Source organism: Mercenaria mercenaria, chromosome 4 (assembly GCF_021730395.1).
Source record: "Mercenaria mercenaria strain notata chromosome 4, MADL_Memer_1, whole genome shotgun sequence".
Lineage (NCBI taxonomy): Eukaryota > Metazoa > Mollusca > Bivalvia > Venerida > Veneridae > Mercenaria > Mercenaria mercenaria.
In genome coordinates, this window is record NC_069364.1 from 75568766 (window position 1) to 75640854 (window position 72089).

Sequence of the window (72089 nt, forward strand, 5' to 3'; positions counted from 1 at the left end):
TTTGTCCTGTCCGTCCGTACGTCACACTTCATTTCCGAGCAATAACTGGAGAACCATTTGACATAGAATCTTCAAACTTCATAGGGTTGTTTGGCTGCTGGTGTAGACGACCCCTATTGTTTTTGGGGTCACTCCATCAAAGGTCAAGGTCACAGGGGCCTGAACATTGAAAACCATTTCCGATCAATAACTAGAGAACCACTTTACCCAGAATGTTGAAACTTCATAGGATGATTGGTCATGAAGAGTAGATGACCCCTATTGATTTTGGGGTCACTCCATCAAAGGTCAAGGTCACAGGGGCCTGAACATTGAAAACCATTTCCGATCAATAACTAGAGAACCACTTGACCCAGAATGTTGAAACTTCATAGGATGATTGGTCATGAAGAGTGGATGACCCCTATTTATTTTGGGGTCACTCCGTCAAAGGTCAAGGTCACAGGGGCCTGAACATTGAAAACCATTTCCAATCAATAACTAGAGAACCACCTGACCCAGAATGTTGAAACTTGATAGGATGATTGGTCATAAAGAGTAGATGACCCTTATTGATTATGGGATCACTCCATCAAAGGTCAAGGTCACAGGGGCCTGAACATTGAAAACCATTTCCGATCAATAACTAGAGAACCACTTGACCCAGAATGTTGAAACTTCATAGGCTGATTGGTCATGAAGAGTAGATGACCCCTATTGATTTTGGGGTCACCCGGTCAAAGGTCAAGGTCACAGGGGCCTGAACATTGAAAACCATTTCCGATCAATAACTAGAGAACCACTTGACCCAGAATGTTGAAACTTCATAGGATGATTGGTCATGAAGAGTAGATGACCCCTATTTATTTTAGGGTCACTCCGTCAAAGGTCAAGGTCACAGGGGCCTGAACATTGAAAACCATTTCCAATCAATAACTAGAGAACCACCTGACCCAGAATGTTGAAACTTGATAGGATGATTGGTCATAAAGAGTAGATGACCCCTATTGATTATGGGATCACTCCGTCAAAGGTCAAGGTCACAGGGGCCTGAACATTGAAAACCATTTCTGATCAATAACTAGAGAACCACTTGACCCAGAATGTTGAAACTTCATAGGATGATTGTACATGCAAAGTAGATGACCCCTGTCAATTTTGGGGACACTCCGTCAAAGGTCTAGGACACAGGGGCCTGAACATTGAAAACCATTTCCGGTCAGTAACTTGAGAACCACTTGACCCAGAATGTTGAAACTTAATAGGATGATTTGTCATAAAGAGTAGATGACCCCTAACGATTTTGGGGTCACTCTGTGAAAGGTCAAGGTCACAGGGGCCCGCACATTGAAAACCATTTCCGGTCAGTAACTTGAGAACCACTTGACCCAGAATGTTGAAACTTAATAGGATGATTGGTCATAAAGAGTAGATGACCCCTAAAGATTTTGGGGTCACTCTGTTAAAGGTCAAGGTCACAGGGGCCCGCACATTGAAAACCATTTCCGGTCAGTAACTTGAGAACCACTTGACCCAGAATGATGAAACTTCGTAGGATGATTGGTCATGCAGAGTAGATGAACCCTAACGATTTTAGGGTCACTCTGTTAAAGGTCAAGGCCACAGTGGCCTGAACATGGAAAACCATTTCCAATCAATAACTTGAGAACCTCTCAACCCAGAATGTTGAAACTTCATAGGATGATTGTTCATGCAGAGTAAATGACCTTTATTGTTTTTGGGGTCACTCTGTTAAAGGTCAAGGTCACAGGGGCCTGAACATTGATAACCAGTTCCGATCAATAACTTGAGAACCACTTGACCCAGAATGTTGAAACTTCATAGGATGATTGAACATGCAGAGAAGATGACCCCTATTGATTTTGGGGTCAGTCTATTAAAGGTCAAGGCCACAGTGGCCTGTTCATGTAAAATCATTTTTTGGAAATGACTTGAAAACCACTTGACCTACCTATGTTGAAACTTAATAGGATGATTGGACATGCAGAGTACATGACCCCTATTTATTTTGAGGTCACTTGATCAAAGGTCAGGGTCACAGGAGCCTGAACAGTGACTTGAGAACCACTAGGCCACGAGTGTTGAAATTTAGCGGGATGACTGGACATGCCAAGTAGATGATCCCTATTGCAGCCAACCATCAGTGTCTCTTTGACTTTCGCTCCTGACCCCTATTGACTTCTTGCCTATAGGACTTTGCATTGGGGGAGACATGCGCTTTTTTACAAAAGCATTTTCTAGTTTTCTTAGATGTTCATAAGGTGTAAGCCCGCCCGCTTAGCTCAATAGGGAGAGCGCAGGTCTACAAATCTCGGGGTCGCGAGTTTGATTCCTGGACAGGGCGTGTGTTTTACGTGATGATTTGATAAAAGACATTGTGTGTGACATCTTTCGTCCTCCACCTCTGTTTCATTTTTGGAAGTTGGCAGTTACTTGCGGAGAAAAGGTGTGTACTGGTTAGGAATCTAGAAACACCGGTTAGATGAATTGCCCGCCATTACATAACTGAAATACTGTTGTAAAAACAGTGTTAAACCCAAAACAGACAAAACAAATCATTAGGTGTAAAGACGTTAGATAGGCTATAGCTTGTAAAAAAATCATAGTAACTGTTTCGGTTCATTGATGTCAGTGGGGTAGTGGTAAGCATGCTGGTGATTTCCTCAAATTGCTAGTGCTTTCAGCAGTATTGGTTGGGAATGGACGCTTGTATGTGAATATGACACCTGTCGGGGTCTCGGCTGGATATAAATTGTACAACAATCCCTAGTGGGGGTTCCCGTCAGCTTCAAGTGCTAACTAATTTCTTATGTTAAACGACTATTTCACGTCAAAAATTTTGGACTGTTTAAGTCAAAATGTCAGTTCCCTTGACATGCATGCAGTAAAAACACACATCCATGACGTTCATAATTATGCGTATCATTAACAATAGAATAAATTAGACATAAGGTATACAAAAACAACGACACAATAAGTTGATAAATAGCTATTTACCTCTATTAGTACGATTTGTTAATATATAAAGCTCTTTCCGCGTTAACATTTTTTTTAATACAATACATCTTCTTTTACTACCTCACAAACACTTATACTTAACATTGTGCTTGCTGGTACTTAATATAAGTATTCTAGAAACAAGATCAAAACTTATTGATTACATTAGATGCATCATGGTTTGATTGTTTAAGTAAAAATGACCAAACAAGAAGTTAGAAAACGTTATTACACACAAAATAACACCACCTATTTAAAATTACTATTGACTCCGCAGCATGTTTATAAATTACAGTCGAACTTCGATGGCTCGAACTCGAGGGTCCCGTGGAAATTAGTTCGAGTTTTCCGTTGTTCGAGCCATCCAAATGGCGGCCATTTTGAATTTGGGAATTCGAGGGCATGATGTGTTACAGACCTTACATCGTAATATATTGTCATATTGTACCTAATGTGTGTATGATACGATGATAAATAAAAAGCGAACGCTGAAATATGCTTTATTATTTATTTTCAAACATGACATAGATACGAAAAAGAAAAACACAGATAAAACACTAATATAATTATAAGAATTTGTTGAATGCAGCATCAAACAGAAAGACATGAAAAACAAACCTTTATGAATCATAGTCCAGCACAAATATTATCAAATATATTGCGTTCCAGTAGCCGACTTAGCTATTCCCCATTTCCGGGTCATTTACTTTGATTAGCTACGCTAAAGCAGTATGAAAGTTGATATCGGATCTCCCGTTAACGCAGAAAAAATAAAGACAGACATTGCTCAATTATTTTAAATAATTTTATTCGAAGCCCCATTAAAGCATTGCAGTGAACGAAAGTCACTTTGTTTAATTTATTTGTCGTATACCGACGCTAATTACATAAGCGTGTGAAAATTACGCATGCGCCGGTTAAAGAATGTCAGGCAGAGGTGTGAAATTCTTTGTAAACACAAGCCATTCCGGCGACAAATTGTCTGTTCGACTGAATAGGTGTAATTATCACTGTAATCAGGCCGAGGGGACCACAAAATGAGTTCGAGAGTTCGAATTTTCGAAGTTCGAGCGATTCGAGGTAGAACTATATAGAATAAAGAAGGCATAAATTCGGGACTGGGCGAAGAGTTCGAGCGATCCCGGGTGTTCGAAAGATCCGAGTTCGAGCCACCGAAGTTCAACTGTATTATTTATATTTTGGATTTGTTAGAGACCCTCTACGAATATTTATTTATTTATTTATTTATTTATTATAGTCTCATCAGCATATAATATTATGTATAAAACACAATGAGTGCTGCCACTTACAATATATGTTGGGTCAGTATGTATGTGGGGGTGGGGTGGGGATTAGCCGAATCGTCCCCGTATTTACTAAACTGTCCGATAAAATTTCTGTGAGAGTCACTTACAAAATTAGAAAAAGTGAAAACTTCACAGGTCCTTCAACATGACAAAAATGAAAATGTTGCAGACTCAGTTTAATTGAGCCTGTTCATGGACGGTAGTTGAAATGCATGCTACCGTCCACGCCTTCCAGCCACGGGCTGAGCCGAACTCAGCATTTACCAACCTTACTGTTGATTATTTTATCGACCACTTGGTTTTAGCTTAGAACGACATGAAAATCTACTGACCCTCCACATAAATATGGGGTTCACCCCGTGGCCATCTTTTAACCAATGAAAATGCTGTAATAAAGGTAAAGGTAAATTTTAACGTCGCTTTGTGAAACAATTGACATAAGCATTGTAGAGCTTTTGAGCGACCCTATTTTAAGAACAGTTAAAAGGCAATCATGATAAAGTGTCTTGCCCAAGGAAACATCGCAATGGGAGTAGCCAGGACTCGAACCAGGGCCCTTCACCCCCGGAGAAAAGCGTCCTCTTGACAAATGCGTCCACTGATCTAATGGAAGGTGAAACAAAACAGAATGAAAACCTTAATTCCCTTCAGCAATCAAAGTAGGACATGTTCTTAATGTTATGTTTAGCATTCCCTCTGGCAAAATCTCTCAATAGCATTGTCGTTTAACAGAATGTGCTAAAGCAGATTGAAATAAAAAAATCTAATCATCTAAAACTTAAATGAAAGATTATTAAATTTCAATTCTAGAAAACGTTATTAACTTAAACAAATTAATTAACACGGATAATTTTGAATAAATTTCTTGCGCAATTCTTTTTAAAAATTGTCTTGTTTTATTTTATTTATGTATTCTTTTTGCTAAGATTGTTGTTGACATATTCATAAGTTCCCTGCTTAATTATCAGAGAAATTATGTAGATTGTTTAGTTTGAAACAAAAGAAAGTGATAGCTATTTTAGTCTGTCAGTTTTCATTTAAAATTACGAAAAAGAAGCAAATGTGACTGACAATAATGTGAGATTTTGATAAAAATATTAAAAGTGGAATTTATTTAGCAGGCTTTGTGCTATATCGTGTGTTTCGTTAGGTTTGTTTATGTTTTCTTTTTCTTTGCGTTTTACTTTATCTATGTACTACTTATCTGTGCATTCGTGTGAACATATTTTAAAATTTGGCTTCGTTCTTCGGAGAGAAGAGGTGGGTGGGAAACAAACACCACCAGTGTCTAGACATAGCACTAATTACCAATCAGTAACACAAATAATATTCCTCCTCTGCATTTATATATGACACAAGTTAATTTGAACAATGAAGTAACTGAATGGTTATAAGCTTAATGATAAGTCATTTCATTGCAATATCCAATTTCATGATAAATACTGCAGAGTTTTTTCTTATTTGTTTTTGTAAATGATGCGTGATATGATACAAATAACATTATATCTTAATTTCAGCTTAAAAAGTGGATCTCAGTTTATCTTATTAGACAAAACATTTTGTGATGCCATACAATAATCATGTATTTGACAACTTTCTGCTGAGATAAATTCTCCAGTATATTAGGGGATCAAATATTGATCAATGACATGGCTGACTATCTACGAGAGCGGCTACATGGAAATTAAATACGGAGTTTCAGAAAATCTTATACAACAAGCTTTAAAACAATCAAATCAAGACTTAAGTATTATATTCGGTCTATACATGTATATTAACGACTAACATAAGCTTTTAATTGCTTTCGTAAATTTTAGGTATTATATCTACGGTGTCACAACTATTTTATTCTCTTTTTTTCTGTTTTAAATAATAGATTTAAGCTTTCATTGCTTATTGTTCTGACGTTCAGCATAAAATCAAAGTAGAGAACTTAAGAAAATGATTGTTTGTGAAACGAGCCCCTGATCTCAAGTTATCTATCAGCGTTTGCGTTACAAATATATCCGCCTCATCATGTAATGAAACTCCATCGTGGTCGTTCTTTCACGAGTCGTGTTATATAGAGCACTCATTGGCACTATAATCCCAAAATTACTATTACAGATGGGGACATTTTTGTTCTTTAAAGTTTAAACGCTGCGACGAGAAATCTTGTACTTGTCAAATGTCTTGCTACAATAATTAATTTCTGTCGTAATTCATATAAAACATGTAAATTTATGATAATTGTGGTTTGCATTCATTTTTTTTCTATTAAAATTTTAGGATGTTGTCTGTAATATTTACCATTAATGTAGCAAATATAAGACAAGGTCGCTATTAATTTATGACCTTTTCAGCAAATTTTAAGAGAATTTCGCTACTAAAATATAAATGCGAACGAGACATCAGACAAGAAAGACACTTTATTACCCTATAAATTTCTTTGTTAACACTTAAAATGTTTACTCCAAACAAGGAGTTAATTAAGAATTAATCAAGATAGTTATGGTTACAGTTTTCGTATTCTACAGTATTTCTAGTTGCTATCGTCCATTTATATTCTATTAATTCGTATCAGTTAAATCAATATAAAGTTACTGCCCGGGCAAAACTTTAGTTCAATAAGAAAGATAATGTAGTGTCACAGTTCGTGTGTCCTGCACATGTTGATACCTCCTATTAATCATAACTTTTTAAAGTTTCTCTTAAGAATTACAGTTGTTGTCTGGAGAAACGTTTGAAAAATTAAGTACAACATTGGAGAAAATTGAACATTATTAATGACGGAATCACGGTTTATATGCTTTGTTATGTTTCTATTTTTGCAAACTATATTGAATTCATCTAAATTATTGCAAAACCCTTGTATACCTACACATATAAGAATACCTAAGTATAAAAGATTAGATAAGTAAAGAAGAGCTATTACAGGCAGACGTATGCTTTTTCACACACTACTAGTTGTTATTGTTTCGATAAGTGATCTACAGGTGTCTCTTAATTATTTTCTGGTACAAAGATAAACTTTGCTATTTGCTCATTCATTTCTTGATGAATTATTTGAAACTCACATACGTTACTCATAGTTTTTTATTTCTGCATGGATTTTTTTCATACTAACACACGTTCAAAACCAAGGGTTTCAATGGTAAACACTAACTAGTCTTAGTCGATCATCTCTTTTTTAAAACTTTCATTTCTGCATATGCACATGCACATTTAAATACATGTATGATCAACTTTGCTGAACAAAACAGCTACATGTAACCCAACATGAGCTTAGAAAAATATTTTGTTGATACTTTTTTACAATATCAACAAAATCAAATGAGCCGTGCCATAAGAAAACCAACATAGTGGGTTTGCGACCAGCATGGATCCAGACCAGCCTGCGCATCCGCGCAGTCTGGTCAGGCTCCATGTTGTTCGCTTTTAAAGCCTATTGGAATTGGAGAAACTGTTAGCGAACAGCATGGATCCTGACCAGACTGCGCGAATGCGCAGGCTGGTCTGGATCCATGCTGGTCGCAAAGCCACTGTGTTGGTTTTCCCATGGCACGGCTCAAATGATGCTATCATATAAATTCGCTCATTTTACGACTTCAGCACATCTTCAAAGTCACAAAAATACACTAAAACATTTTGAAATTAGAAACTAGCTAAAAACGTTACGAGGGGAAATTAAAAATGACAACAAAACCAGAATAATAGCTTTGTAAAAGAGCTTTTAGAATGTGTTTGAAAAGTTAATATTTCCTTGAAAAAAAATCAAAATTTACTCTTCCTTTTTTTCTAAAACTTGTATATATTCATTTTCTAAAAACGCATTTTTCATGTGTATTTTTGTGACTTCCTAAAAACGGGCTTTGGCAGTTATATGAATAAAGTTATATCTTTGCGTAACTTAATACTAATGAAATTTTGAAAAATCGATCTTAATCGATCGATCTTACTGTTCCCTTATTTAAAGAAATATATATTGAGTAATTTTTAAACTATTTGCAAAACAGCAAATGGCGAGTTAGCTCTTTGGTTCAGTAAAGTTTGTACTCAAAATAACTGCTCGCGTTCAAAATCAATACTGTTTTTCTTAAAACTGTATCCGAGCTTACGAAATGCAAAAGAACTGTTAATGCAATGTTTGTAATAGAGGGAAATTAAAATCATCGTTTAAACTTGTAAACTTGTAAACTTGTTTAAAAATATCGAATACATGCTTTTGATAGTATCGTTTATGTGTGCACCCGAGTATTATTTTGTATTAAACATGTTTTTTCCAAGAACAACATAATGGTGGGTACAACTGTTCCGGAATCATTTAAGTATCAAATGTTTTTGTGCGTTTTGACGTTTGTAACTACTTTTGGACTACTGGCAAATCCATGAACCGCACTAAACGCATACAAAATAGCATTTATTAATCAAATTCAAATTTTACTGTAGCTTGAATCCCATCATGGGTTATTATTATTATTATTATTATACCTAACTTATATAGCACTCTTTTCATACAGAATATGTACGTTCAAAAGTGCTTTACAAAAACATAAAGAACACATACATGCAAGAAAATGTATTGGTAAAAGTTTAAAATGAATAGTAATTAAAACAAGATCATCCATAAATTATGTTTAACGTTAAATTACATTACGAGACCAATCCCTTTCTCAACACAAAACAAACCTTTCATAGTTTTTGGTTTAACGCCATTTTCAACAGTATTTCAGATTTTGTTATTTATTGATAACATATGTGAATGCGATTTGGTTTAACGCCATTTTCAACAGTATTTCAGATTTTGTTATTTATTTATAACATATGTGAAAGAGATGCGTTTTCAAAGATTTTTTAAATGCGGACAGTGAGCTTGAATCTCTGATGCTTGCTGGGAGGCCATTCCAAAGCTTTGGAGCTGCATGCTTGAAACTTTTGTCACCATACTTTACTGTTCGGCTCCTCGGGTACAATCAAAGACACCGGACCATTTGCCGACCGTAAGTCTCTACGAGGCTTGTACATGTCCAGCATGTCCATATCGACAATGTACTTAGGAGATTCATTGTGCATGGCTTTGTATGTAAGTGGTTGCAGAGCTATGGCCCCTTTAAAGGCCAAGATGTTTTATTTTTGGCTTGTGAACACGAAAGAGACCACATTTTGCAATCAACCTTAATCAAACATACACAAAACATGTATTGGCCTAATATCTGGGTTCCTTTTGAAAACTGGCCAGATTCCTTCATGGGTTCCTTACAATTTTCTATTTTTGGCTTGGGAACATGATAGAGACCACATTTGGCAATTGATTTTAATTAAACTTACCACAACTTGTATTTGCATAATATCTTGAACCATTTCAAAAACTGACTAGGTCCAATTATGGGTTCCAGAGTTACGGCCCTTAAAGTGCCAAAATATGCTATTTTGACTTTTGTAGCCATATAGAGACTTCATTTATGGTTTTATTTGATATAAACTTGCAAATTATCTTTAACAACAATAACTTTTGATTCCATGATGAATCTGTAAGATCCATTCATAGGTTCCTGAGTTACGGCCCCTGATTGACCCTGAAAGAGCCGACGTTAATTTTTCTATTTTTACACTTTCAGGTATATAGAGGTTTCATTTATGCTTTGATTTGATACAAACTTGCAAAGAATGTATATCTTGATGATCTTTAGGCCTGGATCGAAACTGGGTCATGTCGAGTTAAAACCTAGGTCATCAGGTCAAATCAAAGGAAACACTTGTTAACAACGTAGAGGTCACATTTTTGATCCTATCTTCATGAAACTTGGTCAGAATTTTTATCTTGATAATTGCTATGCCAAGTTCGAAACTGGGTAATATGGGGTCTAAAATTAGGTCACAAGGTCAAATCAAAGGAAAAGCTTGTTAACACTCTTGAGGTCACATTTATAACAAATTTTATTTTATTTTCCGTTTATAATGATGTATTTTAATCCTACGAAGTAGTAAATAATTGGCTATCATATGTCAAGTTTATGTTGCAACAGACAGGGTTCAGTGATGTATGGACTTTTCGTACATCGGTTGTAAACATAGGATGTTTTATTTCACATTTTAAAATAAGGCTTAAATATATTTATACGGGACAATGGAGAGAAGCAGTAAACACTTCAACGTCATTGTACAAGGAAATAAAACAATCTTTTGGGATGTCCGAATACCTATATACAATTGACAATAGTAAATCCAGAAATACATTGGCCAGACCTTGACTTTCACCCCACTGATTGGCCTTAGAGCAAGGCAGACACAAGAACCAGAAGTGAGCGGAAAAGTCTATTACATGTGTATATAGTAAGAACGATATAGATATCTGATCATTTCAACAGAATTTATGCAAGAACGAATACAATGTACATTAAAATACAGCTTCGTTCCAAATACAGTCAGTGACTGGGATTCCCTACCTATGGATTTAATCAGAAAATACACGACAGCAACCAATCCAGTCTCCACATTTATATCAAGAATTAAGGGGGAGGGGTGAATGCTAAAATCTAAGCAATTTAACGCAGGCGCGATGAGTAAATGTTTATAATGATTCACCGTAATCTATCAAGATCAGATGAAATGTGTGAATCACCCTTCAGCCGAAAGTATAGAACAACAAAAGGTGACAGTAATGCAATATATAATGTTGTGTATTCAAATAGATATGAAAAGGTTAGAGCGAGTACTTGTCACAACACCTTACAAACAACAATTATTTTCCGACATCACTTGTCTGTCTTATTTGTTGATTTATGATAATTTTTGATGGCGTTTCCTTTTTTCTGAGGATTTCTGTCTGAACGATTTTTATGTTTATAGCTTTAAAGTCTGACGGATAAATTACTTAAAGGTTAAACACCATTAAAATTTGATTTTAATTTTACATTTCGATGTCATGATAATTTGATATACCTCTTTTTAGCTCACCTGTCACATAGTGACAAGGTGAGCTTTTGTGATCACGCAGCGTCCGTCGTCCGTGCGTACGTGCGTCCGTCCGTCCGTGCGTAAACTTTTCCTTGTGACATCTCTAGAGGTCACATTTTTTGTGGGATCTTTAAGAAAGTTGGTCAGAATATTTATCTTGATGATATCTAGGTCAAGTTCGAAACTGGGTCACGTGCCGTCAAAAACTATGCCAGTAGGTCTAAAAATAGAAAAACCTTGTGACCTCTCTAGAGGCCATATATTTCACAAGATCTTCATGAAAATTGGTCAGAATGTTTATCTTAATGATATCTAGCTCAAGTTTGAAACTGGATAACGTGCAGTCAAAAACTAGGTCAGTAGATCTAAAAATAGAAAAACCTTGTGACCTCTCTAGAGGCCATATTTTTCATGAGATCTTCATGAATATTGGTCAGAATGTTCACCTTGAAGATATCTAGGTCAGGTTTGAAACTGGGTTACGTGGAGTCAAAAACTAGGTCAGTAGGTCTAAAAATAGAAAAACCTTGTGACCTCTCTAGAGGCCATACTTCTCAACGGATCTTCATGAAAATTCGTGAGAATGTTCAGCTTGATGATATCTAGGTCAGGTTCGTAACTGGGTCATGTGCGGTCAAAAACTAGGTCAGTAGGTCGAAAAATAGAAAAACCTTGTGACCTCTCTAGAGGTCATATTTTTCAAGAGATCTTCATGAAAATTGGTGAGAATGTTTACCTTGATAATATCTAGGTCTAGTTTAAAAGTGGGTCATGTTCCTTCAAAAACTAAGTCATTAGGTCAAATAATAGAAAAACCTTGTGACCTCTCTAGAGGCCATATTTTTCAATGGATTTTCATGAAAATTGGTCAGAATTTTTTATCTTGATGATATCTAGGTCATATGTGCTCAAAAACTAGGTCACTATGTCAAATAATAGAAATAATGACGTCATACTCAGTTCAACACTGGGTCATGTGGGGATAGGTGAGCAATTCAGGACCATCATGGTCCTCTTGTTACCGTGACTGACGAGATTGTATGTAGTATAATTTATTCATATTATTTTCTTTTCTATTTACCATGCAGGATCCTGATAAAAACTTCGTACATTAGTTTTTTTAGTATGAATATCTTACGCATTTCATACTATAAAAATGCTGTTTCACAAAAGTTCTTAAACTTCGTATAAGTACTAAAACATCAATAAAACGCAAAATATGTTTTGCTATGAATTTTTAGTATATCAAAAAGACTTTAAATTGACGAATGAAAATACACCATCATTTTTATTCTTTATCGGACAATAAGTATTAACTTGCTTACTAGAAACTGCGAGAAACGAGAAACTCCTAACAAGAAATACATCTCTCATGAAATATCGTTATGCTATTCAATTGGGGGGGGGGGGAATTATGTACATGTGCGGAAACACGACCGGTTCTATGCCATATTATGATGAAGACTTTTTGAGTCACGAGAACCTTCTGTTACATTGTCTTCAAAATGTCTAAGAAAACCGTTATATCAAGACCGATGTTAAGATAGTTTTCTTTCAATTTCGAATACGGTAAATGAGATGTAAATGTTTCTTGGTTATAAATTTCATAAATTCGGAGGTTTATGTCTTTTTGATAAAACTTCTTCATATTGATTTTTCGTTAGCATAAATTTATATCAAGCTGCGGTGGCCTAATGGATAAGGTTCCAGTCCTGATGGTACTGAGGAGAGACTCTGGGATGCTTTTCTTTTATTTTTGTTTTGAATTATACAGTAAGGAGAATGATTAGTTCTTTACTTTGAAATACCAACTTCGAATACATTTTAACTCTAAGAGCTATCATGAAAGAATATTGAACTTTCTGTTTCTTTCATTTATTCTACATGTAAAGTATGTCTGGTGTTTTACATTTACTTTGGGCTTGATTGCAGACTTCACCATATACACAGCAAATCATTTTCCGCATGGGAAAATACTTTTTCTGTGTAAAAAAATCGTACGAAATTATTCATCAACATTCTCACTGACTTCATACGAAAGTTTTTATTACTAAAGTTAGCAAACTGGAACATCCTTGAAATGTTGACCATTAATATTGTAATAATATGAGTTTCTGAAAACTCGACTTAAATATATATTTTTGCAAACCGTCAACTGAAAATAAATGACGGTATTAAACATTTAAAAGAAAAAAAACTAAACTTAAAAAGACATAAAAATATTGAGAAAACTGCCCAGGTAATACACATTAAGTTTTGTTTGAATGTTTATTTCCCATATACATAAATAAAATAAAATGTGTGAAAAGCTTTTACTTTTGTCCCGAACAAACACAAATTACTTTCAGACGACAGGTCAAATAAAATTTTACATTGACATATTTATTCCAGCAGATCTCGAACAGGTCATGAGATTTAAGCATATAGGTTGAAGCTCGCGGATGAGTTATTCCGGCAAATTTCATTTTTTGTTGAAATCATACTGTAGCGCTTATTTCATCTATATCCGATACATCGGGCGGGTATTTATCACTTAGTGACGTGACAATAATCAGAATACTTACCGCGCTATGATTTTGGGAAGATTCAACGATACCGCAGACAAAGGTATGAACCACTCACCAAAGGTCCATGCGCTACATTTTGTCCTCAAATTCACAAAAAAATGTACTGACTGCACTGTATACACTTTTGAACCTGTCTTGTCAGTAAAAACTTTCTAAATATGATTTAAACGCATTTGACACTAATACTTTCTGCCAAGTGTCTAGAAGTGTAATAGTTGACTAAGCTTGCTTATGCAATAATGTTAAAGGTTTTTTTTACTATCGTACAAATGCATAATTTTTGCCTTGAAATTGGGTTTCTAAACATACTGAACTAAGTGCCTTTTTAAATCTTGTGTTTTTATTATTACACTCGACAGTCAAAGGCTATGTCTTCCTATAAGTCCTAAAGCGGATGTGAGATGTCGAAAAATATTGACATTATATAGTTTTTGAAATTATCATCAACGTTTTCTATCTTTTCACCATTACAGAGTATGGCGCAATATTAGTCCATACAGAAATATAGTATTACAATATTCAACGGAAGTACCAACTGTCACCTCAAACTACCACAATGATAAAAAGCATTTATACTTATGACTGCGACTGTTACAGTTTCATGACGGTATTTCCGTTGAAGGCCGATTCTATGTAGAAAAGAATAGGTTTTACGCGGATTTAAAAAATGTTATTTTTCTTCACTAAAGAAGACATGTTATAGTGCTTTCATATTTTTAATGATGTCATAGCATAATATTCTGTTTACGTATGGTTAAGAGTGTCGCGTGAGCAAACCTTGAGTGTATAAGCCTTAGTGCGTCTGCAAAAAGCTACTTACATGCGTTCATGAAAATAAACTTGCTGGAGTTACTTCCAGTTTTGTTTTACTTTGTTTTGTATAAATCCCGCACGATAACACATGATAATTTTTGTGATTTTTCTTCATTAAATCGTTTCAATACTGAAAATATTTTTGCATAACATTACATTATGCACTCAATTTCTATCATTGACAACCTTTTTGAGTTCAACAATGCATGACAAGCATTTTTCTCAATAATAGAATTTCTTCGAACTTTGGATATTGAAGGACAATCATCTAAGAAACAAAAATATAAAATAAAAATCATAGGTAAAAAAAGAGTTATCTGCCCTTGAAAACGTCATTTTCCCCAAAATTGCCGTTTTCAAGGGCAGATAACTCTTTTTTAATACCGGTGACCTATGATTTTTATTGCATAGTTTTATTTCTTAGATGATTGTTCTTCAATATCCCAAGTGTGAAGAAATTCTATTATATTATTGGGAAAAATTTCGCCCATCTCAGAGATTTCGGGTAACTCGGTTGTGAGGTACGGGGAAGGGACAATATCACTGCATGCATGTATGAGTGTGCTATTTTGTTCTCTCTGCTGTTCTTTCTTTATCCAAACTGGCTCCAGTTACACCAAAGATATTTATATTTTTAGACGATGATTCAATAACTCCGCTTATATGATAACAGTAGATGTTTGCCTAGCAGTTTGGGATCTTCTTAGTTAATTTCAGAATAGTTACATGTACCGCATGAAAGCTTTCATACAATCTTATTTTACACGTGTGCAATGTTATTCATATTACAGTAGTGGACATACGACGCTAATCTGTATTTTCCATGCGATAACAGATTGATGTATATCATTTATGGTATTCTTTGGATTAATGGAGCTCAACACGAGCAGTTAGAATCGGGACATTTTGAAGACACCTGCAAGTCAAATTCATTTTTTCCTTTAGACAACTACTTGTTCATTTTACTTAAGACATTCAAGGTTTTAATAATTAATATTTATTTTGTCTTACATTAGTTACTGAATCACATGAAAAAGAAATATTTCGCATTTTTGCAATGCTTCCGTACTAAAATGCAATGAATTTATACCCGCTATACTACAAATAAGAAACAAAAGCAACGTTTTTTGGTGATCTTATTCTCTTTGATCTTTAAACAAGTAACAACAAACGAACAAATTAGGAGTTTCAAAGTTTCCCAAAACAGGTTTTACACATAAACATGAAACACTACTACTGGCACGTGATGTGACGTCATACGGCTTTGTCTTGTAATGCCCGCCGCTTGGTTTTCTGTTCCCTTCCTACCTCACTTAATTGCATGGACATGATGACGTACAAGTAACCGTCTTGCCCCTGAAATAATAAATAAAATCATTTGCAAATGACACACACTCTATCACAACGTTACTCTTAATCCATAGTTTATATTTTGACTAATCTATCTTTCTGCACATTTTTGTTTTGCTAGATCTAATAAGAAAAACGCGCCAAAATCGAATTTCAGATCTAGGACAACTGATCAGCAAGCCATTCAATCAGTGTAGATCTATGTTAATTCTCAACTTATGTGACAATAACTGAATTTCCAGTCGCGCACGCAAATGGTGTTTTTCACAATATAAAGACTGTAAGGAGTAAGACGAGGTTTTCGCTACCCGTGGGACAGTGTGGAATGAAAAACAGAGGGCTAGCGAGGTATTTTATCCAAGCTTTCCCGAGGATTATAAAGTAAAAAGCTGTCTTACACAGACAGACATGTCAGATAATTTTTCTTGCCTACTACGTTCAAAATAGACAAAAAAAAATGTTGATATTTCCTGGCATTAATTTTATAGTTTATGACGTCATAATAGTGCCAGTAGATCTACTATGTGACGTCACCTAAATGCGCACTATTAGAAGACAGGAATATCTATCCTTGGCGCGTGCTCCGGCAAACGTATATTTTCCCTGCTAGGTAGAGATACTAATTTTCACCATTCGACACATAATGGGTGCAAGTGCGAGACACAAAAACGTTTATATTAGGACAGAAAGTCGGCCACCATCACAGAAGTTGAGCTTTAGAATTAAAATGATAAGATCTCGAACAATCCATTTTACAGTACTGTTGATGCATATAACGGAAAGAGAAATGCAACGACAGGGCAATATTTTTTAAGGTTTTATAAGCAAGTTCTGCATTTACTGTGCAGGATCAATTTATAATAACTTACGTCTTGTAAACCATTTATTCAACGTAGACAAGGACTACAATGAATCATATTTACTCGCATTTTGCAAAACACAGGTTTCATATTAAAATCTTCTTGTCACTGGTTATGAGAATGTGTACTTACTCGCACCGTGCAATAACTTGCATCATTAAGTAGAGGTAAAAGAATGCCAATGGAATTAATATACCGAATCCCGTGCCTGTTATTAATTCTGATTGGCTGCAGTCTATGCTTCCAAGGGATCTTTTTTACAGATTATTTTACATAAATATACTTTGAAGTGAATGACGGTAATGAATGTATACTTACTCGCATCTTGCAAAGCATTCGTTTGGCAAGTTCTCCTCGTTGTCGACACAGACAGGACTGTATTCCTCGCTGTTACAGTAATTGCATGGCCCAGCCCATGGGTTAGATGGCACAACGGGTGCTGGGTCTGGAGCAGAGCCATTGGAGTCACATGGGCACACATTTTCGCAATCACGTGGCTCATTTCTGTGTTTACAAATTATTCACGTACAAATATATTCAAAACTATGTACATCGATATGATATTAATTTCATGTTGTGACCTTTACTATAAGAATATTTAAAAGAAGCATGACAAACACAAGAACGAATTGTAAATAAGTCAGGAGTTTCTGTTATATTTAGTCATATTTGTTAAGGTAATATTTTTCATTCTTTCTCTGACATGTTAATTTGGTATACTAGGTCCTTTTCAACATTATATAGATACAGATTAAGTTACGTACTGGCACGCAAGTAGTCCCCGGACACGCTACCGCAACGCTCTATTTTCGCGATTCGTCTACATATTTTTGTGCCTAATCATACAGACGCTTGTTTTGGAGAAGTTTATCAAGTTCATTTTTTCACAGGTAATCATATAAGTATAATAATCGTGGAAATCCTACCGCATGGTTACTTGTTTACATTTTCACTGGCGGGGCTTCCGTTTTTATTGCGCATGCGCAAGAGAGGCCCGTCTGGAGGGTTTTAAAATTAAGGCTATATGTCTTTACTTCACGACTAGCAGACGATACAAACACTTTCAACAAGAAAACTTATTTTCTTTGTGACAACAATACTACTTTGCCAAAATATTTCATAATTTGTTCGATAAGCCAGTTATTGCAAAAGCATTATTATTTTTATTTTCTGTTGTCGCAATTTTCCGTGTGGCTGGGACAAATAAAATTGACGCAAACTTGTGATCTTTTTACAGTTATAAAAAATATCATTTGTCTTTTTCATAATTCCAGCTCATATGATCAGTTCCCGATAAATATATTCATGAAAAAATGGTGTCCGGGCATTACTACCGAGCATGTTAAAATTTGACGTCCTACAGACCCCTTTTCGGGCCTCGCTTATTCCCCGCGAACGTGACGTCATTTCACAGGAGAAACACGAGCTAATGTATGTATATATGTTAATCGTTTTTATTCTTGATATTGTTTAAGCTTTTGAGGACGAAATATATGCGATTTCTGTCCGGGGACTACTCGCGTGCCAGTAATCTATTTAGCTTTCTTAGATTACTAGCCTGTTAAAACATGTTCTCCACAAGCATGTGGCAACTAGCCTGTATTGATAAGAAGTGACCGATAAATGACGCATGACGAAGTAAGTTTTGTTTGTTTTTTAATAATACTAACACATTTCATGTCATACTGAGATTTTCGACGCTACTATGACCCCCACCCCACCCGAGCACTATTTCCAGTACAGGCGGAGACCGTGGTATAACAACAGCCTCTCCATAAGTGAAGTTGATGGTTGATCAACATACGGACGAGTTCAACTTTTAAAGGATTTGCAAGAAGTTTTATTCTTCTTAAATTCATACAAAAATAAATATAGCTTTATGTCTTACCGGCATTTCCTGTAACAGTCATTATCGTATTCGTTTCCGTAAATGGTGCAGACTGGCTTGACTGGTTTGAATTGACAATAGTAGTCACAGTCATGCATTGGAGCAACTGGAGCTGGAGGAGCTGGTGCAACAGGGAATCGGGGCTGTGCAGGGGCTGCAAATGGGATATATCTTCTTGCGTCTGGCCAGTCTCGGCCAGATGGAAGTCCGAAGTCGGGGTTGTCGTTGAAGCGACCGCCACGGTTTGGTGGTGGTGGGCCTGCTCGTGTACGTGTTGTAACCGCGGGTCTTGCTGGTTTCGCTGCAGGTCTTGGTGCGGGTCTTGCCGCGGGTCTTGCCGCTGGCGCTGCTGCAGGTCTTGCCGCCGGCCTTGCTGCGGGTCTTGCCGCTGGCCTTGCTGCGGGCTTTGCCGCGGGTCTTGCTGCTGGGGGCGGAGAAGCTGCAGCTGGTCTTCCTGCGCTCATACGACGACCGTCGGGAATGTCAGCACCTGATGGCAGTCCATAGTCGGGGTTGTCATTTGGGCGTGACGGACGTCTACCTTTCTTTGTCCTTGTTGGAGGACCTTGTGATCTAACAGCTTCAACTAAAAAAGAGGGATTATCAAAGCACGTTCATAGTGTTGAAAATCACAATGATTTATGTAACAAAGCGGTAGAAATTTGACGTACAAAAGACAGCTATATATGGGCATGACTTATAAAAAGAAGCTTTAAGTTATATTTAAAGTACATAAATCTTAGCGCAACATTTGTACAAATTAGACAATGGTCTAGAAGGTATTTGCAACCGTTGAGTCTCGTTGTAAGCAAGTGCAACATTTGCAGATGTTCTCGTACAGAAAGCTTTAAAATACATCTTTAAGATATATGGCGCCTGTATTTTCTAATTGGCTTTAGATATAAATGCTTTTGGGGGAAAATGGGTATTTAGAGTAGACATATCATCGCAAGAATATTTATGCTTTATACAGGGGTCGGTATCTGACAGTGATGAAACCTGGTAATTTGTTGGGTTTTCTTTTCTTTTGTTTTTTTTTTTTTTTTTAATTGGGGGTGGGGGGTGCGTGGGGAGGAGGGATTCAAATGATGAGATTCCATCACAGTTATATAAGTTTGATAAGTTTGATAAGTTTATTTTCAATTTTCCTTTAGGCCAACTGGCCCATGAGGTTTTTACAAGCATGAAAATGGCGAGACAATTATTTAAACGGAGAAGGTTGTTAACATTCAATTTTCTGCACAAATAGTACATTCTAATATTACAACATTAGAATTACAAAACAAAATTATACATAAGTAATCATATAGACAGTATATACATATACAAGTTTAGACACACGACAAATTATTTATCATGTTACTGGCGCAATTTATGTTTAAAGCGTGTACAGCTTATTATACTCAAAACAACAAGAAGAATGCAAGACAGTTTGAATAATTGATACAAATATATTGCAGAGCAAAACATTATCCTATACTTAATGTCCATGTTATGTTGATCTTGACGAAACGAAATACAAGGTCAACAGCTGGATCTCAGAAATGAAAGATTGTTACGTTGAGGATACGTTTGAAACTTACAAATTCAAACTGCGCATGCCTTTTACATGTATTTTACCATGTAACATGAGAAAACACATACCTATACAATTCCATATAACATTCATGTAATGTTTTTACTGCTCAAGTAAAGTACTGCTTAAGTACGAACTAAGTACATATTGTTTTTTCTAAGCTGAAAAGCATAATACAAGAAATTTGCAAGATTACGTGTTAATTTTTCTCTATCAGTATTTAACAATTCTATCAATTTTGTCATATTTGGTCGTCTCCAATAATAAGATGGAATAAAACGTTTTCTTAAACCAGCATATACATTGCATTCTAATATGAAATGGAATTCATCTTCTAACAAACCAGTTATATAAAGACTACATAATGATCAGAACAGAATATAATACAATTTTATTACATACTTGTACATACTGCCTTCTCCTAATAAATATACAGTATTTGTATACATAATTATGTCAAACATTTTGTGGCATTGTTTAGATTTTAACACGTTTATACGGTGTGTAAATTAAGTTATTCGATTAATTAAATGGAGAATTATAGCAGATATTTATAATTAAGATTTTGTACGTTGGATTCAGCGAGCGAAATCAAATACACGACCTTAATTTTTTATTACATCCTAAAATTACATTTTACATTGTGTTGAAATCTTAACATCACTTTGATCGCTTTTGTCCAACTGACATCGGCTTCAAATTTCATCCGAAAGTTCGGAGTAAGTACATTGTATATATTTGCATTATATCTAGAATGTTTTGAACTGTAAAATGAAATAAATATCGTGTTGTTAGCTGTATGACATAAATAGGTCGAAAAATAGAACTTTCTGTCAATGGCTCGGTTTGGTCGGCCGTAAATAAATTTTAAAATATGCTCACTATTACATAGCAGAAGATAGCTTAAACATTTTACTTCAGAAGCTAATCTGTATGTAGTCGCATTAAATCGTTATTTTAAGTATACTGTTGAGAGAACATCTGTTCAGTTCATTTAATTTCTTGAAATTTTAGTAGTTTTTTGTACTTTATACCTGAACACTGTCAGACGATGTCAAATTGTACCATGCTACTTCATGGTATCATTTCGTCTTCGTTACATGATAAAGAAAAAATAGATGGAGTGTGAAGTTAGAATGGAAAAAATAACATATCGTAGAGATAAAAAAGGTACGGAAAATATATCTCAAATTGAATAATGGGAAGTATGAAAAATGTATACTGTTTTGTTTTATGTATCACATCTTGCAGTTGATGAAATGGTTACTTAGTTTGAACTGCTATGTAATACTAAGGGCGCAAACAGCGCTTTATCTATTTTTGACCAGTGTGTGGTCACGAAAGGAAAGGTGAACAAGTGAAAAATACTTTAAGTTATAAATAAACATTATTGCTATATTTTTGGACAATGAACCCAACAATAAGCGGTCATTTGGTGGTAATTACTGTCAACAGTGTGAGTTTATTGTCAAATCATTATTGATATTATTGATATTTACACAAAACATCTGTTTTGTCATGACAGTCTGTCAAACAGATATTTTATTAATATTTTGTTTCAATATAAAAATATGGCAATTGATAACGTAACAGCTATTGGTGCAGCGTGCTGTGCGGGAAACGTCATAATTTACCTGAGTTAGTGTATTACTTTTTACTTGAATTTACATTTATAAGAAAATACAACATGGCAATACACTATCTTATTCCTTTTTAAGTGATATGAATGCCAGGTGTCGGTCGATTGCCGCTGTACACCGGCTGCCATCAGCCGGCCCTGGACCGCGGAGCTCTCGTGGTGCGCGGGGCCCATCTACTCGAAGAGGGGAGCCCTCACAATAGATAGTCTTGACCATTCAAAAACGCATGACAGAAAAAGAAAACTTTACACCGGCTGAAAAAACAATATTTTTTCCAGTGCGGAATATATACTTAGGTTATTTGTAGACTCATTTCAATGCTTCAATATAATTGTTTCAGAGAAACCGACATAATATCTCATAGAGGTACTCTGACGCATTACATTTATCTGGGACAAAGGTCAACGGTTTCAAAGTAATATCTAAGGTAAGATCACGTTGAAAATTACGTAATTTCATTTATTGAAATTTAACATTATTTTGATTGACGCAATTCATTTCAAAATAACGCAATTGCATGCGTCTCGACTTCTTGATACAGAGTGGTTATGTTCACTTTAGTTGTCAGTTTATTAAATTTTCATGAAAACTGATGTAGTATTTTAAAAGTGCTCAAAGTGCCTGTCATATTTAAATGAGTTAAGATTAGTCTTGGAGTGACACGCGCTTTGTATTTATGGCGTTTTAATGAACTTAATGTCACATTGTAATTCTGGCACACATCGCAAAAGAAGTACACATAAATGCTTGTATAAAGAGCGTATTTATAAACCCGGCTATGTGATAACAATTTAGTTTTGATTTAATTCTCGGAATGTTCCTCTACTCAATACAGACATTGTAAAAGAGTTTCTTTTCAGGCCTGAATTAACAGTATTGTCTGTATCACAATAGGTATATCATATCCCTACTATGAACAAAATTACCCGGTCACTTCGATCATTTCGAGTCTTCTATTATTTTACCTAACTAGAGATCAATCATCAAGTACTCAAATTAGAAACCGACCTTGTATCTACCTATACATTTGTATGAAACAAGTAAAGAGGAAAAAAGAAGTAACTGTATGGTTAAAAACTTTGTGAAAAGTCATTTCAGCGTCAATTTTCATGGTAAAGACTGAAGAGTTTTCTATGTTTTTTTATATATGATATGTGATATGGTACAATAACATTATATCTAAATTTCAGCTTAGATAGTAGATCTGAATTTTTTTTATTAGACTTAAAACATTTTCTGATTTCATACAATATGTATGTATCTTACAACATTTTTTGCATTGAAATAACGTCTTCCCGCAAAAATCCCGTTATAATTGGGGATTAAACATTTATCAATAGGTAGGAATATCAGCAAGAGCGGCTACACAAGTTTCAGAAAATCTTAAAATGATCAAATTAAAACTTAAGTATGATACTTGGTCTTAAATGTAATAAATAAGCAACTAACATGATTTTTTAAACTGTTTTTCATCATTTAAAATCTTAGCTACGATATCTTTTACTTGGTTTATACCGATACTTCCAGCGTATTTATTTTACTTATCACTGGCAATGTTGTTTATTTGTTTCCTCGCAAACATGTACAACGTTGCATTATCTGTTGCGAGTTAGAAATATTAAAGTAAGTATTACAAAACATGACACATATTTTTTATGTCAAAACCTTTTGGCTAACCCTTTCCAATAAACAGAAACATTTTTTGTGAGGTAGTGGCATAGACGATTAAATGAATACAAGGTTTAAATAAATTGCATGTATTTATTCAAAGCAACAAGCTGAGTTTGTTCTTTTGAAGTATTTTATGGAAGTTTAATAACAAATAGACTAAACTTCCTGTCTTTCCGGTGATACAAATGATATAAATTTATCCTGGAGTGAAGTATAGTACAGTGGTTATAAAGTATATCACCAGAAGTGCGTTTTTGTAATAACACTTTTAGTATCTTACCAACTGTATGTTTTCAAAGCGGAAACTTCATACAATTTTTTTTTTTAACAAAAAGACACCGAAACATATTTTCTAAGAACTGTTTAATAGAAAGACTTCATAGTTTATTTTTTAATTCATCTAAATATACCATATCTTCAAATGCAAATGTTATAATGTAATTTAAAATATAAAAAGTAATTCAAAAATGGAAAAAAAATACCTGCTACTATCACTAAGAGGCAAAGATACAGTCCTTTCATGTCTAGGCCGTCTGTTACGCACAAAGAATGCCGACTCTCGCTGCATGCTCAGCTTAAGTACTGGTCAAATGCACGCATTGATGGTTCTGCGGTTTTTTGTCCGTTTTTTTTGCAAGATGAACGTTGCATAATTAATGTTTCACTAGCAGTATCGTTGCTCTGACAGGCGGACCCGCAGGCATGCGCAATAAAAGTCATCTTTCGCCGAAAGTTTCCAAAAAAGGAAATAGTATGATGGTTTGATTTGTTTTGCTTTTGGTAAAAAAACGTTTCTCCTTTAATAGAACAAAACCGATTAATGACATTTCGCTTTATTACTTAAGGTATTTTATACCAAGTTATTCAGCAAACGTTAACAATAATTTTGTTTGCGCAGGTAGTGTCTACGAACCGATTAATCATGTTTCAAGCTTTCTGTTTTATCTTTAATATTCTAGCTAAACATGTTCATAACTCACGTATTATTTGTACAGTTTCTTGTTATTTATCTCCCTTCATGTTATGTTATTCAAACTACTCTGAGTTTTGGGGGTTTCCCTATGTCTCATGAAGCAAGTTACTTCAGACAGATATTTTGTCTCCGTTTCTGTTTTCTGCAGCGGAATATATGCCAGGATTGGACTAAATCAGTTACTTAACTTTTTTTCTTGGTAGCAGATTACTGACTTTGTACCTGATAAATATTACGTATTTGCAATATCACAATAACTGATATACATATTTTCCTTCAAGCGTTGAAAAATCTTTAATTCTATCAAACAAAGTTAACCAATCAGTTTACAGGTAAGATTAAACAGTTTTTTCCCCTGGACTTCAGTACGCTCCATGGAATGGAAGAAGTGTATGCAGTAATGATTTACTCTCACTCAATTATCGAAACAGAACAGAACAAAGAGTTTATTGAGTTTTAAGCATTACAGCTTATCATATATGAATCTATACGAATCATAAATAAAATAAATAAACAGCATGCAAATAGGTGGCAGAAATGATTATTATCAAAATCATGAGAGGGTAAAAATTCTAAAACCGTTTGAACACTTTGAAGAACAATCCTACATTAATGAAAACTAAATGTTAACTACACACGTAACGCACTTGACAACATTAACCTTGAAGTGACATTCTTTCTGTCACTTGCGGTGTTAAATTAAACAACACGGAGTCGTGAAAATGGACATAAATAAACGTTGCGGTGAAACCGCGTTTGCAGCTTAGTATTTGACCAGTGACTTTACTAATTAATTACCCATTATTCCTAAGTGCTAAACGTGACAGTGTTCGTACTTAACCCGTCAAGCTAATTTCAATTAGGAAACATTACATTTTGTCTGGACGGGTTATGACAAGTGAATAGGAGCCTGATTTGCGGACGTTAACATCTGTTGCGCGAAGTATCATAATGCATTATATAATAGTAATACATACTGTAGAAAAGTTGATTTATGTTTTAGTCTCACCCGTTATCCTTTAGCGGACATGGTTTTGGTTAAAGTTGCACTTAATTATTTTTACAGACATTTTTTATCATACCGGGATATCCTCACCAAAAATATTATCATGGCTTACAGTATATAAAGAGATACAATTAAATGCTATCTATTTGATAAAAAAAAAAACTTCCAGATATTTAGTTCACCACCGTGACAATGTGTTTCTTGTGTACATATCAAAACTAAGACATTGGTTTTCACACAGCGGAGCATACGTTAATTTTACATTGTTTCTTATAGCAAGTGGCAGTAGTGTGCAATTTATTCCGACATACTGATAATTTAAAACATATGTATATAAGTACTAAAACAAAACAAAACAACATATACACAATCATGATACTGACATTCAGACCAACACACGAAACATTTTTCTTGTTTTGTGATTTAATAGTCATAATAAATGGGTACATAGGCACTGGCTGTTTATCCAATATAAAATTTTAAAACTGAAACACGATTTTGCGCTTGTAAAGGAATTATGCATGTCTTTAGCTATAATATTTTTAGTCGGATGGTATTATAGCTATTGTACGATGGTTTCGGATTATTCAAATTGACAATTAGAATTTTGTCATGATGTTTAGCAGCATACTGTATCTGATATAATTGTATTATAAGTATGATAATGCATTGAATTATATACATGTACGTCCTGCACGCTAAAGCACTTCAAAACGAATATGTTTATACATGTACTTGGATTTTGAGATTAATGATATCATTTTGGTTAAGCATTCGAGATGTAAAGCTCAACTAAAGACCTCTTCATTGAATTAATTAGTAGTTTAGATAGAAGCAAATAAATTTAAAAACATTACACTTAATGCTGCTTTATTCATATGACTTAAGAGAGTATCTGATATATTGTTTCCTGTCCATTTTATTATAAGTCATATTTAGTAACTTATATGAATCTTTCATGCCATATTTGTCAACAATTTAATCTGAAAATTGTAAAAAGTGAAAATTAATTTCATTGAAGCTGCGGATGTCTGTGTCATGTCATCTTTCATGTCATCTTTCAGCTGTCTGCACTAAGGACAGATTGGTTACAAGAGCGTTAAACTTCATGTTTTTGCCGTTAACATTTAACCTTACGTTCACAAGAACGTAATTAGGACAAAACAACCCACAATACGTGAATTTATCAGCGAAATAATTTGGCAGTTAAATATGGGCTGTTAAAGTATTTGTAAAAACAAAGCGTTTGAATTAATACGAGTGTTATCGGCCTGTCAGAAATTCAGCCACAATATTTCATACGAAGTACAATTTTTTTGAAAAAGCATAGCGGTAAGCAACATGTCTAAGAGAGCATCTTTATCATAGCTCACTTTGAAGACTCTGATTGTATACCGGAATTGAAATTAGTTTTGAAACAATTCAAAATTAATGAGGATATCTTGAATTGTTTTCGAAATATTGTATTTTTTTATTTATTTATTTATTTCAGTCTCATCTATGTACAATACAACCAGCAAATACATTGTAATAAAATACAGCATACATTTCACCGTATTAGATTTCATGTAAACAATATTGTCTATATTTAAAGGAAAGGTAAAGGAAAAACCTTGTGGTGAAATGTGAATATAAAATATGGAAAAAAACTTTTGAAGTTTTATAGCATGTGTAAATTAATCACAGGAAATAGAATCTATCAGGTTGAAAGCGATATTAAAATACAGGAAGACATTTTGTCTGTGCAAAAACTTCGATCATAGACAAAACTGTTACCACAGCTATATTTTCGGTCTTTCAGTTTCATTAAATTAAAATCTTTTTATCAACATATTGATAACAAGAAAATCAACCCAACGGTTAAATAAAACTAGATTTAGCATACTTTCTGAATCATTATTAAATAGAATCATATTGTCGTTGTTATTGGTGTTATTTAGTCACGACAACAACTTCAAGTCTATGAAGACAATAGCAAAGGTATTTTCAATGTACTTCGCTGAAATTTGAAACCGTGGCCGTTGGATTGACCTGTACTATTAATTAAATAGAATTAACAATTTATGCCAAGCAATGATTTGTAGTTGATTGAAGTTCACATGCGAAGGAATAGAAGCATGAGTGATTAAATAATACGCATATGAACGGCAAACATTGATTTTATTTTGTGTTACGATTGTAACACGACATCAAGAACAATTCTTTACATCCTTGATTATACCAAATATTTGTCTTTTTGTACGGTTTTCTTTTCAATCGCGCTGCTATGGCGCTTGGCGCTATGACGCAATTATGAGACGTACTAACAATGATTTTGTTGCACAGTAACACAGTTTCGGTCTTCTATTTTAAAAAGGAGAATAAATTGGGTCTTGTTAGAATAGTGGTTTTTCAAACCTGTGTTTGCATGTTTTTTTGCGATGTATTCTTAAATCATTTACGGATTTGATAAACTAAATAAAGTTAAGACTGTATGGTAAGGGGTTAACTCCATTTGAAAACATTTGGAGGATAGTAGCTAAGTAGTATAACAGTGGTCCTTTAACCCAACAATAATTGCTAGATCTCGCGTTCCCCGCAAGTAAATCTGACAATATCAGCAAGTAAAACTGACAGAAAACCGAAGATGACTCATTGGCTAAAAACGTGTTACTTCAGACATGACATTTTCTTTCGAATCGCCGTTGACAATATGGCCTGACCTGTGCCCGAACTTGCAACCCTTTTTCCTCAAATCTGTATGCTAAACTGCCAGGCCCAGCTACTTTTAGTTTACAAATGTCATGTATTTCTGACCTTAACAATACTTACGAACTGAAATGACATCTGTGTTTCTGCGCTGTAATACAAAATTCTGTCACGCTGATAAACAACTGCCGGAAACGCCGGAACGTAACACACATGTATTAATCTTAACGAGAAAAGTGTGGACTACTTTTATACTGCGTGTTCTCTTCCCGGGCGCAGTGAGTGTTTTCGTGAAATAATTCTCCCCCAATATCTGCTAGTTACTTGCAAACTGGAAAACTAACCGCCGTTGCATAACTGAAATTCTAATAAAAAACGGCTTTCAACGAAAGTCGAACAGACATAACTTTTATTCATACGTCATCTAGGTTTTTTTCTTACATCATCAGTTTTGAAATGGCTGACTTTGCGCTACACTGTTCATTCATTGACATAGATCCTTTTTTCTTAAAATGTTAAAATAGAAATTGTCTGTTTTCCTAAATATTCACTGTGAATCAGCTGTGACAGTTACAGTTTTTTAAATTTCACTTTCAAGAAGTAACAACTGAAAAATTATGACGGAGTCTTGGCAAGTGTAAATTAAATAGAAAGGAAACTGTGATAAGCCTTCGCAAAATCCAAAGTTTTTGCTTGGCAAAAATTGCACACAAAAACGGTTTGTTATCTATTTGCTTACATCAGCGTTTCTATCTTTAACTTAAACGAAGTGACACATTCTTACTTTTAATGTTGAAGACTGATAGCAACAAATGTACTATGTCTGCAAAGCCCTGCAGTTATTTTGGTCAAAATTAGAAATTAACCGTGAGCCAAAAAAGTCTTAAAAGCTTTTAATTTTGATTGACTAATGGTCGTCCGTAACATAAGGGAATAAATTTGAATCAGACTATTTTTGTAAATACGAACAAAACAGAACCACGGTTATGACGTAAAAGATTAATAGCTGTTCGTTCTAGAATAAAAAACAACAACATAGAATAACATCTGTTATAATATATACATTTACATATGTAATAAATATGAATATGCATGTACTTCTGTAATTAACATCCGCTGAATACGTGTCTATTATTCATAAAAACATTCTTGTACTGTCAAAAGATCAATATAAAACCAGCCTTAATATCATTGACCAACTATACATGTAACTTCGATATAAAATGTTGTCCTTTGTTAGGGCAAACACGATCACCCATCTACGATTGCGCGTCCTTAGGCGTATATTTTTATGTTCCAGATAGTAGTTCTGAAAAGGGTATGAGCCTTTTGATTAGCATGAAGGTTAGAAATTTCATTCTTGCGTTTTGAAATAGAGCTTTTGTTGTTTTTTTTTTTTTTTTCGGATGAAAGCATTAGTATTTCACCTCACACTGATGAAACTGTCAAAAAACTTCTAATTGCTTGTACATATTAACCTTTCTAACTGCTGCTGTTCTTAGTATTTGTATTATCGGAAATAGCAATGTATAGGAATAAAAAATGGCAGGTGATTGAAATAAACATATTGAGTATCATAATTGGATGGAAATCTTTTCAGAGGCAGATGTCGAAAGAAGGTCCTTTCTTCTTCACAGGAAAATATACACGTTAAGCGCTACAGATTCGCGTATGAGACCCTGTCGTCTAATAATCAAAGGCCATATCTGTCTTCTGAGCAGACAGTATTAATGTATTAATGATAAACACATCAGTATCTTTTTTTTCGTTAGGTATACGCACAGGAGGCAGTAACGTACCTAGAATACAGTATGGGTCCATGTGTCATATACACTTAAATATATACAATAATAATGTTTTCTTTTTTTTTTTTTTGCCCCTGTGACAATGAGCCATTAGAAAGGTCTTTATGAGCATTTTGACATGTGCATTGCTTCCAGGTCCGTAATTGTTTTCCAAAAAAATATTTTTTTATAAATTTTTGGCCGTCTTTTGGCCAAGTGAATACTATTTCAGAAAAATCTTACTTCAAAACCCAGTTGCAAACCGTTTACGCACAAAGAGCGAGCAACGGCGTATAAAGCGGTAGTTTTTTCTCAATCCGAATAAATCTCACACATTTTATACACCGAAGTCTTCCCCCTAAAACACATCAAGTATACTGTGTCAGTTAAAAATAACGTTACAAGTGGTCAGAATAGGCTACATGCAAATTAACAAGACCAAAAATAAGGTTCAGTCCTACTTAGTTACTTACCAGTTGCTATTTAATTTAAATTTGGTAAATAATCTTCGTCTACCGTAGCTGCTTGTTTATAGTCTGGTACAATTCTGATTTTATCGCTACGTTTCAAATACGTAAACTGTCTCCGCCAATGAAAACGTTCTTTACAACTGCCGTCTTGTCATCGATAATCATGGCAGGCGGAGGTAAATAGCGAATCTGTAAGTTAGAAAGTAGGACTGAACCTGATTTTCGGTCTTGTTAGTTTGCATTTAGCCTGTTCTGAACGGTTATAATGTTATTTTAAACTGGCACAGTGTGCTTGGTGTGTTTTAGGGGGAAGTCTTGGTGATAAAAATGTGTGAGATTTATTCGGATAGAGAAAAAACTACCGTTTTTACGCCGTTGCTCGCTCTTTGTGCGTAAACGGTTTGCAACTGGACTTTGAAGTAAGATTTTTCTGAAAGAGTATTCACTTGCCCAAAAGACGGCCAACCATTTGTAAAAAAAAAAATACTTTTTTTGAAACCTTGAAGCAATGCACATGTCAAAATGCTCATGACCTTTCTAATGGCTCGTTGTCACAGGGGCAAACAATTTCAAAATGACTTTTTGGCTTTTTTTCAAAGAAAACATTATAATTGTAATATATTTATTATAAGTGTATATGGCTCATGGATCCATACTGTATCCTAGGTACGTTACTGCCACCTGTGGGTATACGTCGACACAATTACAGGTCATATGGCGATTTTCCAGCTCGTGGATGAAGATCCCAGGTGCCCCTCCATGCGTTATTTCATCATGGACGGATACCTGGGTAGAATCAACGACCTTCCGTTAACCAATCTTCCGTTAAACAGCTGGATGGCTTTCTCACATAAAGAATTCAACTCCCCGAGAGAGGCTCGAACCCACGTCGGTGAGGAGCAAGTGACTCAGAGTCAGCGACCTTAACCACTCGGCCACGGAAGCTAGAACTAATGACGGAGTACGCCCTTTGGTGGAATCTTATTTTTGATATAGCTCAATTAGGTTTTCACCTATTTAAAACATACATATTAAAGACAAAAGTACAATAGGAAAAGCCACATTCAAAGAATGCTGCCACCAATATATCACTCTTCATTGAAGTATGGCTTTCTGTTCATCTTCAAGAACACAGTGCCATAGCACAATCACACTTACTACAGACGAAGCAACAAAAATAACAAAGAAGAAACAAACAGATATAAACGTACAAGAAAAAGGAACATCGCAAAACCACGACTGGGAACTTTAAACTAGTTTACTGGCACAAAACCTCACTCTTTTATCCCCTATCATGTTCGTATGGACACCGCTTTGTAAAGTCAGATCACCAAAGGAAACATTGTTCGTTTATAGGCACGTCAAAGCAGGGCAGTATTTTTTCATTGTAAATTTCAGCTCATTCGGGATACAAATGTATATAATTTCTAATTAAATCATTTGTTGCTGGGCCTATAGGAAACATTTAAAATATCAAAGTTAGAAAAAACAAACAAGATACGTTGATTTTGTTTTTAATTCTCATGGGCTTTAAGTGATACAGGGGTCTTCCTATTTCATAATTCTTAGAAGAAATTTAAGAAATGATTTTGTAGTTTAAACAATTAAGGCAGTTCCTTCATTCATCATTGCAGTTTGGGTCCTGCCTAAGGAATCGAAAATTATTACACGATTAAATGTGAATACATTTTATAAAAATTGCAGTAACCATTTCATTTGAAAGATTAACTAAAATATAATGTGCAATAATTGCAAATAATGACTTGAGATCTGTTTAAACATACGCAAGTATCTAAAAAAAATAAGCAGACGTGTACATTTTTCATTTGACCATTCTAGACAATATGTTACTTTATAACTATACGAAATTTCATTAAAAACTACATAGTACAAATTACTAAGCAGTTAATTTGTCATTAAACGAGCTTTTTACAGAATGAGAATAATTTTCAGAAATACTGCCAAACCCAAGAGATGCAAACTCTTCCCTATGAACACAGTGGAACAAGTGTGTTTTAAAAAATCGAAAAACTAATAGTTTTTTTCAGTAGTCCATGTCCAAAATTGTTGTCCTCATCAGCGGAATTGACGGTTAGTAGGTTAATAAGGCTATGATCATAAACTACTTTAAAGAAGTTGCTGCTGATGTCTTACCTTTTTAATGAGCTGACTTCAAACAACAGTACATGAAATGCATAATGCCTGGATGTATTTAAAATCCTCACCTTTACTGCATAGAGTTCCCTTAAGACGTTACATTACCATGTGTTTATCACAGTTGGAGATTAACCACAGTGTAGGCAATCCATACCATTAAGCAACCACAGCAGTGTATGCCATGCAAACGAAGCAGCTGCTACAACAGTGTATGTCATGCATACCATGTAGCTGCTACAATAGCGTATGCCAGGCAGATGATGCAGCTGCTATAACATTGTATGTCATGCATGCATTGTAGATGCTACAACAGCGTATGCAATGCGTACTCTGTAGCTACTATAACAGCGCATGCAATGCGTACCATGTAGCTGCTACAACAGCGTATACCATGCCTACCATGTACAACTGTGTATTGAATGCATACCATGTAGCTGTAACAACTGTGTACGACATGCATACCATCCAGCTGCTACAACAGTATATGCCATGCATACCATGCAGCTACTACAACAGTATATGCCAGGCCTACCGTGTAGCTACTACAACAGTGTATGCCATGCATACCATGTAACTGCTACAACAGCGTAAGCCATGCGTACCATGTAGCTACTACAACAGTGTATGTAATGCATTCCATATAGCTACTACAACAGTATATGCCATACATACCATGTAGCTGCTACAACAGCGTATGCCATGCGTACCATACAGCTGCTACAATAGTGTAAGTCATGCATACCATGTACCTGCATAACAGTGTATTCATTACATACAATGTAGCTGCTACAACAGTATTATGTGCATACCATGTAGCTGCTGCAGCAGTGTATGCAATGCATACAATGTACCTGCTGAAACAGTGTATGCCATGCATACCGTGTAGCTGCTACAACAGTGTATGTAATGCATTCCTTGTAGCTGAAACACGTGTATGTAATTCATTCCATATATGCCATGCACTCCATGTAGCTAAGCTGCTACAATGGTGTATGTAATGCATACTATGTAGCTGCAACAGTGTATGTAATACATTCCATGTAGCTGCTACAACAGTGTATGTAATGCATTCCATGTAGCTGCTACAACAGTGTATGTCAACCTACCATGTAGCTGCTACAACAGTGTATGCCATGCATACCATCTAGCTGCTACAATGTAGCTGCTACAAAGGTGTATGCCATACATACCGTGTAGCTGCTACAACAGTGTATGTCATGTCTACCATGAAGCTGCTATAACAGTGTATGCCATGCATACCATGTAGCTGCTACAACAGTGTATGTCATGCCTACCGTGTAGCTGCTAAAACAATGTATGCCATGCATACCATGTAGCTGCTACAACAGTGTATGCCATGCATTCCGTGTAACTGCTACAACAGTGTATGTAATGCATTCCGTATAGCTAGCTGCTACAATAGTGTATGCCATTCATACTATGTAGCTGCTACAACAGTGTATGCCATGCCTACCGTGTAGCTGCTAGAACAGTGCCATGCATGCATACCATGTAGCTGCTACAACAGTATATACCACGCCTACCGTGTAGCTGCTACCACAGTGTATGCCATGCATACCGTATAGCTGCTACATACACTGGCATATGGTATAGGTGCTACAACAGTGTGTGCCATGCATTCCGTGTTACTGCTACAAGAGTGTATGTAATGCATACCGTATAGCTGCTAGAACAGTGTATGCCATGCATACCATGTAGCTGCTACATACATTGGCATACCGTGTAGGTGCTATAACAGTGTTTGTCATGCATTCCGTGTTACTACTACAAGAGTGTATGTAATGCATTCCGTGTAGCTGCTACAGCAGTGTATATAATGCATTCCGTGTAGCTGCTAAAACAGTGTATGCCATGCATACCGTGTAGCTGCTACAACTGTGTATGTCATGCATACCATGTAGCTGCTACCACAGTGTATGCCATGCCTACCGTGTAGCTGCTACAACAGTGTATGTAATGCATTCCATGTAGCTGCTACGGCAGTGTATGCCATGCCTACTATGTAGCTGCTACAACAATGTATGCCGTATATACCATGTAGCTGCTACAACAGTATATGTATTGCATTCCATGTAGCTGCTACAACAGTGTATGCCATGTATACCATGTAGCTGTTATACAGTTTATGCCATGCATACCATGTAGCTGCTATTACAGTGTATGTCATGCATACCATGTAGCTGCTACAACAGTGTATGCCATACCTACCGTGTAGCTGCTACCACAGTAAATGTCATGCATACCATGTTGCTGCTACAACAGTGTATGCCATACCTACCGTGTAGCTGCTACCACAGTGTATGTCATTACTACCATGTTGCTGCTACCACAGTGTATGCCATGCCTACCATGTAGCTGCTACAATAGTGTATGCCAGGCATACCATGTAGCAGCTACAACAGTGTATGCCATACCTACCGTGTAGCTGCTACCACAGTGTATGTCATGCATACAATGTTGCTGCTACAGTAGTGTATGCCATACCTACCGTGTAGCTGCTACAACAGTGTATGTAATGCCTACCGTGTAGCTGCTACCACAGTGTATGTCATGCATACCATGTAGCTGCTACAACAGTGTATGCCATGCCTACCGTGTAGCTGCTACCACAGTGTATGTCATGCCTACCATGTTGCTGCTACAACAGTGTATGCCATGCCTACCGTGTAGCTGCTACAACAGTGTATGTAATGCATTCCTTGTTACTGCTACAACAGTGTATGTAATGCATACCGTGTAGCTGCTACAACATTGTATGCCATGTATACCGTGTAGCTGCTACAACAGTGTATGTCGTGCCTACGATGTAGCTGCTACAGCAGTGTGTGCCATGCATACCATGTAGCTGCGACAGCGGTGTATGCCATGCGTACCATGTAGCTGCTACAGCAGTGTATGCCATGCCTACCATGTAGCTGCTACAACAGTGTATGTCATGCATACCATGTAGCTGCTACAACATTATATGTAACGCATTCCATGCAGCTGCTACAACATTGTATGCCATGCATACCTTCTAGCTGCTACAGCAGTGTATGCCATGCCTACCATGTAGCTGCTACAACAGTGTATGCCATGCATACCTTCTAGCTGCTACAACAGTATATGTAATGCATTCCATGTAGCTGCTACAACATTATATGTAATGCATACCATGTAGCTGCTACAACAGTGTATGCCATGCCTACCATGTAGCTGCTACAACAGTGTATGCCATGCATACCTTCTAGCTGCTACAACAGTATATGTTATGCATTCCATGTAGCTGCTACAACATTATATGTAAAGCATACCATGTAGCTGCTACAACAGTGTATGCCATGCCTACCATGTAGCTGCTACAACAGTGTATGCCATGCCTACCATGTAGCTGCTACAACAATGTATGCCATGCATACCTTCTAGCTGCTACAGCAGTGTATGCCATGCCTACCATGTAGCTGCTACAACAGTGTATGCCATGCATACCATGTAGCTGCTACAACAGTATATGTAATGCATTCCATGTAGCTGCTACAAAATTATATGTAATGCATACCATGTAGCTGCTACAACAGTGTATGCCATGCCTACCATGTAGCTGCTACAACATTGTATGTAATGCATACCATGTAGCTGCTACAACTATGCATGTATATGAAAATCATATGCTGCAGTGTATACCATGCATAGCAAATAATGCAATGCATGGTTTGCACAGGTCCTTGAAAGTCCTTGAATTTGATCCTAAGTCCTTGAAAAGTCCTTTGAATTTTTTCTTCCAAAAATCCCCTGAAAAAGTACTTGAATTCTGAAAAAAAATATAGAAAAGTCCTTCAATTTTGCTAAAAACGGGGGTGCAATCGTATTGTAGGGGAAAAATACAAAAATAAATAATAAATAAGTCAAAACAAGCGAAAAAACGGTGTAAAATAAAAATACATGCACACCCACGGAGGGAACGCTAGTTGAACACCGTTTCGGTACGGAAGTTAGGTACGGAATAGCGATTTTCACAACGTTGAAATATTATGCGCAAGGTCATTGTAGCGTGACTTATCAACAACAACGAGTGGCCCAAAAAATAAATGTAGTTTCGCCAATAAATGGCTTACACAGGATGATTATTCATCGTGGTTAAAGGAGTTTAAGTCAGACAAGCATAAGTGTATGTGATAAACTCATTGATGTCGGAACTATGGGAGAAAGTGCATTGAAATCACACACGAAAACAAGAAGTGAAGTCCCTTGAGGACAAATTGAATACTAGTCTTGAGAGCTTGAAAGACTTATAACAAACATGTACTAAGTATGTATACAGGCAAATATAGCTCATAAAAGGTAATCCTATTGAAGATCTCATAAAGGTTAAGATATGCTGTTGTAGCTTATGGAAAATAAAACTGTTCTGTAACTTTTCTTCTGTCATAATGCCTTATGAAGAGCCTAAATGGTTTTGTAATTTAAGATTTAAAGCGATTAAAATAGTCCTTGAAAATCCATAAAAAGTCCTTGAAAAGCCCTTGAATTTTTTTTGCCAAGTCCTGTATGAACCATGCAATGGTTATGGAGAAAAAAAACAGGGCTTTTGCAATAATATTAAGAGTCGCTTGAATTTCAAGAAATATAGTTTGATTGTAGTTCAATTTTTTACTGTTCTGCAAGTGCCACATAGTGCTTTTTTATCAGAAAACGCATGCGATTCATTAATTGTTGCCACGGAAGTTCATAAAAGACTAAGTATGCAAAAAAGCCAGTTATGCACTGTATACCTCCCTGAAATCGGACGTAGCAGAAACCACATTTATTGTTACTTGTTGTGTTTTTATTTTGCAGCTCTAATTGCAAAATGTATTTTTATTTTCGGTTCAAGGAAACATAGCATTGTTTGGGGCTTTTCACGCTTTAAAATTTAACATTTCAACCTTATTTGCGGTTTGCAATTCAAATTGTAAATTTGCTTTTTACAATGCAACCTACAGACAAACTTAACGCCTGTCTATTTTTACTACAACCGTTAAAAAGTAAAAACTGCAATTATGCGAAATATGCTCATTTCATCAATTTCATTGGACATTTTTTTTTCACTGTTATTGTTATTTCCGCCTCTCTACATTCAACTTGGACGAGATGTTTGGAGTAATGTGTTTATATTTAAATTTTGAGATATTTAACATAGCTGTACTTGGAACTGTAAAAATCGTCGGGAAACCGGAAAAAGGCGTATGAAAAATGAAATGAGCCATCAAGTACTCAAGTACTGAGATGTTTATTTACATATTCATTAATGAAAATTAGCTTTGATGACAAGGAAGAAAGTCATTTTAATGTCGAAGAGTTCGTCATTTGCATAGCCCCTATTTTTCACTCTTGAATCTCTTGAATGTTTTGTAAGTAAAATTAAACGAATGCAAAGAAATGTCCTCTCTTAAAACTTTCGCATCGCACGTTTTGCATATCAAGCGTCGACCTAGAAGAGTAGATTGTTGACACACAACACGACGCGCGACAATGCAACACGACGGTACCACGGGCGACTGTAAGGATCTTAGGTGACTCCCTGTGTAAGATATGGTTTTCCCAAACCCGAGGGTCAGCTAAGAATGCAAAAACTGAGCGTTAGCGGGATTTTTTATCCACGTTGGGAAAATACCTGATTAAAAAATCGGGGCCTCCGCGGCCGAGTGGTTCAGGTCGCTGACTTTAAATCACTTGCCCCTCATCGATGTGGGTCCGAGCCTCATATTATGACGTCAAATTATGACACCAATATGCGCACGTGTTTCCTTAGGGAAAAGATATATTAGAGAATATTATGTCTTAAAGTTCTTTAGTTTTTTCGCCAAGTTGGAGAAAAGTATATCAACCCCGAGGCTTGCTGAGGGGGATAAACTTTTCGGAGACGAGGCGGATAAACTTGAAGTTCAGAAGGACAGTCACCTCATATTCAATATATCCTGCAGTCAATAAAATCTGTGTAGGCCTATAACATATATTTGTATAGAAATGTTTTTCGATACAAAAATAATCCATACAGAATTTTACTCATTTGTAAATTCCTACGCCCTTGCTTGATTCAATTACTCTCTATTCTTTACAATAAAACAATACTTTGTCTTGTGTGTTATAAACCATAGGTGCTAACAGGGCACTCGTTTACAACACAAGCAAAGTGGTTTTGGCTCGAATAAAATACAGCCGAAAACCACGCTTAAGATAAATTCAGCTGCCTGCAGTCTTTACCTTAAATTTACTCCATTACCGTGCAAGACGAATGATTTAGATCTAAGAATTACATTGAACGACTGTTTAAAAACGAGTTATATGCCTAAATTTCTAAACTAGAAATGTGAAAATGCTACAATATACAAAGTTAAGGTCGATTTATTCAGACTTTATAAAAACCGTCACCATACCATTCCGTATTGAGGTATGCTATAAATTTGATTATTTTACCGTGTCTTTTCTCATTAAAGGGTAAGATGTTTAGGCTTCAAACTCTTGACCCAGTTTACACTGTGTTTTGTACAAAATCTTGTAAAAGTAATCCGTCAGTTGTATTGACCGTACATGTCGTGTCTTTATGTCGAATGCCACGACTGACGACACGTGACATAAGCTAAATGTATTTACTATCGTCCTCGATTTCCTTATAAGGAAAGTAAGATAAAGTTACGTAGCTGATCTGTGCTTATTTAAGACACAGAAAAGGCGGGAAAAAGGTTATTCGAGGTTCAACGGCGAACGCGTTTTGTTATATTAATTTCCCTGCCGCCCCCACGTTTAATTATTTATCCTTATTGTTTAGTCTCACCTTTGTTTAACGAGACTGATAATTCGTAAATACAAATACAGTGACAATTAAGTAAATATATGTTTACTTTCCATATTATTTGACAAGTTTATATATATATATATATATATATATATATATATATTCTTAATAAGTTAATATACATATTTTGTATTTTGCTTACTCTTTTGTAGATTAACGATTTTTTGTCGTTTAGAAGTTTCGAAAGGGTGTACGTTTCTATTGGATACGAGCGGATGGTTTCTGAGACATTTAATTTGGTTTCTTTATCTCTGTTAAGTGCACGGACACAACCGCACAGTCAGTGTTTTCTTGGATACAGAAGCCATCAATGTGAATGTGTTTAGTGAGTTAGGTAGTACACTGGGACAGAGTTTTGATACACTTTGTATCATTTTTATTCAGGATGATTCAATTGTGTAAGTGCATGGACATACCACATTCTGTGGATATATATTTTAATGAAACATCCTCACCCTGTAGTATTTGCACAACGCCTTCGACCACAGCCAGTAGAACATATCTCTGGAACTAACTAAAAAGAATTGAATTGCATGACATCTTCCACCATTTTCTCGCATCAGGTTCTTCAATGTTTTATCAACAGAAGTAGGAATTATAAAAATGCATGATTTTTGTCATTTCTTGGTGACGACATCGCAGGTGACGGCATCGGTCAGAAACATAATTTGATGGAATTTAGTCTAACTGCTTATGACAGAGGTATGCGTGTTTATGGAATACGTGTGTATGTGTCTTCTTCAGACATATAAACGATGGTGTCTACTTGTAGCAGTAAGCACAATGCCTAACTTTGTAGTTGTACCTCACTGGAATATCACGTCGTAGATATGTGACATAATACCCCACCCAGTCATGTTATACTGACACCTGGCTGATCAATTCTAGTACGACCATCTTGTGTGAGAAATTTACATGAACCATTTTTATGTCTTTGGTATGGTGCGGCCAAGAAGTGAACCAAGGACCTCCCACACTCGAAGCGGACGCTCTACCAATACGCTGTCGAGGCGGCGTATCCATAGTACATTTCATATACATAATCTTGTTAATTTAATGTTTACATTTAACATATATAATTAATTCTTCGCATTTTCAATTATGAAATTTGTGTCTAGAGTAACTTAAAACCACATGCTTAATTTTATTTTTCTTCTGACAGTTCCATATACTTAATCCTGTCATGTTTTTGCTCATAAAGCAGCATTAATTAGCATGAATATCAAACTTGCCAGATTTTTTTGTGAAATAAATGTTCCTGTATGTAGTAATATCTTGCGGGTCATAAAAATGAAGTACTTACCATAAAATGAAGATACAGCGAAATGGTCATTTATCATAATGCAAATCATGTTCATTTGAAATTAAAATAAAACCGCAAGCGCTACTACCTACTGGTGCGCATCTTAAGATATGTACCGCCTCGGTAGCTGGTGGCAGAGCCGGGATATCATCAGTTCGCTCCCTGGCCCCGTCATACCAAAGACGTAAAAAATGGTACTAGTAGCTTTCTCGCTTGGCGCTCAGCATTATGAAGATAGTTCTAGGACTTGTCAGCCCGATCATGCCACGTGTCCACGGTGTGGTGTTCCAGTGAGGCAACCGTAAAAAGTTGGGCATTGTGCTCACTGCTACAAGTAGACACCGTCGTTTATATGATTGAAAAAAGATATTGAAAAAGACGCTAAACAAGTCAAACGCTAGGACGCACGCAGAAAAATGCAAGTTTGTGTAGTTATTCTGTGGTTCTACTCATTCAAGTGCACTTGAGACAATAAAAATATGACTATTTACGATTTCCGTTCTTTGAGCCAAATGTCGAGTGGTTACGGTTGGCGGCGCCTCAAAACCATTGCTTTGTGTGTAGAACAGTTTCTCTTTCATGCGGAATTCATCCAGCTTCCTTACAGAAGATCAGTAGTTCTATCTAGGTGCACGCTCTGGCGGGCACCTGGGGTCTTTCTCCACCATCAAAAAGAAGAAAAATGTCATCACTTGGCCTATAATTATATGACGTTAACCCAAACAAAAACAAAACAACTGATTTTCGCGTCCATCCAAAATCTAAAATACACAACAATCATTTACATTTATCTATGATTTTATATTATAATTTTCATTGAAAGCAAATGTTTTAACAGTTCTACGTTTCAACGAACGGTTTTATGTAAAAATGAGGATTTTTATTTTGCAAAGGAATAAGGTTAATATAAATATTTTTCAAAGCACAACCCACAAACATGTCAGCATAATATGCGGCATTTGTAAACATGGAACCATTTACTATGAATCCGTCATACTTTTAATGCTAGATGAATGTTTAATTAGAATCAAACAGGAAGAGTCATATATTTTGTTGTTTATACTGACATTAAATTTGTGATTATCATTTCCTTCTGAAGTTTTGTGTCAAACTACTGTAACAACATGAACGCTAAACATATCAATAATGTTTTCTCTGTCAATTTTTTCAGAGCTGACAGACTGACAACATTTTTATAACGCATTATATTTCCTAAGTAACACTTGAAATTCAGTAAGAAGTTGGTTTTTCCTGCTTCACAATAGCTAATTGCTTCACAGTTAATGTTTCCAAAAAAAGCTAAGGGCGTGTCTTAATATAACTTCATCATCTAACGTGATGCATCAATTATCATTAAAACAGCATGGAACTTTTATTGATTGATTAGTTGGACTTCGAATTTTGGTCATTTTGGATCGAGACATGAGGCGTCTGGTTTAGCTTGATGTTCCCTATAATGTTCAAGCTGGATAACGAAAGCAATCGACAAAATCCGATTGACGTCGGAACTTCCCGTGACATTTTCATTACGATTTGCGAAACTTCTGGCCATTGCCAGATTTTTATACAAAATCACATATTTTCGTTTTCTGAAAGACTGATAAAGAAACAGAACTACCTAACTGAATAAAAGGTGTAGTGTTACAAAATTCGTTTATCGCAAGTTTCTTCGGACAAGGGTATTTAACGTCATAGTGGAAATTTTACTGTTGACAACTTGATAAACAGCCTACAAACAAAAACGGAAAGCTGCAAATACCTGCAGATGAAAAGAAACGTAAAGGTTATTTCTTAACAACAATTTAATTTATTTACGTGGGGAATGAGCGAATGCGGAAACGTTTCCTGAACTTTTTATGTTTATATTTCTGACAGGACTCTGTCAGACGTGAAAAAGGACGAACGAAGACTGGAAGGAAAGTAAAGAAACAAATTTTCAAGTTATACCTTCGACCAAGACGGTATGTATAGGGAACTTAATAAAAATATTGACGAACCTTTGTCAAATGTTGGACTCTAGGCTGTACTGATATCTCACCAGAATATAAAAGCAAAATTGCCCTATTTTTCTAGCAATAGTCTCAAATGGTAACTTTTGCATTCATTTATTTTGTAGCATATTTTATATAAGCGTGTTGCAGAGAAATGTTAAAGCAATTTGTTCCACAATGTGACACGTACCCTGTTCTGTGACTGCAAAGAGATACACAGGTTTAGGTGTCCTTGCTTACTTTAAAAATAATGCAATTTGAAAGAAATACTTAACATAACTTCAAATATAATACAAAGTTAAATGTAATTTATTTATCGGTTCGTAGTAATTCTTACAGTACTATACAAAAGCCACAGCGGCCGTGGTTTAAAGAAAAACGTTTTTTTTTTTTTATAAAAATCTCCTCGAAAAGTTCCAGACATACAGGTAAGATATATGATGACACTGTATATCTTGACATATTGTTGGGGCATACGTCTCGCACTTAATGTTCGATTTTCTTATCAGAGTCATATCGAGGGCTGAACGCAATACTGTAGTAACTCCTATTAAATAAAGAAGAACTTACGACAGTATTGCGTTCAACCTTCGATATATATTTCGAGATTAATTTCATATTATACTTTTCATCAAATGATGTGTCATAAAATATTTCAGATAAAAAGATAAAGTGTAAGGTTAGCGCTTTAGAGACGATATATCTAAATTTTCCGAACTATAAAATAGCAGACTATTTCCAAAAAAAAAAAAAAAATAATCAGCAGCCAGGTTTCCAGACCGTTATCCCGGCAGATCTGACGATTGTACGGCAATGCGTTCTTTAGTTATTACTTTCGGTCTTTAGGACGCTATGACCTTAATCTTTGACCTACCAACTCCCATATAATACTAGACATCTGCTTACCACTTGCAATAAACCCTTTTTGTATGACTGGTCGTAAAAATAAACTTCCTTGGTCAGCAAAAAATATACGCGCCATTTCATGACTGGTCACCGACAATGTTTGTTTTTAGCTATTTATTTATTCAAGTTCCCGCTTAGCACAATAAGGATAGCGCAGACCTACTGACTGCGGGTTTGTGAGTTCGACTTCAGAGTATGTTTTCAGTGACGATTGATAAAAGACATTGTGCCTCCGCCTAAGACTCATGCGGGGAAGTTGGCAGTTACTTACGGAGAGCATGTCAGTACTGGATCAGAACACAGGAACAACGGTAACGTTACCAGTCCGCCGTTACATAATTGAAGTACTGTTTTTAAAAAAGTAAGAAATTTGAAAAATATGAATTTTTTTCATGTGATTAGGTCTTTTCGTAGTAAGAATTATTTTGTAAGAATGTATTTTGTAAGTGTCGAAATTTGAAAAATAAGACATTTTATCATATATCTTAAACAAGGGGAATATACTTGGAAGATAGAAGCTTAAGGTTTCGAAGAAGGCCTTGAGTAACAAAAATCAAACAACACCAAATTTTCAAAGGGAGACAACTTTTTCCGATTATTTTAAGTACAAATGGCATTCATTTTCAAAGGGAGACAACTTTTTCCGATTATTTTAAGTAATCGTCGAGAAAAAGTTGTCTCCTTTGAAAATGAATGCCATTTGTAAAGAAATAAAGATAAAAAAATTGCTGAAAACTATGTTCCACCTTGTTATGGGAAATTTCACCACTCGCACGCTATTGCAAATGCATCAAAACGAAATGGTGAGTTTTTAAAGGCGTTTAACTGTCCGGAAGTGGAGCTCCTTTAGGCAGTCCTTTTCCGGAATTCAATGTTTATATCAGTATACTGACACTTGTTTCGTAAAGTAATATACATGTTTTACATGCTGTTCAATTTTCATGTCAAACAACACTTTCTTTCTATGATTTGGTGTTGTTTGATTTTTATTTCTCTAGGCCTACTTCGAAACTTTAAAGAGGATTAGTCCACAGCCTTGTAACAGTAACACTAACAGTAAGAATCATGTCATTCTGGAAGGCAAAAAGACGACGTTTGGCGGGGCGACGTTCGACGGGGCAACATTTAGCGGGGCGACGTTCGGCTCCGTGACATTCGGCGGGGCGAGTTTCGCGGTGCGCAATAACGTTTGTCGTTGTGTCGCTGCGACAAAACGAAATAGACAAAACGAAATAACAAAATGGCATAAATCTGCCACCATAGATTTCAATATAATTTCTAGTTTTACATTTGCATTTGATAAATATTGGGATATTTCAACTACCTGAAACAAAAAGCAAGTTTTAAAACAGCGTGTAGCTTCGGAATTCATCTATTTTCAACCTCGATAGGCAAAAGGAGGTAATAATACTTTTTTAAACTTGCATTTCTAATGAATTTGGGCAAAATATTATATATACTTGTCAATGCATATCTTTGACAAATGTAATACAATGGTGCTTATATTCATATAATATGCCACAGGAAAAATATTTCTTATGCTAAAGTTACGCTATCTTGGTTGGGCAACCGGGATAGGATAATCAAATTTTAAAAATACTTTCAGTGAAAATCTAACATGTTTTAAGAACTCAATGAACACATAGTCAATTAAGTGTAAATGATTAGTTATTAAAGTTTTGAAAACAAATCCATTATTTTCGCAAAATCTGTTTTACCACTTTTGTAACTCATACGACACCAAGCTTTCCGTTCAAACCGAAAAATGTCGAAATCGCATACGGACAATACGTAGTCGAACGGAAATTTTCGTTGGTTTTTAACCCTAACCCTGCTAAATTTCTATAATGAACTTGTCCATCTTTAAATTTGGACAGTACCATTAACTGTTAAAAGGGGTGCTTACCAAAAGATACTGACTAAATGACGAACAGTGCATGATCACGGATGTGCAGGCTGATCATGATCTACACTGGTCGCATAGGCAAAATCAGTCGTCTCCAGCATGCTAAGGGTTAAGGACCCAAAAACTGAGGGCGATCATTTTACATGGTAAATATACAACCCTGAATACCAATCAGAACTCTTATTAGTTGAGTTCGTGTGACCAAATACATTTAAACATGAACAACTATTTCATTATTTCTAGACCAGTGATGAGAGTTCGGTCCTTTCAGCATGTACTGCATTCATGCTTCAAACAAACTGCTTATTGCAGTTTTGAAGTAGCTTTCCAGCATAATGATTAACCCTTATCATGCTTGACACGACTGATTCTGCCTTTGCGACCATCTTCACTGTTCGCCATTCAGTCAGTATCTTTTTGGCAAAAGCAGTTTATTCTGCACTAATAATGCAACTCCTGTTTTGACATCTAGTATATTAGTACAAATATATACTTCAAACAGCCAGCACACTGAGGCTACTTTTACTTAAAAACTATGCTGCATATTTGCTGTAATTTGTACATAGGTACTCGCTGTGAACTACATTTGAGCCGTGCCATGGGAAAACCAACATAGTGGGTGTGCGACCAGCATGGATCCAGACCAGCCTGCGCATCCGCGCAGTCTGGTCAGGATCCATGCTGTTCGCTAACAGTTTCTCCAATTCCAATAGGCTTTAAAAGCGAACGGCATGGAGCCTGACCAGACTGCGCGGATGCGCAGGCTGGTCTGGATCCATGCTGGTCGCACACCCACTATGTTGGTTTTCCCATTGCACGGCTCATTTATGTACATATCAACCAATCCTCACTTTTTATCTCTTAAAACTTGTGAAGGTTATCATTAATTATTAATGCAACTATAAAACTCCTTTATCCTTTATTATTAGAGTAACATCGTGTGGTTAAAAACTATATAATTCGTGAGACTCTTGTTGTCATTATTCAACCTGCAATAAATCTTAATGAAAGATAACTGTAACAGTGGAAAATAAAACAAACCGCAATAGGTTATTTTTCTTTTTTCTGATTGTAATATAGTCACACGTGCCATCTACAATTCAACTTTTTCCCTAATAAACACAGTGAAGCATATTTGAATTGTAAATGATATAATCAATAAGAAGTGTCTGTTTTTTTCTTGTAAAAACAAAACAACCAGAAGAGAAAGGGCACAATATTAATATTCGTATACTTTGTTTTTGCTACAAGCATACATCAATAACATAATGTAACATTTAAGAAATAATTTAAAGCAAAACAGTGCTTTATCACTATTTATACACGATGGGCGGTCAGTAACGTCGGGCAAGCATGGCGCCAATAGTAGGTATTTGTTAAAACACGCCAGGACAGGAAACGGTAATACGTCTTGCGGCAGAATTCAGTTCTAGCAAAAATTATTGCGAATTATTCAGCAAAGCGAATAACTAATTCAGTATGTGTATAAATTAATCAAAACATTTGTGCAATGTGACATTTCGTTTAAAACATGTTAATAAGTAAAATATTTCATGAAATTTGAAAGCGCTATTTCTTGATGCGTACATGGCGCTAAATATCACGTTGACGTGACGTCAACATAACATCGTTGTGGTGATTAAAGCATTGTTAGTCATATCAAAATACATAATATACAATCAATGAGCAAGCCAATTAGCATCTATTCATTTTTATTTGTTTACGCTGCGCTGCGTAGTTATGGCCGTTTCAAGCGTAGGCCCAGCGAAATTTGAATTTTTGAGACCTGTTATAAATTACAGGTCGATGCCTGGATGTGTTCCAAATCATAAATTGTTGTACTGTATATAGAAAAAGGGCTTCAGTTCAATGCCCGGATGTTATTTTTAGAACATTTTTATTGTTTTTTTAGATTTTATTTCCCAATTAATTTTGCCAAATTTACAAAAATTTAATAAATATTTTTAAATGTTTTGATATTATTGACTGAATATTATAAATTAATATGAAATTAGGCGCTACCTAAAAGGCTGAGCTCCCTTGAAAAATCACCAGTGCCCTTAAAAATTAAAGGAGTGGTGTTGGAATTATCTGAAATTATGGATTCATTTAGGAAGTTTATGTTCTATTAGATCTATTAAAATTATAAGTATTAATGATAATTCATGATTTTTGAATGCATGTTTTAGACTCCATCAAGATTAATTCTTGACATGTAAAAACTCGAAAGATATTCTTTATATAATCAAAAGAAAGTTCGATATAGATTAAAATCGGCACCAAGATAAAGAAAAAAAACGTATTTGAATAATTTATGTTATTCTTATTAAAACGTACTGTATAAAATCTTTTACATAAATAATTATCATATTGGAAACCAGTCACAAATGATAACTCCTTCAAATTGAAAAGCTTGAACCTTGACAATTTGAAACCTAACAGAATCTCATTAGGCCAATAGCCAAAGGAATTCTGTCTCTTTGCGTGTGAATGTTGGCAATGAGGACTAAATGTAAAAAGTTAATGTTCCAATTCCAAAGTTAATAGAAATTAGAATTTATGTAATCCTGGAAATGACTATTGTTATTCTTTTAAATGTCATTATTGTCAAATTTCGGTTCTTTTTGGAAGGAAGAATGTGTCCAACTTTCAGTCAAAAATACTGCTATAATAGACGCCTGGTATGGGAAAATTACAATCATTTACATGACTGTACAAGCCTGTTTTAAACCCAAAAGACTAGCAATTTTTTAAAGTTAATGATCAGAATTTTACCTAGAGAAAAACAATGTTTGCCAAAATTCCCGAAAACCCCTGTTTATTTACTGAACTTCTAAGTTAACATTCTGTGGCTTTTTTATGGTTAATCTTTTAGCACTAGAGAATAGGGATGGCAGTAAGAACCTTTTTAATGTTTATTGATAATTCATCGCCAATAGTTTTAGTTTTTTGATAAACTCTGGTCAGTGATTTTAGAGCTAACGGATGAAATATATGTGAACGGGGAGAAGAGCATTATTTACTTTTCACAGTTCAGTGCCTGTATATTTTGATCCTAAAGCTCCTTTAAAAAAAAAAAAGTTATGTCTACTGACTACTGCACAGGCACTACATTGGAACCTGACATCAAAACTATAAACACTTGTTAATTTTCACATGCATGACTTTAGTTATGCAATATTTTCAAAACTCATAATAATACAACAAAAAAAATGAAATAAAAAAGGAATTTAAAAAAAAAATGTCTGGTCCAGGCAAGGTTTGAACTCACGACCTCTGGATTTCAACGCGAACTCGCTAACCACTACGCCACTGTGGTGTTATGACGTCATCGGGCAAACATAAGTATATATAATAAGATTCAGTAATGACAGTGTGACGAAAGTCGTTTCAAAATGAAAATATTGTATTTTATTTCTTTTTTCTTCGTAGAAAATGTATTTAGCACTGACTTCTTATTATCAAACGCTCATTTACATTTTTATTCAATATTCAAAGCAGTAAGCGAGACGCTTTTGTCAACCGTTAACAGTAAGCGTCTACTGACGTCTTTACTGATTAATTACTATGTGCATAGTGTACTCGAAAAAATCCGAACAACACCGACTCCAAAAAAGTACCACGGATTTTCAACTCGATAGTATACACAGTTAGATCTCTCTATTCATTTTCTTTTTCACACGTTTAACCGTAATGCGACGCTGTCGGCGCCGCTTCGCGGCGCCGGTAGCTCTGCTATAAAAATCATCTATAAAGAGACCCGCAGCGCCTTTCCTGACTTACACACAAAACATGCCATGAACTGCCTACATTCTACATTATTATTTAGAACTATAATGATATGTTATTATTAAAAACACAGATTTATTTAGATCTTATTAAGAAATGAAACATTTTTTCGGTGTTCATGCGAAATGAGCGACAGAATAGGATCGGCATGTTGGCCAGCGATTCATGTTTAGTTTGCCGATTCTATTCTGTCGTTCATTTCGCATGAACACCGAAAAAAAAAATCATTTCTTATATTTGCAATATATTTCCTTTCCATTTGTAAACAAGATTATATTATAAATTGCACATAACATTAAAATCAGCTTCCCGTGCATTCTGTTCACCAGACGGAACAACTGCGACGTCATCTAAGGAACGTTCTCCCTAACTATACGCGCGCGTCATCAAAACAACGGCCCGTTATCGCTAAACATCATTGACGTCATTTTGGCGCCTTTCCTTTTGCTGTTCATACAAAATAAACGCCACGATTTTCAATGGAAAGGAATAGTTAAATTATTTACGTTCGCGATGTCACGTACACCAATGCTTACAATACTACCCGTCGCGGTAAGTAGGTCGTATCGGAAGTATGTACTTTAACAGTATTGCATTTGTTAAGAAAGCGTTTTACTTAAGAAATGAAATGATTTTTTTTCGGCGTTCATGCGAAATGAACGACAGAATAGGATCGGCAAATTAAACATGAATCGCGCTAATAGGATCGGCAAATTTTTAGCGCGATTCATGTTTAATTTGCCGATCCTATTCTGTCGTTCATTTCGCATGAACACCAAAAAATAGTTTCATTTGTTATATTTACATTATATTTCCTTTCCATTTGTAAAAACAAGATAATATTATAAATTGCACATATTTTGTGGCATTTAACATTAAAATAAGCTTCCCGGCCATTCTGTTCACCAGACGGAACAGCTGCGACGTCATCTAAGGAACGTTCTCCCTGAATATACGCGGACGTCGTCAAAACAGCGGTCGGTTATCACTAAGCAGCGATGACGTAACTTTCGCGCATTTCCTTTTGCTGTTCATACGAAATGAACGTCATAATTTTCAATGGAAAAGAATAGGGCGAATGTAAATATTCCATATTATTACATTGCTACCTTCTTTTTAAATATTTAAGATTTTTCTATACATATTTTTTTTTTTAATTTTCCGGTCCAAATTTTACGTACAAAGTATGTTTTGGTTGTTTACTACCATTCTAGAACGAGCTGTGTGCTATTTTACAAGTAAATTTATAAAAAATGAACCGTTTTTATTGAATTTTGTCTATATTTCTATCGATTTTCTGTGTTTGAATTCGAGCATTATTTGTCTTCAAGCAATATTGAAAGCTTGAGTTGATAATATTAAAAAACGAAGGTACTACGCGCGTTTTTTTTAGTGTACGTTTCGCGATACGTCTTAGCTTTTAAAGTATTACCAGGTTGCTTATGAACGAATTTGTTACCGGTTCCTGTGCTCATCTGGTTGCGTACTGACTTTCTATTCTACTGGCATTTCCTATGGAGGCCTCTTTCACATACCTACTGCTTGCTATGGCCCCGGGGCGTTCAATGTGTGCCACCATAGGTCCTTATTATAGTTATTTAACAAGAGTGCTGGCCTAACTTTTTGTTAAAATATTGATACAATTTCATAAAGGTTCGTAAAATATGGCAAGATTTCGTAAATTTTGGTAAAATTTTTATACAGTTTGATAAAATTTGATAAAATCAGGGTCGGCCTTTGGCGAAAAACGAAAACACAAAGACACAGATATCTGACTTTTAATTATTCCAGAATATGCTTTAAAAATTTATTCTAAATTGAATTTAAAACTAATTTGGTAAAAACAGGTGACCGTCCTTGCCGAAATGTAAAATGAGCGCAAGAAATTTGTCTCCTAATTTTTAAAATCATATGCTAAAACCAACCGTTTTCTGGCGTAGAATTTGTATATGTATTAGCAGTAAATTAATAGAGAATGGCAAAATTCAGTCATGGTTTCGTATATTTACATGAAACTTAATGGTTGATCAGGTTCTAGTTTCCAGAATTACGAAAACTTTCGAGTTTTCGCAGTTTTTCACCTACACTTTTATGAACCGTACATTTCATTTCATTTAAATTTGTACATTTAAACAAACAACGGCAAGCCTCATTACCGCCCAATGCGCAGGTGCCCTCGGGACGGATATTTCTATCCGATTCGTAGACACATGACAGATATTATAATTTTGTAAGAATTAAATTTTGTTAAAATTCTTTTTTGTTGAGAGATATTTATATGGTACCTGTGAGATATCAATAATGTATATATTTTAATGTTACTGTTAAAGGGAAAGTAAAAATATGTGAAAAGTGAACTCAGTTCTTATTATTAATGGATTTATTTCACCCTCATGGCACGTCAAACATGTGATAAAAGATCATATGGTACGTCGCAGGATAGGTTAAGAAAGAAGAAGATATATATATGTGTGTTTTACATTCATCTTTTTGTTAAACGTTAAAAGGCATTTTTTCTGCTAGTGTTGAAATTGTAGTTGTATTTTTTGCAATGTATTCTGAAAAAAAAACTTTTGAATGTGTACATGTGCACGAAAAGAGTGATATATAAATGTGTAATAATAATGATAATTTCATCTACAGTACTATGCTTTGAAGAAATGTTTCTGTTCATTCAAACCATAAAATTTTCTTACAATTTTTCACATAGAAAAATGGAAAACGCAAGTACAAAACGCAACTTTTGACAATGAGCATGTGCTCATTAAGATTAATAATTGAATTGAAGAACTTGATTGTAAAAGTAATTAGATTTTGGTAGTTTTATAACCAATGTCGCTATTTACATTGTCACTTTTTTTCATAAGCACTGTATTGAAACGAGTCTTCAAATACATATATAGGCAAATATAGATTCGACGTGAATATTGTTTCCATGACAAACAAGTTGAAGTGCTATGTAACACTCCTTGCAGATTGCAAGCAGATGTTGTATAAGATATGTAGTTAGACGTAAGGCATAGCACAGTCACGCTGATAGAGAATGCAACCATTCTCTGGGTCGTAATTTCCGGCCACCTCTGACGCCGGGATCGTCTCTAGATCGTACAAGTAACACTTGGAATACTTAATGTCGTAATAAAACAGTCTGCATGTATAGCTAGTAGTTGTGGCACAATATGTAGCACATTCGTCTTCTGTTATACCATCCAGTCTTTCTAAATCATTTGTTTTGAATTCTTCATCTACCATTGTCTGGTAGGTAGTTCCATATTCAGCGCAATCTAAAATGTTAAGCATATCATGGTTAAATTATAGTGAACGATAAATGATTTGTATACGTGAATTTCCTGAAACTGAATTCGTTATGAAACAAATATTTCGAAGGATAATAGATTTCCTCAAAGGATTTCCTCAATGAAACTGTTGGATTTTACGAAAAACAACAACTTTGGTAGAAAAGCTATTTGGGAACAAAGACTCTATACTACTCGTAATAGTTTAGTCAGAATAATTGTTAGCCATCGTACTTCCAGTAAATGTATGTATGATTCTAAAGTTAAGTTGCACAAAACGGAGAAAATCTTCTTTTTTTGTTTAAACACACAAGCCATGAACAAATAGCATTAAAAATAATTTCGGAGAGGAAATAAACTCTAAAGCGCAATAATTTGATCCGAAATTCTTTCGAGATTCATATTTCCATAAATAATAATTAAAAAGTTGCTAGACTTACTTTTGATGAAAATACAAGACAGATTGGAATAGTTAAAGACATAAGTAGGTATACACTGACATATTCCATCTCGGCACTCAGTCAGTGGGGCTGTGCAACTTGCATTCACATCACATGGTAAACCCATAGAAATCGGCGGCGGAGAAAGTGAATAACCCTGAAAAATATTGTAAACAGTTGTTTCTTTCCTTTTTTTCTCCAGGTTTGTAACATTTCTTTGACATAGAGAAATGCGACTCTGATTACTGACGCTTCGTCTTATTTGTAGGAATGGATATGAGACAATGTACGTAACAAATGCTTATTTTTGGAAATGTATAAAATCTCTTAGTCGTTAAACATCTATTTTTGTGTTGTTTTTTTAAGATAAAACTTAATACAATGCAAAGCAGTTTTAAAACTTGTCATTTATTTTGAATTCTGAGATAAAAAAACATGTAAATTTCCGTTAAAACGTGAAAATCAGACGTCAACGTACTATTTGTCGCCGTACAGGCCCCGGAAACGGTGCTGCTACATTTGATCTACTATTTTATATAAAAGAGGTTTCAAACTCGAACTGGTATAATGGAATGGTGTTAGACTTAATTCACCCACACCGTATAGGTTATAACTCATTAGCCGTCTACGTACTCCTAGGATATTCCTCGGGACCTGTTACTTCCAGTATTTTAACACTGTTATTTAAAGCAAATTTACGCGTTGACGTCACGTCTACTCACAATATTTGGTGCTATACATGCGCCATGAAAAAAAAAGCGATTCCATATTTCTTTTCACAGGGAAAAAAGCCTTTTCACAAATAAGTGTTTTTATAGACATTACTGATTAGAATCTGCTTTTAGTTTTTTTTTTTATATTTGATAACGACGTTTTTTGTAAAAATTTAATAACACGTATTAGTACGCACACGCTCGTGATCCTCCGTGTCTGAATTCTTTGCCTGTATGGGAAAATTACATAAAACAAGAAGTTATAAAGCCTCGAGAAAATATGCAATTCTATAATTTCTGCCTTGTTAACATCATTGAAAATTATTGTGCATCATTATTTGTTTAAAACGACATTTGTACATACGTATCTTATGTCATTTCCGCATCCGGTGTCAGTCTGATTCAAGTAGGTGGGAGATGTAATGCAGTATTTTGTCTGTTTATTATATATAAAAGATTGGCAGAACATCGACCTCGAACAGAGTGCAGAACAATGCAAGATGCTCCGCGTTGCCGATTCGTCAATTATGACGTCATACGATGTGTCACAAATGTTTTCTACGCCATAATTGTCCATTGAAAGACTCATCGAAAGTGGAACAAACAGGAGCGATGCCAATACTGAAAAGAAAATGCATATTAAACGTTATTCATTAAGATTTATTTTCTCTTGTCCGTGATTCTGTTTTTATGTCGGCGTTATCTTTTGCACTTTGTCGACTTTAACAAATATAAAGTTTAAGAGTGCATTTGTTTGTTTCAATGTACGATCAAAATTTCTTATACCGAGTGAAAACCAGATGCAATATCGTTACGAGTGGCGTAGCCACGAGTGGGAATGTAACGTCTGGAGTTCACGAGTGAAAGATAATTTTCAACTTTATGTAATACAAACAAACCTCCATTTTATTCATATGTTTTCTGCGGTTTTAACAAAATCTTTTCTGATTTTGTCCGCGTAACGCATTCTGCAACATTATGATGGCAGTCCGTGAATCGCGCTAGCGGTTCTTGGACAGTTTGCAAGAAATCCCACTGTAGTTTATTCCCGTATAAACACAGCAAAATAGCATTCAGTCCTTATAATTACATTTTTACAATAGCTTGCTACAAAAATAAATGAGTTGCCTTCAATACGTAGTATTAAATCAAGAACAATAGTCCAACATCCGAGAAGAACAGCCAAAACTTCCATAATTCCTGGTTTTAATTTAATATCAAGGATGGCCCTTTCCGCGAGATTGCACGAGCAGTCTGATGTGATTCACATAAAAAAATCCATGAACAAAATGGCGTCGTTCGAAAAAAAAAAATTTCAATTTGGGACATCAAGGTTTCTAAAAGAAGATAAAATCATAGATAAAACTATTTTTTCCGATGGGTAAAGATCAAAATAAATACAACAATCTGATTTTTACTAGATTTAACTATATATCATTACACCAATGATGTTTATACGAAAACTAATACTTTCTTCTTTCCGTATAAAATATAGTGAATGTAAATATAATGGTATAAATGTGAAGCTACATTTCATATTTCAGTACGTATAAAAAAATGAAGTTACAATAGTATAAATGTGAAGCTACATTTCATATTTCAGTACGTATATAATTATGTGAAGCTACATTTTATATTTCAATACGTATAAATTTGAAGCTACAATAGTATAAATGTGGAGATACATTTCATATTTCAGTACGTATATATGTGAAGCTACATTTTATATTTCAATACGTATAAATCTGAAGCTACATTTTATATTTCAATACGTATAAATCTGAAGCTATAATAGTATAAATGTGAAGCTACATTTCATATTTCAATACGTATATTTGTAAAGCTACATTTTATATTTCAATACGTATAAATTCAAAGCTACAATAGTATAAATGTGAAGCTACAATTACATTGAAATACGCGCGAAAATGTGGAAAAAAAATTATTTATTTCAATGCATAAATTTCATCAATCATTTTAAACAAAATGTAAATAACAATTCCATTAAATCACACCTGCTGTTACACAAGACTTTGATACATAGCTGATAATAAAATTGCTATAGAAATAAATCAGAAAAAAAGATTGTAAAGACAATATTTATATCATTTCTTACCTGTCTTCAACATAATCTTTCTTGTACAGGGTTGTTTTCAACAATGCCTTCAATGATAATATATTTTCATCTCAGACAAATAAATGAAGGATCATTATTCGTACTCATGTCCTGTTCCCATATTTAAGAACATATTTTATTAAACAAATTACGTAAACAGCTGGTATTATAGAAAACATTTTCAACATTGTTTTGTAATTAAATATTCATGATTATTCGATTTTAAACAACAGCGCTATGACCGTGAATAGTGCGATACTGTTTGAGGTACAAAGAAGAAGTTCTCCAATATGGCTTGATAAATAGTATCTTGACAAAAGTACACTTGAAACAGTTTGACCCGTCGATACTTTTAATACCTTATTGACGTAATTAACTAATTACCAACGCATTCCTATTGACAATATAAATACCATGCTGTCTGCATGAGAACATGAGCATACGGCAATAATAAAACCTCGTGTCGTCAATTAATATTTTTGTAAATATCTAAGAGACGGGGTCTCTGTTTGTTTTCAATTCATAAATATCAGTCATTGCCTTATACAATTACCTTGTACATAAAGCCGCAAAACAGACTTACTGCTTGCTTTCCAAGAAAGTAAATAAACGTGAGCAATGTCTTGTAAGAGTACTCTCCTATCTATTTGGCTGGTTATTTGATAATTACAATTACTTTGTTTGGTTGTCGTTTTCGGCGAAGTTTTCGTGCATCTTTTTTCCTGCTTTTCTTGTAGATCCAAGTTTGATTCTTTGCACCGGAAAAGATAATTCCAAAACAAGACATAATTGTCATGTGCTAAAGATAGAAATATTGCGATATTTTAATAACTAATCTACGGAATTCCGTTATGGCCATCGCCTTTGAATGTGTTGATCTGAAACGCGATACTCGATAATACGATGACGAAAACGCGAAATCACGAAACTACGATAACGAAAACGCGGTACTACGATAATGAAAACGCGATAATACGATAGTATGATGCTGATAATGCAATATACTATCGTGTTTTAACCATCGTTCTGTCCCGTTTTCACCAGCGTAATATCGTGATATCGCGTTTACGTTATCGTTGTATCGTGATGTTGCAATTTCATTATCGTACTATTGCTTTTTCATTATCGTACTATCGCGTTATCATCATCGTACTTTTGCCTTCTCATCAATGTACTATCGCGTTATCACCATCGTACTGTCGCGTTATCACCTTCGTACTGTCGTGTTATCACCATCGTACTATCGCGTTACCGTACTGTCGCGTTATGACCATCGTACTGTCGCATTATCATCATCGTATTATTTGGTACCGGATATTGATGAAGATCGGCAGCTGATTTATTGATAACGCTCCTGGTAAAAGTACGACTAAATATTCGAAATGATAAATGAGGCCTGAACGTTGAAAACCTGAAAAATGTTTTATATATTGATAATTCTTGCATATAAAATGCATAGATGCGTCCAACATACAGTACCTTCAAAGGTCTCAATTGGCAGATTGAACCAAAAAAAGTGATCTGTTATTTGTAAAATAATAGGCTGATATGATAATTAGTTAACTTTTGAAATATGAATACAGTGATTCTCTGTACAACAATTCTCTCCTTGCAACAACACTTGCTACTGACTCCAAAATATGCTTATTGTTCTTTGTACTTGTATTCCCTCTGAACAACAACCAACGTTTCCGTCTCTCAAAGGGTGTTGTCATAGAGAGGGAGCACTGTACTAACATTATATGAAAGTGTTGTGGTGTTTTAATATAAAAAAGGGTTCAGATTTGATAATCTTGTAGTTATTATTATAGTATCATGGATTGCAAATGAATAGATTTTGGGGTTGAAAAGTACGAAAGTTGTACAATGTCGTTTTATAGGAATCATCTAAATTTTACCAGCTCAAGGTCACCAGTAAGGGTCAAAGTTTCGAATCTTTGATATCATGTCTGCTCCAGCAATGAACGTGATGACATGTTCCCCTTCCCAAGCAAAAGTGTAGAACTTGTGCGCCGACTACTGGTGAAGGTCAAAGTTTTGAACCTTTGGCTCTCATGTCTGCTCTAACTGTAATAAACCCTTGGAAGGATCACCATGAAACTTGGGTGATATGCTCCCGTCCAGAAGGCTATATGCAGAACCCACAAGCAAACCAAGCTGGCTGAGGGTCAAGGTCACTTATGTCAAAGATGTGAACCTTGGATATGACCCTTTAATGACAGCTGTTGGAATGCAGGCGATACAAGTGTTCCAAGTGTTCCGAAGAACACGTCTCCAGTATTTCAGATCTATGGTGTTCAAGTATATAGATAACTGGCAGACAAGTGGGCATTTAACCACAAAGTGGCCACATGAGAATGGTGATAATGCGAAAGTACGATGATGATAACGCGACAGTACGATGGTGATAACGCGGTAGTACGATGGTGATAACGCGACAGTACGATGATGATAACGATGACGATAACGAAATCACGATACTACGATAACGAAAACGCGATATCATGACATTACAATGGTGAAAACAGTATATCGCATTATCATCATCGTACTATCCTATTATCGCGTTTTTGTCGCGTTATCATCATCGTGTCGTTTTCGTTATCGTAGGTGAGCACTTTTCCATCCGACCTGTACATGACCTGAAAGCCGAAGAATAGTCTGCCCGTGGTATGCTTTGCAAAGACTCATACTCTGTGCTGCAAATGTACGTTTCTAGAAATGCATGGCATCTAATCAGCAAAGTAAAGAGGACAAAAATCACAGGGACTAAGGTGGGGTAATTGTGGAGGGAACGGCATATGCTTGGTCTGTTGGTCCTGTAAATACTGCTATACAATATTGTTCTTTTGTGCAGATGAAAGTTCACGAATAAAGCAGATGCCCCGTTAACCAGTTTGTGGGTGACGTCCCCGTAAAACTTTCCGGTGACCCTGTTAAACCTTTCAGTATGTATCCTAGTGGCCGCGTCATACCAAATACGTGAAATTTTATTAAACAAACTCTTTAGCGTACCTGTCTAAGCAAACTTTTGACTTGCCTAAGTTGCAAAATTACGTTTCTTCAACCAATAAAAACAGCGGGACTAGACAGAAATGAATACATGTATACTTTTTATTGGCTGATATTAATATACTGTTTCACAAAAGGTTTTGAACATTACATTTCAACAGAGTATTACATAGGCACTGTCATTAATGACGTTTATCGGAGAAGCACAAAAGATACCTGTAGACAGGAGGTAATAAACATTTACGAATTAAGACGAAGTGGAATTAAGACGATTGATTTTTCAAGGGTGGGGGTGCATCTCAACATAATTTGATGTATAGTAAGTGTAGTAGGAAAAACATGCGTATAACGGTTATAAGGTCTGGTTGATTATGACACCACTATGCGGTGGGATATAGGTTTGGCTTTGTCTGTCCGTCAGAGAGACATTGTGTTACACACATCGCAAAAGTAATTGAACGACCTCATGAAATTGTGTAGCAATGTTATTCAATGTTATGAGTGGTGCATCCGAGTTTTTAGCATATCTGAGCACGAAATGATCACGGTGAGCTATTAAATAGCTCTGTCTCAGACGTCCGTCTTCCTCCGTCGTCGTCTGTCGTTCACAGACACGCGACAAAGTAACTGTATTCCATGATGGTAATTATGCCTGGTTTGCATGCAAAAATTGAACAAATAACAAGTTGACGGTGACATAATATAAGGCCAAGACAATGTGTTTAATGTATAAATATATTATAAAATTAATGCAACGTAAGATGTAATCACAGTGCTTTATGTATTAAGGAGAGTTTAGACCATGCTTTGTTTCTACTGGGTAGGATCGTTATTATTCTATGTTTGTAATACTATGATGAAAAGAGAATTACTGAGTAAGTTTGCAGATGAAGTCGCGAAAACACATTTATTGCTGGAGAGCCTAAACTGGCCGTCTGTCATCTCGTAAAATAGATGTATTATACAAATATTATCATAATGCTTTGCACGAGGTAAAAGTAGGTCAATAGGTTGTGGTGGGTCTTTAACACTCTAGAGGCTACAATTTTACCCCAATCGTAATGAAACTTTGAATGTTTAGGGTAAGAAAAAAATCGGCAGAAAACTGGATCGTCTTGGTCGACTAGGTAATTAGGTCAGTTCATAAAAAAAGTCTGATTAACACTCTAGATTCAATGTTTTCTATTGCATCTATGTTAGACATCATGGTCAGAATGTTTGTCTTTATAAAATCTACCCCAGTTTGAAACTGGATTATCTAGGGTCAAACATTAATGTCACTAAGTTAAATTATAGAAAACACTGTTAACACACTAGAGGCCATGATTTATATCCCATATTTATGAAACCTGGTTAGAATGTTTGACTGCACAAAATCTAGATCAAGTTAAAATTAAAAACTGTGTCGAGGTTGTATCATAGAAAAAAAACATTGTTGACACTCTAGAGGTAATATTTTCTACTGGATCTTATGAAACACGGTGAAACTAAATGGTGAAACCGGATGAAAACATTTGGAAAATAAACGGTTGCATTTATCAAATGCAGGTTACCTTCAAAACTTGGTCAAAAACTAGGTCACTAAGCCAAATAATAGAAAAGTCTTGCTATAATCTAGAGGCTTAACTGTTTAGCTAATCTGTATGAAACATGGTGATAATGGCTGTCGTAATCAAGTCTGGGTAATCACACTAGCTCACTTTGAGCACTTTGCACAACTTTTAATATTGAAGAATGTTTCAGTAGTGTAACGACGGACGGACAAATAGATTTGTCTATGTACAACACAACTTTACTCTGACGGACATTCGGACGGACGAATAGACAAAGCCAAATATGTATTAGACCTTATCACCATTATGAACATGTTTTTCCTAAAGCAAATAATATTATTAAATTTTGTTGAAATTGTCCTCTTGAAATATCGATCATCCTAGTCCACAGTCCAGTTCGTCTTGACAATGTCTATTTATACACAAGTAATATTGGCGTGTCTGATTTTTAGTACACGAATCGTGGAACTGCAATTTAACTATTGACGGTCGGCTATCTCCGTAAACTCGGAATGATTTCCATCGCTAAATTAAACTAATAGTAACAAATGCAAGTATTTGATATGACTTTGAAACATAAATGTCGTCTATTTATCCGAACGCGAGGAACAAAAACTCGAGTAATTCTAACTTATTTATTTGGAAAAACTGTTTTGATACACCATGACTAGAACTATAAGCTAACTATTATTGCAGGTAACATAAATTGAAGTATTTAAAGTATAAGTCGAGTGTAATCAAGCCCGTCTGCTGCAGTATTTCTTGGGGCCGAGGTTATTCCTGAATAGCCCAATGCCCAAAAAGAACCGCGGCCACATTCAACTCAGACATATACGGTTAGAGGTGGAAGGATGTTCAGCCCCAAGAAAGTTTAAAAGGACGTCATCACGTACGGTAATCGCCAGTATCATAACCAGTCAGTTATATATGGAAATGCTTCTCTTGTGGTTTCCGGTTATGATAGATCTAGTATAAAAACATTGACACAGGTAAGCAAAATTGGCGAATGCTATTCGACGCAGGATTGAACAATGATAACAGATATACATGATATTACGTGCAGTGACCAAATTTTTGCTTCCTGTAAACTTTAGAACTTGTACACATGATGATATTTCAGCGATTCTGTACCAGCATTATCGCTCGCGTTCTGCTAATGTTTTCGAACATATAAGTTTTCTTCTTAGCGATTAGTCGGCGTCAATCGATTTATGATACACAAACGTTTCAGTTTAGCCGGACAAAATATTACGAGAGAGTAGCTTACGACAGAAATACCAGAGTTGATTCAGTGTTATAATTCGGTTAGTTATGTTATAATTCTTCTGAAGGGATTATGATTCTTCGTAGCATATATAATAACCACAGGAAGTCTAAACTATTCTTTCAGAAAAAAGGAAATTAAGCCATTGATTTACAGATTGCAGATTTCAGGCTTATACTATGTACGCACACACACGTACTTACTGAGGTATCTCTTGTACTGGTCCAGTATAACTTATTGCATGCACATGTACCGGCGACTAATCACGTATAAAAGTACCTCTTGATTCAATACACGTTGCCAGTACTTGTCTAATCTAATCGGAGAACAGTTTACTCTAAAGTCTGTTTACCTCGCTGTTTGTGTTTGCGCGGGTGTATGCGTGTGTGCGTGTGTGTGTGTGTTTGTGGTGTGCACGTTTGCGTGCTGTGGGTTTCGTTTTGGGGAGGCTGCGTTTTTGGTGCGTGACATTCCCTGTTTGATACTTGTCTTTGTTTTTTACTGTATTGCTTTGATATTTGTGATCCACATTTTGCTAGAATCCTTCTGTTTTAAACACTTTTTTAGAAAAAAAGCCTATATAATTATGACGACATAGTCCTTACAATGCATTGCTATTCCATTACATTTGAGTAAAATGCGCCAGCTCAAACGATCCTTGCGTTATATTTGTTATAATGTTTCAGTTTAAAGTATAATCTCAGTTACCACAGTAAAAGATAGGGATGAGAATACAAATTGTGCGTACTGTGGCAAGAGACCTTCTACGCAACTGCAAAATATAGCCAAGAATCCAGTATACAACTTGCAGCAGAACAACATACATTAGCGATTCTTTTACAAGTCATATTTGATAAAAGTACCTAAGAAAAGTCTTATCCTGTGAAAACTGCGGCTATGAACTTCATTACAGATGTATGTTGCGTGTGTGCAATGTAATTACTAGTTCGTCATAATTATTACTGGTCCGGGAAGTAGTCGTCAAACGTAAGTAACCCTAGTGGGTGAGACTTTTCTCTAAAATAAATTTAAATTGTTCCATGTAAGAAACGAGAATATTAAATGACATGACATGATACATGTTATACGTACTACACCGCCTCGGTAGCCTAGTGGGAAAGCGCCCGCCTGGAGTGCGGGAGGTGTGGGTTCGATCCCTGGTCGCGTCATACCAAAGACGTCAAAAATGGTACTAGTAGCTTCCTCGCTTGGCGATCAGCATTAAGAGGATAGTGCTAGGACTGGTCAGCCCGGTGTCAGTATATTGTGACTGGGTGGGATATCATGTCACGGCGTGATATTCCAGTGAGGCAGCACTATAAATTAAGGCATTGTGCTCACTGCTACAAGTAGACACCGTCGTTTATATGACTGAAAAATTGTTGAAAAAGACGTTAAACCCGAACACACACACACACACACACACACACACACACACACACACACACATATATATATATACACGTACTACAACAACACATATTGTCTTTAACCAAGACGTACAACTGTTTGGGTCAAACAATTGTCTGTGTGTACACGCATGTGTGCCTACAATTTATATTTTACCGAAACAGTACCAAAGGTATCTAAATGTGTGCGTGCACGAGTGTGTGTCTTAGTGTTTGGACATGGTATAAGATGGAAATCTGTAAATCCGTGTATCAACATTTTCGTTTTTCCTTCAGTTACATGCTAAGAAGACGAAAGAATCATAACATCATCATCATAAGCATCTTTTCCTTCATAAACTACGCTCCCACATAAATTGAAACGTTTGTCTATCATTAATTGATTGACGCCAACTGTTCGCCAAGAAAACTTAATATGTGTTCAAAAACACTAGCAGAACGCGACAATGCTAGTGCGGAGCCACTGAAATGTCAATATATGTAATTTAAAATTACACTTACATTAAAATTAACTTCTAATTTAAAAGCTGACAGGAATCAAACAGTTGATCGCTGCAAGTAATTTCGTGAATGTCTGTAATCATTGTTTAATCCTGCTTCGAATAGAATTCGCCGATTTTTTCATTTGCAGTAATATCAGAAAAATACGCAAGATTTGCTTACCTGTTTCAATGTTTTTATACTAGATCCATCATAACCAGAAATCACAACTAAAGACCGATTGACAATGATTCTGGAGATTACCGGGCGTGGTCATTGTCAAAGCTTTATCACAGACGCTTGGGGTTAGGTGAGCGACTCTGGCCTACAATAATCTCTTGCTTTTCCATTTCATTTTTTGCAAATTATCATACCATAAGTACTGCAAACAACTATCAAAACGATTAAAATAGTATTTGACGACGTTTTAAAAATGCCACCAAATACCATCAAATCACTAAATACTACAAGATGACAAGCTATTCGCCATTGTTTACATGTAAAACCGAAATGTTTACCTGGTTTATGATCCCAATATGAAAAACACACGTATAATTCTGTGTTGATAGATTCAGAAGGGTGTAATCTTTCTATTTCAGTGCGTGCCGTAACCCCATTTTATCCACAACTTTCACATTTCTTCGAAAATTAACACTGACAGCCCAAAAGCATCAACTTTCGACACAATGTGGGGAATACCCAGTTTTTTAGTGCAAATTGTAAACCAGTCTGTAATATTGCTGACAATTTTAATCGAGCTGAATGAAATTGAACGCGCACGTTATATTGGTATCCTGCGGATTTTGTTTATGTAGTATATACTTGTAGTAAACAATTAATATTTTGTTATTTTCCATTTATATAATAGTTTCAATAACATGTAGATTACTTCATACTGTTTTGTTATCTGTATAATTTATATTGTATAATTATTATAACAACACGGTTCTCAACAGCTGCCTTTTGATTTAATAAACATTGTTTCACACTGTCTTATGTTGAGGCTTTTAGTTACCCAATTTAACTTCCTCAAGCTAACTAGGCGAAAATTAATTTGCCACAACCAAAAATTTGTTATGTCTAGACTTAAAAGAAAATAAAATGTCAGTGCATTTACAACTTGATCCGGGAGTTGTTCCATACATTAACCACCCTGAGACTGAAACATTTTACCGAGTTTCTGTACGGGCCTGTATTTGCATAATTTCTTGTTATGACCTCTAGTATTTCTGGAGAAGACTTGAATAAACATTTCATTATTTTCTTCATGCTCTATTGCATTAAAATATTTGTACAATTCTATCATACCGGCTCTCACCCTTTTAAACTGTAGTGTAGGTAACCCAAGATGCTTTGTCTTTCGCTGTAAGTTTTTCCTACTAATGATTTCACAATTCGTGAAAACCAGTGTAGTACATTTTCAATGCTAATATACTTGTTTAATCTTTGGGACCAGACTCTAGATAAGATGTGCCGTATGAGTGCTTCATACTTGTACTTTATAGTACATATCATGAGATATGTGTGAAGATTTTCATGATCAGACCTAAATTTCATTTTGCTAATTTACTTCAAGGTTCTCTATGGAGACCACTGGATTTTCGTAACTATACGCTGACTATTTTACATGAAGAATTATGTTCTTTCATCATTTCCAATAGTTGGGACCTTGCATATTTTGGTGTTGAGACCATCTGCCCTTTTCTTGCCCACTCGCATGCATAAAAATGTTATTTTGCAACAAATTATCATCTTTTGGACCGTGATAAACCGAGTATGTTATACAGACTTGAAACTGCTATGGACATATGTGTGACCACTTAGACTAAAAAGTAACTTATCGGTGAATAAAGTGCTTGTTTTCATTACACCATTACGCTTTAATGCTGGAAATATTACCCCATTCTACAAGGTTTTCAAGCAGATCTATGAAATATATATTTCTTAATTCTGGCAGTTATTGTTTTGAGTATAGATAACTATATTTCCCTTTCATGTATAACATAATGTTGAGCTCAATTTGTCACATCACATTCATTGACTATTGAAATATTTTACTAGAACTGTTTTTCATGCCTTCACCTGGACTTGGTTGTCATATAGAGCCAAACAATACAGGACCATAATCCAGATAATTAAAGAGCGGTTAAAATGCACAACTCTCTATCTATATTGATCATTGCTGAATAATATTTTGCTGGGTAACCCAGGGTTTAACGTCGCGCTGCAGCTGACACAGTTATAGGTCATATGGCGACTTTCCAGCTTTTGATGGTGGAGGAAGACCCCAGGTGCCCTTCAAGTCGTGCATTATTTCATCACAAGCGGGCACCTGGGTAGAACCACCGACCTTCCGTAAGCCAGCTGGATGACTTCCTCACATGAAGAATTCAACGCCCCAGGTGAGGCTAAGACCCACATCGATGAGGGGCAAGTGATTTGAAGTCAGCGACCTTAACCACTCGGCCACGGAAGCCCCTCACTGCTGAATAAATCATATGAAATACTGAATGAGGATTCAGGTCACAAACATTTCTGAGTGCCAGCTAAATTGCAAATACGGCGTTCCATAAATACGATAACCCAATCTTATATTGGTAAAAGGTCACGTGAAATCACACAATTCCCATGTGCTACACTACTTGTTGCTTTCGATATGCCTCCAGGCCGGAGGTAATCGCAAATGGTCAAATTCTTTTGCCGCAGTTCATTGATATTCAGCGGTTAAAATTCTAAGCAGGACGGCCTAGGCTGTGGCACGGTTTGTAGAGTCGAAAGTTGATGCTTTTCGGCTGTCAGTAATGGTACGGATGTTAATTTTCGAAGAAATGTGAAGGTTGTGGATAAAATGGGGTTATGGTACGCACTGAAATAGAAAGATTACACCCTTCTGAATCTATCAACACTAGAATTATACGTGTGTTTTTATGCCCCCGAAGGGAGGCATATAGTTTTTGAACCGTCTGTCGGTCTGTCGGTCTGTCAGTCTGTCGGTCTGTCCGCAATTTTCGTGTCCGGTCCATATCTTTGTCATCGATGGATGGATTTTCAAATAACTTGGCATGAATGTGTACCACAGTAAGACGACGTGCAGTGCGCAAGACCCAGGTCCGTAGCTCAAAGGTCAAGGTCACACTTAGACGTTAAAGGATAGTGCATTCATGGGAGTGTCCGGTCCATATCTTTGTCATCGATGGATGGATTTTCAAATAACTTGGCATGAATGTGTACCACAGTAAGACGACGTGCAGTGCGCAAGACCCAGGTCCGTAGCTCAAAGGTCAAGGTCACACTTAGACGTTAAAGGATAGTGCATTAATTGGCGTGTCCGGTCCATATCTATGTCATGGATGGATGGATTTTCAAATAACTTGGCATTAATGTGTACCACAGTAAGACAACGTGTCCTGCGCAAGACCCAGGTTCGTAGCTCAAAGGTCAAGGTCACACTTAGATGTTAAAGGATAGTGCATTGATGGGCGTGTCCGGTCCATATCTTTGTCATCGATGGATTGATTTTCAAATAACTTGGCATGAATGTGTACCACAATAAGACGACGTGTCACACGCAAGATCCAGGTCCGTAGCTCAAAGGTCAAGGTCACACTTAGACGTTTAAGATCATTTTTCATGATAGTGCATTGATGGGCATGTCCGGTCCATATCTTTGTCATTCATGCATGGATTTTAAAATAACTATGCATGAATGTGTGACACAGTAAGACGATGTGTCGCGCGCAAGACCCAGCTCCGTAGGTCAAAGGTCCTAAACTCTAACATCGGCCATAACTATTCATTCAAAGTGCCATCGGGGGCATGTGTCATCCTACGGAGACAGCTCTTGTTCATATTGGGATCATAAACCAGGTAAACATTTCGGTTTTACATGTAAACAATAGCGAATGGTTGGTCATCTTGTAGTATTTAGTGATTTGATGGTATTTGGTGGCATTTTTAAAACGCCGTCAAATACTATTTTAATCGTTTTGATAGTTGTTTGCAGTACTTATGGTATGATAATTTGCAAAAAATGAAATGGAAAAGCAAGAGATTATTGCGGGCCAGAGCCGCTCACCTAACCCCAAGCGTCTGTGAGCTTTATTACACTACTAGCTTAATACCAAACTTATGTTTTTGTTTTTTGTTTTTGTTTTGGGTTTCACACCGTTTTTCAACAGTATTTCCAGTCATGTTACGGCGGGCAGTTAACCTAACCAGTGTTCCTGGATTCTGTACCAGTACAAACCTGTTCTCAGCAAGTAACTGCTAACTTCCCCACATGAATTATCAGAGGTGGAGGACGAATGATTTCAGACACAATGTCTTTTATCAAATCGTCACGGAGAACATACGCCCCGCACGGGGATCGAACTCGCGACCCCGCGATCAGTAGACCAACGCTCTCCCTAAATTTATGTAGTGACTTTATTTCACTGCAATTACGTCAACATGCGATAAGTATAATTATTAGATATTTGTTTAAATTTCTTTTATGGCTTCTTAAGGTTTGCTTTTTATATATTTATACACGAGCATCTAGAGTGTTTTACATGCCATGCCTTTTTGTTTCCATTACGTGTGTTAGAGATTCACCTGGAGGGGATTACTTTTATTTACACTGTCCCATGTCTTTGGAACATGGTGGGGGTAAGAGTGAGGTTGGGTGCGCATCATAAACCGGTTTAACCAGTGGTGTTTTTGCCACTGACCGTTCCAAGGCGGTGCCCCACTGTGTTCCTATGTTTGTTCGTTTTGTCCTTGTGTGTTGACTTTGTGTGCGCGCGTGTGTGTATGCTTATTGTTCGTCTTGTCCTTATGTGTTGGCTTTGGGTGTGTGTGTGTGTGTGTTGTTCGTTTTGTCCTGATGTGTAAGCTTTGAGTGTGTGTGTGTGTGTGTGTGGTGCACGCGTTTGCGTGCTGGGGGTTCGTTTTGAGGAGGCTGCGCTTTTGGTGCGTGGCATTCCCTGTTTGATATTTTTCTTTGTTTTTAATATACTGCAATATTTCCAAACAAATTGCCCATCACTGGAAACTCCAACACCAAAACTAATGAATGTTAAAAATTGACTGTATTGACAAAAGATATACAATATCAGTATCAAGTATTGATAACGTTTTTTAAGAAACATACAATATTTTGATACGACATTGAGGCTCTTCAAAATGTTTGCTTTTTTGACATTAGATAAAATGAATACCTGTGTGGAATAACCTCAAAGACTTGTGTCTAAATCGTGTTAATACCTTGAAAATTAATTAATTTTTGATAAAAAATACAAGAAAGATCATTGAACATATTTTTTTTCTAAATTCGTGGGCTGGGGGTCAAAATTTGCAGAATCTTGCAGAAAAGACTACTTACTAGACAACAAGCGAATGTAGGTTAGCAGTCTTTGAAAAGAAAATGCGTTGTGGTACGTAGCTTTTGGAGCCTTGCCATTTTGTGTTTACAGATCTTGTCGTCCGATGACAGGTTAATTTAACCTACTTCTCGTTTAGTTGCGGCCAGAGTTTATAGGCCTACCACAGATATATGCTAATTTTTGGAAATAAGAAAGGACTTCTATAGGATAGTATTAATTTGTAAGTGTACCGTCAAAACAGAACATGCTGTATGCAGACTCAAAATATGTAGAAAAATCTCGAAAACGACTTTTTGTTGTTTACACATTGTACTATATTTATATTTATAGAAAATCACTTATACTTCATACTTAATATTATCCTGAAATATCGACTGAAATACTCCACTGACGTTTAGCGTTACCTTTTCTGATTCTTTGAGTTCACGGAGGACATGCCTTTACTACAATAGGCTTTATGAAACATGGTGATACTGTTTGTCGTAATCATTATTATTATTATCATTTACCAGATTTTATAGCCCTCTTTTCATCTATAGAATAAACGTTCAAAGGCGCTGTAAAAACTACATATCACAGAATGATATGGACACACAATACAACACAATGAATATATTTAAAAATGTATCAACATTAAAAGGTATTTAGCTAGAATCGGGAATTTATTTATTAATTATACTAGATATTTTAAAGAACAATAAACAGTTAATAACTTCTATGGCACAGTCAAACAACAACTTGTTTTCCAGTGCAAAGTTAGTTTCAATAGACCTTGAAGAAAAAGTGTGTTTTTAATGATCTTTTGAAAGTATCCACACTTTTAGCGTCTCTAATGGTAGCCGGAAGATTATTCCATAACGTCAGTACAGCTGATGAAAAACTAAGATCACCGTACCTCACAGTTTTGCTTTTTGGAACAATTAATTGTTTTGAGTTGTTCTTGGATCTTAAATTTCTTGCTGGCTGATAGAGTTCTAGCAAGTCTTTAACATAGATTAGTGATTGGTCACGCAATGCTGTGTATGTGTGAACTAGAATCTTAAAGTCCACTCTGTGAGCAACTGGTATCCGATGCAGTTCTTTTAAGACCGGTGTAATGTGATCATAACGCGATATTCTCAATATGATTTGAACTGTAGTGTTCTGAAGATTTTTAAGTCTATTCAGCACGGACTTCGGAACACATACAAGAGCGCATTGCAATAATCAAGGCGTGAAGTGACGAGTGAATTTACTAGCGATTTTGTAGCATCTGTATTTAGATATTTCCTGATGTGGCCTATTTGACGTAGCTGTTCGTATCCTGATCTACAAACTGAGTTAGTATGTTTTCCATGCTCATTTTGGAGTCTAGAAAAGCACCAAGATTCCTTACACATTTAGACCGAGTCTGCTATTATTCTTCTTGGTTGCATTCCTTGCTTCCAAAGGATCTTTTTACAGATTTGATTAATGTTCTCTTCTCCAATTTTCACAGTAACCGATTCAATATGTGTTTTGTTTCTTTGAGAGGTAAATGCAATGACTTCAGTTTTATCGGTATTGATTTTCAACATGTTGCTGTTCATCCACGATACAATTTCAACGAGACAGTTTTCAACACAGCGTAAAGCATCCTTCTGAGAGACCAGATTTGTTGGTTTGAAATATAAATAAAGCTGCCCATCATGGTGATTTAGTCCATGTTTCTTGCATATTGTACAAACTGGTTTAGTGTACGCTGTGAACAATTTTGGTCCGAGAACGGACCCTTGTGGAACACTGTATTTCATTTGCACTGTTTTTGACAATTCATTATCTATGGTCACAGTTTGGTAGCGGTCGCTCAGATATGAAATTATCCATTCGAGTGGTTTCCCTGCGATACCAAAGTGGTCGTGGAGGCGGTGCAATAGTGTCTTGTGGTCGATGGTATCGAAAGCAGCTGATAGGTCAAGCATCGTTTACATTGTTACATCATTTTGGTCAAGGAAGATGAGAATGTCATTTTGATCCTTCAGTAATGCAGTCTCAGTGGAGTGAAATTTTCAGTATGCAGACTGGTGTTCTTCGTGGAGACTGTTCAAAGACAAGTGACTTTCCAAACGAGCATCGACTACCTTTTCAAGTATTTTAGACACTTACGGTAAATTAGAGACAGGTCTATATTTCTTCAGAACATTTGCATCTAGATCTGACTTTTTGATGAGTGGTCTGATCAATGAACTTTTGAATGATTTCGGTACATATGCTTTCTCCAAAGAATCATTGATTATTTTAGTGAGAGATGGTAGCAGTTCTTTCAAAAGTCGTGTCGGAATTGGATCTAGCTCACACGATTTACTTGCAGATTTTGAAATAACTTTTTTTCACTTCATCCTGTGAGACTGAAGTAAATTCAACAAGTTTATCTGTTTGTGTGTTCGGAATTTCCTCGGTGGTAACCGCACCGGTTTGTAATTTATCAAGTCTGGGTAACCACACTAGCTCACTTTTTAATGTTGAAGAACGTTTCAGTAGTGTAACCACGGACGGACAAATACTTTTGTCTATGTATAACACAGACAAAGCCAAATCTGTATTAGACCTTATCACCATTATGAACATGTTTTTCCTAAAGCAAATAATATAATTAAATTTTGTTGAAATTGTCCTCGTCCTAGGTGTCCACAGTCCAGTTCAAGCCCGCCCGCTTAGCTCAGTAGGGAGAGCGTTGGTCTTCAGATCGTGGAGTCGCGAGTTCGATTCCCGGGCGGGGCGTATGTTCTCCGTGACGATTTGATAAAAGACATTGTGTCTGAAATCATTCGTCCTCCATCTCTGATAATTCATGTGGGGAAGTTGGCAGTTACTTGCGAAGAACAGGTTAGTACTGGTATAGAATCCAGGAACACTGAATAGGTTAACTGCCCGCCGTTACATGACTGAAATACTGTTGAATAAAGGCGTTAAACCCAAAACAAACAAACAAACAGTCCAGTTCGTCTTGCCAATGTCTATTTATACACAAGTAATATTGGCGTGTCTGATTTTTAGTACACGAATCGTGGA

General features: G+C 35.7%; 2 protein-coding genes and 1 long non-coding RNA gene across 3 annotated transcripts; 1 reads left to right on the top strand and 2 right to left on the bottom strand.

Moving 5' to 3' along the window:
• The first annotated feature begins 5316 nt into the window (after positions 1-5316).
• LOC123552167 (uncharacterized) lies at positions 5317-41850 on the top strand. The gene is made up of 3 exons (XR_006686568.2): positions 5317-5454; positions 22275-22361; positions 39671-41850. It is a non-coding gene; the product is annotated as an uncharacterized LOC123552167 (long non-coding RNA).
• On the bottom strand, positions 15740-24244 carry LOC123552166 (keratinocyte proline-rich protein-like). Its single transcript, XM_045341605.2, has 4 exons — positions 24088-24244; positions 18719-19304; positions 17149-17334; positions 15740-15976 (listed from the first exon to the last, which is right to left on the bottom strand). Exons 1-4 carry the CDS (start codon positions 24125-24127, stop codon positions 15934-15936), a joined length of 855 nt encoding a protein of 284 aa, XP_045197540.1. The 5' UTR covers positions 24128-24244; the 3' UTR covers positions 15740-15933.
• A 9317-nt stretch (positions 41851-51167) lies between the features above and the next one.
• Positions 51168-56078, bottom strand: LOC123553504 (uncharacterized). The gene is made up of 4 exons (XM_045343204.2): positions 55979-56078; positions 54227-54483; positions 53150-53306; positions 51168-52697 (listed from the first exon to the last, which is right to left on the bottom strand). The coding sequence occupies exons 1-4, from the start codon at positions 55989-55991 to the stop codon at positions 52420-52422; spliced, it is 705 nt and encodes a 234-aa protein (XP_045199139.1). The 5' UTR covers positions 55992-56078; the 3' UTR covers positions 51168-52419.
• Positions 56079-72089: the final 16011 nt, after the last annotated feature.

Excerpts from the sequence above, each read along its gene's own strand:
- LOC123553504 (XM_045343204.2), bottom strand. Across the intron at positions 53,307-54,226 it reads GCGGAAATGACATAAGATAC|GGTTATTCACTTTCTCCGCC; the intron begins GTATGTACAAAT and ends AATATTTTTCAG. Across the intron at positions 52,698-53,149 it reads GTCTTGTATTTTCATCAAAA|ATTGCGCTGAATATGGAACT; the intron begins GTAAGTCTAGCA and ends TTAACATTTTAG.
- LOC123552166 (XM_045341605.2), bottom strand. The coding sequence starts at position 24,127 with ATGAAAGGACTGTATCTTTGCCTCTTAGTGATAGTAGCAG. Across the intron at positions 19,305-24,087 it reads CCTCTTAGTGATAGTAGCAG|TTGAAGCTGTTAGATCACAA; the intron begins GTATTTTTTTTC and ends CCTCTTTTTTAG. Across the intron at positions 17,335-18,718 it reads GACTGTTACAGGAAATGCCG|AAATGAGCCACGTGATTGCG; the intron begins GTAAGACATAAA and ends TTGTAAACACAG.